Raw genomic sequence first — 72,089 nt, 5'->3', positions numbered from 1 at the left:
TTCTATCAGCCAGGAGGCTAAACAAAACCCAAGAAACTGTCTCTCCGAACTGACTTCTCATCCATACGTGTTCCAGAGTGATCAATCGGCCAGACACCAATTTGATCACACAGGATTTATGTGAAAGTGTTTTATACTGCAAATGGAGTCACGCAGTGGGCCCTTGAACTCCGTTCTCCTCGTAACTATCCAAAACCCACTGAAACTAGCCAGAAAGCAAGTCGCATAGCTGGATTATCAATACCTCCAAAATGAAATCTAATATATACAAAAAAAAATAAAGATAAAAAAACAAAAAACCCATGATCATCTCGATTGATACAATATTGGCCACGTCCACAGTTTTTTAGACCGATATATCCACTACCCTTCCTGATTACGCCGCACGTAACAGGCCATACGTCTATGTGAGGGGTATGGTTTCTGAGTAAAAAATAAATTAATAAATCACTCAGAGCTATTAATAACAATAGCTTCTACTTCGATCTTCTCGATCGACAATATCTCAGTTAGTCCTCACCTTAATTTGTTCCAAGATCTCGTGTTGCTCTCTGCTGGATCTGCCAGTCATGCCAGACGACTCCTTCTTGGATGTCTCTACGGTCAGTTCCTGCCTGCCGTTGTGCACACAACCTGGGCATGAAGAGGTCCAACAGAGGCAAGCAGAGATCCTGCAACGCCAAACTGTGAAGGAAATTCTTCCGCAATGATCGGTGAGGTTAATCTGCCCGCTACAAGAAGACAAAACTGAGAGTATCTAAGATTATTTATTCTGCAGAATAAAGAGAAAGATTCAGTACTGCTCCAAAGCAGCGCTGGGATTAATCTAACATCACAGAGAAAGACAGGAGGCTTTATACAGGAGAACAGGGTGTGGTTTGGGTCAGAGGTCTCCAACAGGTCTGGGCCCACCCCCCCCAACTGTCTTCCTGGGTGCCCCCCCTTCCTAGACAAGGGAAATAACAGGTACTTGCAAACTTGACCAGGCAGAATGGGGGTTGCATGACAATGCACTCCTAGGTGGCCCCCATCTCTATAGAAGGTAAACAGGCCACGTGTGATCTGATTCTTTCATATTAGAATTGACATTGTAGGAGCAAAACATTTCTTTTTACATGAACTCTGGGGGGTTCCTGGGGGGGGGCAGACACAAATGTTTTCAAAACCCCCTTTTGGAGGTAGTGGCCTTTGTCCTCATTCAAAATAGTTAATCTCTTGAACTTGAACTTGAACTTGAACTTGATCATAATCATTTTTCCCTCACAAGCACAAGCTCCGTCAATACTCTCTATGATCCTTCTCAGATAGTGTAAATACAAACATGAACTAGTGTGTTCTCTGAAAGTGTTGTTTGCCAAACATTTTTTGGCACATCTAAGAATTTCTTTCCAAATGATGAGCATTTTCATCAAAGTGTGTAGGGATGGCCAACAAGGCAATTTCAGCCAAATTTAATGCTTATATGCTGGGCATTTTGAGTATAATATTACGTAATTAATTTGTATTACCTGCTCAGATAGTGTAATTACTATCAGGAAATTGTGTGTATTTGGAAATTATGGTTTTCCAAACAGTTTTAGGCACATCTGAAGAGTAATTTCCAAATTACGATTATTTTCATTAATGTGTGCACGGATGGCCAACAAGGCCTTTTCAGCCAATTTAAAGACTGAAAATTTGCTTTGAGTACCAGCTTCAGTCATTTCTCTGTATGACCAGCTCAGATAGTGTAAATACTATCATGAACTAGTGTGTACAGGGAGAATTATGTTTTCCAAACATTTATTGGCACATCCAGAAATAATTTTCCCCTGTGGTAGGGAGAGAACATGGACCTTAAGCCAGTGTTGTGTTGGGTGAAGGAGCAGCAGAAACCTCCATCAGAGGAGGTTGGGGCTACCTCACCTGTTGTCCCTGTTTGAGGCCCTGCGTTTCCAAGATGGTGTTTTCTAGGGGGGGTTGGCAAGAGCCAGCTACAGGGGAAATTAAGTGGCAAGTTGTCTTACCAATTCAACTCAACTCCATACACGGGCACAGTGGGATGGGTCATTTCGGGGTGACCAAAAACCTCCAGTGTCTGCGCTGGTAATGAACAAGGCAGATAGGATCAAGATGTGGCACACACCATGGGAGAAGTATAGAAGTTTTTTTACAAGTTGGGAACGGGATAAAGGGCAGGGGGGTCATTCGAGGTCCAGGTCAGTGGTGAGGTGTAGGCAGGCAGGCGCAACAGATCCATGATAATCCAATGGAGAGCAGTCTGGAAAATTACACACTCGGTGATGGTATGAGCAGGTGAGGTCTGGAGTAGGAGCTGGGTTCTTACGGAGAGCAACTGTGCCAGACAGGCCTAGAACCAGGAGCCATGCTCACACTACACTTTCCTGAATCATATTTAGCAGACGCTTTTATCCAAAGCGACTTACAATTATTCAAACACCAACTGACGCGGCCATCAGGGGTTAAGTGTCTTGCTCAAGGACACTACAGCATGCTAGCAGGAGGAGCCTGGGATTGAACCAGCAACCTTCAGATTACTAGACTACCAGCTCTACCTCCTGAGCTACCATCCCCTATTGTATATTGTCCTGTATGGACATGGATGTACAAAACACAAGAGTGAAATGGAGGGGAGACACATTAGGAAACCAGGGGCTAGAAAGGCACAGCTGGGGCTGTGACAGCACCAGGGATTTTATTGGGGGCAACACAAAAGACACGAGACAGATTTTTGCCAGCAATGCGACAGCTGCACGGCTCGGATGGGCCCCTCGGACTAATCCCATGCCCACCTACAACATCAAGCTGTGGGGGGTCCAATGGAGAGGGTGGGAATCGATGTTCTGGGCCCATTTCCCCCTACTGAAAATGACAACAGGTACATCCTCACAGCTGTAGATTACCTCACAAAATGGCCAGAGGCATACGCTCTGCCAGACCAGGAGGCAGAGACCATAGCAGATGCTCTAGTCCAAGGCATGTTTAGTCGGTTCAGGGCCCCATAGATATTTTACACTATTGGAATTTTGAGTCCCGTGTATTTGCTGCCATGTGACGGTTTAGGCTCACGCAAAACCTGCATGACACTCCTGCATCCTCAAAGCGATGGTCTCGTTGAAAGGTTAAATATATGGGCAGTGGTCACAGTGTATGTACATAAAATATAAAATTTGAAAATAATCCTAAAATGGAAACTAAAAATTGGAGCTTTGTAGCAGTTCCAACAGAAATTGGTCAGTCTACTGCACAATATATAGATATAAATATGAAGTAAATAAGTGCCGGTGGATATGGACATGTAGTTGTGGTATGAGGCTTATGAGGGTTTACTCTTTTAGGAGCTCTCCTCATGTCAGCCGTAGACAGGAACAGAGTGCAGTCATCCTGGTTGCTTGACGAATAAAGACTGTTTCTTCTGTTTCTTTCACCTGAGGAACAGGTGGTCAATGTCCTTGTCCTCTACCATGCAGACAGCACAACTCCCTCTTGTGCAAGTCCTTGTATATTTGATGCAGAATTATGCCAGTAAATACCCTCCTGTCCCTTACCTTAAAGTCCAGATGAAAGATGGCTGATGTCATAAAGGGGATTTCTATGCTCTTCCATACTGAATGTATGGCCAGGAAATGTCCTTGACTGGACCTTCTCAGAAGCTGGAGTTTTTTTTAAATGTTGGAAATGAGCAACTTATACCAGTCCTTGGTTTTAAGTTATGGGATGTTATAATATTTCTCTCTGAGGCACAGGAGGAAGCACAAGGCACCACGGTGGATCTTGGGCCTTTTCTCTTTGAGTAGGCCTCGCCACTCGGGTAGTAGGCTCCGCTCAAATTTCTCCTCCAAAGACACTATGAGTTAATTCTTACATTTAACATTCTTTAGGTCTAGCTCCCACAAGACACCCCTATGTTAAAGTCCCCTTTGTAATCAATCACCTGTCCCACTCTTGTCCTGCCACCGTAAAGTGACTGCTGACCAGGCATCTCTCCCTATAAGTGAAGAATGGATTAGATAGGAAAGGTAACTGCAGCACATGTTCTTTCTTACTGCACTCGGGTCTGAGGTGGGGCAGTATCCTGCCCCATGCTTCCAGAACCTCCTGGTAGAATCTTGGCAGGCCATTGTGGGCCTTTCTGGGGTAGTAGACACATTATGTATGCTCAGATTATATATGCTCCTCTCCCCATATTCCGCCAGATAGCCCGTCAGTGCGTCCTCCCAGGGGTGCTGCCTGGTCGAATCCAAGAACTTCCCTATCAATTTCACCCTCAGTGCATCTCTTTTGGCATCAATGTCAATCAGAGCTAATCCCCCCTCCTGGGGGCTGCTAACGTCCTGTGGGCAAACACATTTCCCTTTCCCCTCCAAAGAAAGTAGGAGATCTCATTGTTCAGCGAAATTAGTGCCCAATTGGGCAGCTCACAGGTTCCTAAAACATGATTCATTTTCGAAAACACAAAGGCATTAGATGTTATTACCTTTCCTCTCAGACTATGCCCTCTTGCCCTCCACAGATTCAAAATACGCTGCACTTTATTTTTCACACTCACCCATGTTTTATCTCTCGCATCACTCTCGTCCCTCCCCATGTACACTCCCAGAATTTCTCTACACCCCGTGGTCTCATTCCAAGTCCACTCCAAGCAGCAAGCCCCTCTCCACAGTCATTGTTCTCACTGTATCTCTGATTGTATTAATGGAGTCAGCGCTGTCTGCCTGGGATACTGTAATTTTGTGTGTTGCCGATGATCGAGCCTATTACTGCTTTGAGCCTGTTTGCTGTTTGCCAATCTTGTATCATGAATTAAGTAAACTAATCAGCCTATAACTTTCAAATTTATTTCTGCAACCTTTATTCTTTATTACTATTGTGATGATGCCCTTTGTAAGGGAGTCAGGAGTTGTCTGGTCTAATTCAATATTGGTGTAAAGTTTTAGCAGCGGGGGGCCAGCTGGTCCTTGAAGCTCTGGAGAAACTCAGCAGAAATTCCATGATCCATCTGTTTTGTTACCCAATAAATTCTTCATATTTTTCTGAAAGGCACAGTCCTCAAGGAGACTGGTATTGAAGCACCAGATGCCCCCACCCCTGGCTCTTCCACCGTGCCCTAATTGCCAGTACAAAAACGCATGATCACTCCAGCTGTTAAACATAAGGTATACTGGATTTTGTTAATGTCACTGACAACACTGGAGGAGGTCAGGCAGAGGTCAACCCTTGACTGCTTCAGGACCCCTTTCACAAGCTGTCTTCTCGAGAAGCCCTACTTCATAGGGTTTGCAATCCTCCACTTTTCTACCAGCTGGTGCTCACTTATCAGGTCATTTAAGGCTGTTTGACTGGTGTCACTCTGGAAAATGTTGTTCACTGACACATCCATTGTTGCTGCACCATTGCTTTCGGTTTATGAAGAAATGTCTTCTATTGCTTTCATTGTTTGGTGCATATATATTAAATAGTCTATATTGTTGGTTGTTAAATGAAACATCCACAAATAATACCCTGCCTTGTCCGTCTTTGATATTTCTTCAGGGTTTGCAACTGAAGCTATCTTAAATATAATCACCATAATCACATGATCTAGCTCTCCCGTGGTTTTGAGAACACCTGCCTATTTCCCTGGCTCGGCACATATTCATGACACTCCTGATCTCACCAGGTTTCCTGCACACACCCTACATCCGAGTTCAGAGATAGTAATACAGTATCTATTTTAGATTTTGTGCGGAGTCCGTTGGCATTCAGAGAAGTCAGGCTGATCATGAGAATAGCACTGGGGAGAAAGTACAACTGTTGTCGCCTAGTTATGGACTCTGCTTTTGTTTCTCTCACTTCTAATTCTCATCGTTTTTCACTTTGCCTTTTCCCCCCTCTACTCATATGACACGCGCCGATATCAGAGTCAACGTCACTTGCGCTTGAAATCGAGGCAACCAAAGGCTGCAACTGGGAGAGTTGCCACTGGGCGGGCTGAGCCTGAGAAAACATCCTATTCACCATTTCCAGCTCAGCTACCGGTCCCTGATTTGAGCCAGCAGTGGTGGGATGGGAAAGCGGGGGGGGTCCCAATCCCGAGGCAAGCACCGCCCCTCCCTCCTCCACCAACCGCTCCGCTACTTGCCTACCTACGCTCTCCTCATCAGGGCTGGAGCTCAGCACCTGCCTCACCCTACTTGTTCAATCCATACTAAAGGCTACTGCAGGTTGAGCATCAGTGCCTGAGCTTGAGCAGTGAAAAACACTGCTGGGGCATAAGTAAGATAAAAAGATAAACAAAAGATTATTTCAAATGTAAACTATGAAATAAAGCCGCCCAAAATTCTCTTCCATGTCCCACGCGATGTGATCCTCTCTCTGATACGATCGATTGTAAACCACGCATGTGCACTGTGTGACAAACAACACTGCCAGCACACACTAGTCCCGAATAATATTAATACAGTAATGTCTGACCACGTCATACAGAGAAATGCAAATCACGTTTGTATTTACATGAGAAATGATAGGGTAGTCCAAACTCGACTTTTGACAGAGCCCATTCTTTCGAGGCACTGCTGGATTAGGTGAGTAAAAGTTATCTCGATGACACCCCCTGCTTCATCCGATGACAGGCATTGGGAATGGGGTGCCAAATGGAATGCACTGGCTGGCGCATGTCTTCAGCAGCTCTCCATTCCCATATTACCCAGTCTGTTATCCATGTAAAGGGAAGAGATAAAATTGATTTTGTGTCCATCAGTTGCCAAAGTAAAGGGTTTTGAAGTTGTGACTTTAAGGTTTTTGACACCATTTTTGTGAACATAGCTATCTGGATTTTAAGTCTGATTTGAAAAAATGGCACTATTTGTGTCGTTGGATCTTCTCTGATTTTTGAACAAATTAATTTCGCACCTGGATTGCATCTGAAGGCTTCAGTTTGGGTTTCAGAAATGTATTCCAGTATCTGGACAGCATCCCAACCTTATAATCAGAATTTGTTTCACAAAATACATATTTCTGAGTCTGGATTACATCAGGATTTTTGGAACCTGGAAGTCGGTTGTAAGTTGTCTTACCGTGTTTGGGTGACATCTGCATTTTTAAGTCCAGCTTTTAAGTACATTTTAAACTGTTTTTCTGTGTTTTGATAGGATCAGAATTATTTTATCTGGCTTATAAATACGTTTGAAAATGTTTTTCTGTATCTGGATTAATTTTTTTGATACATCATCAGTGGTGGACTCCAGGATCATGGGGTGTTTTGGTCATAATCACTAGATACCCTCACCTGAGGAAGGTCCTCCCAAGGTTGATCAAGCCTCGGAATGTGTCCCATAGCCAAGTTAAATTTAGGTTAAGCTCAATTTTTGATGGTAGGTAAAGAGTTATGCTAAACATTGATTTAAAAGGCAAGGCTAGGTTTGTAAGGTAAGTTAAAGAAACAAGTAAGTAATAATAAATAATAAAAATAAGGTTAAGTTAAATAGGTAAGTATTTAGAGGTGTCTTGTTTTCTTATCTTGCGTCGGGATCTTCTGCAGGTTCAGAATGAAGTGAGGTCCTCGGCACGTCTGGATTTATGTGGGATAACTCTACCCATTTTTTGGAATAAACACATTTTTCTATCTTTATTTTTCTTCTAATAAAAATCCTAATTGGCTTTGTTAACTCCAGTTAACTCAGTCATGGGTTTTAACCAACTTAATTTTATTTCATTTTAATAAGATTCATTTACTTGACTTTTCTTTTGTGTCAGGGGTTAGTGTTAGGTTCCGGATTGGGTTAAGTTTAGGTAAGGGTTGGAGAAGGTTAGGTTTAGGAGATAGGGTTCAGGTTGGGATAGTTAATTTTAGATCAAGAAGGGGAGAGAAAAAATTATATAGAGAGAGGAAGAGGAGAGGAGTCAATTCGGTCTAGAACTCTCCCTCGCCGCATCGGGCTGTAGACTCTACATTCCCCCACTCCCTCATTTTCATGAGGGAGGGGAGGAGAGAAGAATCAGATCTGGGCTAATGTCATTTATTTTGGATATTACATTTATATTCGAATTGGTAGGGAAGTACAAACCCGTTCATGTAGCTATCCAGATTTTATGTCGGATATGACAAAAAAGGCGGTCCCATGGTACCTCGACTTACAACTGCATCTACTTTCGACTAATCCAAGATACGAGTAGTGATTGTCGCGAAAATTTGTATCGACTTGCGATCGACTGCTCCAAGATACGACCGTGGAAATTTGCAGTTGGCGCGTCGGCAGCCAGTCAGCAGTCAGTCAGCGGGCGGCCTACATTATGTGTGCATGTAGTTTGTGGCTTATCGATATTTTTTTCATATTTACCGTGTTTGTGCTGAGTCTGAGGGCTTCAGTTTGGGTTTCAGAAATACATTCCCATATCCAGTTGAAATGGGGTTCTAAAGGCAGTGAATGGGCACAAGTCTTCAGCAGCTCTCCATTCCCATATTACCCACTCTGTTATTCTGTAAAGGGTAGAGATAAAATATTATTTTGTGTCAATCAGTAGCAAAAGTAAAGGGCTTTGAAGTTCAGACTTCAAGGTTGGGACTAGAACTCTCTGTTTGGACTTGAACTCTCCTTTGCCTGATCGGGTTGTACACTATCTTCCCCCACTCCCTCATTTTCTTTAGGGAAGGGAGGAGAGAAGAGAGAAGTCAAAAATCCCTATTGAGATGCTATTTAGAATCCATCTAAAATGGAGAATCATATCTGGGCTAGGGTCATTTATTTTGTATACGTTTACATTTATATGAGAATTGGTAAGGTCGTAAAAACTGGACTTTAGAGAGAGCCTGTTCTTCCGAGGCACTGGCAGGTAAGGTTAGTAAAAGTTTTCTCAACAACACCCCCCGCTTCGTCCGGCGACTGGACATTTAAAATGAGTTGCCAAAGGCCATGCACGGCCTGGCACACGTCCTCAGCAAGTCTCCATTCCCATATTACCCATACTGTTATTCATGTAAAGGGTACAGATTAAATTGATTTTATGTCCTTCAGTTGCCCAAGTAAAGGGCTTTGAAGTTCTGACTTTTCCGGATTGGTCAGGTTCTGGATTGGGTTAGGTTTGGGTAACATTGGATTAGGTTAGGTTTAGGAGTGAGGGTTTGAGTTAGGATAGTTAATTTTAGAGCAAGAAAGGGAGAGAAAGGCTGTTTTTGTTTAATGCATCAATCAAACAAATAAATTCTATTCAGTTTCAGAGGGTTTTTTCTACAAAGACAGCAAATACTGATATTTATTTAAGAGAGGCAGCTCCAGTGTCTGAAATTATTGACATTATCATCCAGAATACTACCTACCCAAAACAAATGTAGATAAATATAAAATGATCACATAACTTTTTTATGTAATTTGTTCTTATGGCAACTTACTTTTTTGAAATAGAGGCTGATGGGGCTCTAGTGCAGGGATGGGCTGAGGCAGGCAGATATGATGCAGAAAGACACTAACAACTGCATGTGAGGAATGTGGGAATACACTAGTGTCAAATCTGGACTACCATCGGAAAAGAAAAAAAGGCAGGAACAAAGAATAGCGAGATTTAGTTGTGTGACTGTGACACACCTCCAGGCATTTTTCTCAACAGAAATGTATGCATCTGTGTAGTGTTTGAATTTGTGACAATAAACTGCAACTGCTCACTTTGTGGAATACACAAGGGAACAGCATTGGAGTAATGCATATATTACCCAAATAACAACATTTTGAGTAAGGACCAAAATAGTACGGTGGCTTACATGTTGCGAAAAAGCAGCTAATTTGGAAAGGTATTGTGGGGTTAGATGGTTGCTGGGTCACCATGTGTTGGATCAGATCCCGTCCCGACTTGACAGCTAAAGCTATACAATGGCTAACAATTGCAATTGGCTTCTCAGGTCGCTCATATCGTGAGCACAGCAATCCAGGAAGAGCCATTGCTTTCAGCTAAGCCACAAAGGGTGTCAGGTCATGGATGACGTCAAAGTGGAGGTCCATAAGCTCAGTGACTTATTCTAATACACAGGAGAGAGAACATAACATTGCATACAGTTTGAGAAATTCATTTGGTCTCAACTGTTGACAAACTTTTACCAAAGTAACTGCAATTAGAAATGTTATGTTTACTGCTTGTTTCAAATTTTGTTACACTGGAAAATGAAGACCTAGTACTTGTTGTTCAGGTGGTGCCAAAATCTCACCAGAGGGGCAAATGTGTTTGGAATCATGCATATACGTAATAGTATCAAAATGAAAACTTCAATCAGACAATTGAATGAACTAACCAGTAGTATATTTGGTCTTCACCAAGAACATGTGACTCTCTCTTGGCCTTTTGAAACTTTATTTGGGACTGTAGTTCTCCTGCTGCAGTCCTCCCTTAGGCTTGCACAGAATTTTAGTTGAAATGAGATGCGGCCAGGTAAAGCCTAAAATGAGAAGGATTTGTATGGGATTCCTTTCAAAATAGTTAGTGGGTGGAAGCTAAAATTATACATGGTGGTATCAGTGCCTGGAAGTTTTAGATACTGGCACCAGCAAATATATAAGCAGCAGCAGATACACAAGTAATGCAAAACTGGTATATTCCCAAATAAAATGTTTGAAGTGGCACTGGGAAGGTCTGCAATTAAACTTAGAATCACACTGTGGAACCGCTCCAAGGCACATGTTTGGTAGAGAGAGCCCAGCTTTTTCACATCACCAAGAACACGCTTGTTTGTTTGCACCTTCTCCAGTTTGTAGGTGGCCTTTGTTGCTATAGGGGGGAAGAGAATAACAAATTCATAAAAGATAATGAGTGCATAGTATCTGAGAGTATATTACAGGATTGGGATTAAATGACATAACTGCTATTGAATAGTGGGATACAAGCCTTCAACCATTAGTTTTTGTCAGCGGAAGGTTGGGTGGAGGCACTTGGGGAAAAGTGGATTTTCATGGACATGCATCCCCTCCAGTGAATGAACCGGATGCTGACCAGTAGAAATGATCTTTGTTGCTCTTTGTCCACATGTTGACCTTCTTGCTGTCCTTCTATTTGAAAATAGCATCTACCGTCTTGGTGATTGCTGTCAACAGTTATAAAAGATCTAATATGTATTTTTTCTATAGTTAATGTTAATGTTGCACAAGATAAGCTGTGCTACAAGTTATCAATAAACAGCATTTCCGTATTATTGTACCTTTACATAAATCCCACACATGATAAAAGTGGCCAATATGTGGTTTGTATTCCTGGATAAACTTCTGAATCTGGGTGTGGCGGTCTCCAGGGAAGCCACTTTGACAGCAGATCTGCCTCGAAACTCCAGACATCGCTCCATCAGCACTTCCTTTCCATACAGACACTGCTTCTCAATTCATTGCTCTGTGGATCATAAACAGACACACACATCTTCGACATTCTTATATGAAAATAAATAAAGAGATTCAGACCAGCCCTTTAATACATCCTAATGACCTAGGATGTTTAAAAAGGCGGTGCTTTTAACACATCTAATGCACAGCTTGAGTAGACAACATGACCTGCTAGCCATGAGGCACTACAACATACGGATAGAATCACAACTACAACAGTTAGTCATTTACAGCATAAAGCTGATGATGTATGTGACCTTGTCAAAGCTGCTCAGATTGTTACCTCACCGTCCGATGCTGCTAATCTCGTTTAATCCCTGAATGTGAGGTTGCAATTAAAAATAAAATTCCACCATCTGAAACATATCCCTCATTGCTTACGTTTCATACACGTCATTTATTTTACGGTATACATAGTTGTTGACAGCATTGCTTGCAACGACTGCGTAGTAATACAGTAATTTATGCACAACGTGTCTCTTGCGCCGTTGTTCGACATCTGTGACATAGCCGTCCTCATGAATATTTATTTATTTATTTTTATTATTATTATTATTATTATTGATATATATTTTTTTACCTGTGTGTCAGCATGCTGGGCATACAACACAAAGTATTTGTATGCCATTGCATCTAGGACAGTTAGTCTGCACGTGGAGTTCAAGTTCTCAACCTGCAATGCAACTCTTTATTTATTCTTTAATCATCAAGAACTGCTGCACTAACTCTGTCCTGTAGATGACCTGTAGAATGACAAGAGCACAGTTTTTGGTTATAGAGAACCACCACCAACCCCCCTCTTTGGAGAACTATTTATCATGTTTGGGTCTATAAACAACTGATCACTACTGCAAGAGGGGGAGAATCACTACTGGTGGGACAAATAAACAACATTTACACAAAAACATAAACATTGGATGACAACATGTATTGAAAAACAGTTAATTAGGTTAAGTTATGGCAGTAAATGAGGAAGGAAAGGAGAGGAATGCAACCAGGAGGGTGCTGGGGTGCACTTGAAGCAGGTGTGGTGGTGTGTGCGTGTGTGATGGGACCACCTGTATTTGTTTGTGTGTATGTGTGTGTGTGTGTGTGTGTGTGTGTGTGTGTGTGTGTGTGTATGTGTGTATGTGTGTAAGATGTCCACCGGTGCGTGTACATGACTAATGCAGTCATGAATTATGCAGACCCCCCACCCCCACTGTTGCATTGGGGGCACCAGACACTCGCTATTGCTGCCAGCCTCATCTCCACTGCCGCCAGACTATCCATCGTCTGCAAGGGCCTCGGCTCCCAAGCTGGATGGTGGTCTTCTCCGCCACTGCAGACTCAGCTGTTTCCAACGCTGCGGAGCACTGCCTCAGTTCCTGCAGTGGGATATCTGCCTGTCGAGGCCAACCTGCAGCCACTCATTTGGACCGCCTGCCTGCGCTGCCTCCGGGAGGAAGGTGCTCTCCTGGCTTGGCTGCTTCTGCTGTCCCTCGGTACGCCTCTGCTGCCGGACCGCCATCCATGCTCATAGTCAGCTCCTCCATGGTTCAACACATCACCCTGCCTGCGGCTAAAACCCTCTGCTGCCCGGGTGCCCGCGTCCAGGATATAGACTTCAAAATCCCACAGCTGCTGGATCAAAACCCATCTGTCAGAACCAACGATCTCAGGGACAAACAATCGTTACAGTCTACTACAGTTGAACCACCGGTTCATCGTCTTCAGCCCACTGCCTTGTCCCAGCTTTTGAGACATAAAATTCACGCGTGTCTACTACTACAAATACTGCTGCTCCCTTGATGTACCGTTTGTGGACAACTTCGGCACCTTCTTAAATCGTCCAAACGTCTTCAGAAGTGATGGAGTACATCCAAACTTTCACAGATCCAACTCCTCGCAATTAACATGGAGCATACATCGGAATCAACCGTAAACTGCTGGCGAGAGAGTTGTAATGAGGGGAGAGTGAACAGAAGAGGCCTAAGCAGAGATAATTGGATACTGTTGTGGAAAGAGCATTTCTTAAACTGCTGCTGGCCGGGCTTTTTGGGCTGTGGTCTGATTGAAATTTTCCAATATAAGCGACACCAATAAAGGGAAGAGGCCCGCACCATTATGGGTGCGACAGGAGTCAAGTGTATAAGGCAGGGGGAAAATGGTGGATTGTTGCTGGCGTTTAGCACAAATGATACAACTGTCTAGAGTGAGGGAATGAGCACTATAGTGCACAAAACTATACCAAACATTATCGTCATAGTGTTGCGTCCACGTCGACGTGATAGAGCATCTGGCACTATGGGGTGGAAGAGAGGAGGGGGAAGGGGAAGCGAGAGAGAAATGATAGATGCAAATATGATCTGTGAGACAATGATGTGTCATGTCAAGTCAATTCACACTTTATTTATAAGGCACATTTCATACCAGGGCAACACAATGAGCACGATGTGTCAAGTCAAGTCAAATCAAGTCACAGTTTATTTTATAAAGCACATTTCAAACCAGGGCAACACAATGAGCACGATGTGTCAAGTCAAGTCAAATCAAGTCACAGTTTATTTTATAAAGCACATTTCAAACCAGGGCAACACAATGCGCTTTAGAAAGAAATACAATAAAAGGTAGGGGGAGGCTGCAGAGAGACGGGAGCATGCTGTGATCTCACGAGAAGACAGAAGCGGAAGTGAGTAGTGAGTGGAGATCCAACATGGCAGTGCCCTGCTACACTGACTAACATACCAGCAGCTCCATCTCAGACAAGATAACAAAGCGAATTGCAAATAACATATATATAAATACATTTAAAAAAGGGAACACTGTGCGAAACCAAAGTGGAGGACCTCAAGCATTATATAGATTTTTTTATCACGAATACATGATGGAAGACAACCAGGATTGCAATAATCCCGCGAAAAGGAAGAAGACCGACTCAGCAACGGACACAGACGATCTCATACTCCATCAGTACTGTAAAGGTGAGCATCTTGTAGAATTTAGGAAAGCTCTCTTCTCTATGCCCAACAATAAATCACCAGGATCAGATGGCTTCCCAGTGGAATTTTATAAACAATTCTGGCCACTTATCTCCCCATTATTCATCAGAATGGTTACAGAGGTCAAGTCAACCCCTACCATGCCTCCACTCATGAATACTCATGAAACCCAATAAGGACCCAACCCTCACCTCCAGTTATAGATCCATAAGGCTTATTAATTTCGACCTTAAGATTAAAAGTAAAACACTAACCAACAGAATTGAAAAAGTAATTCAATTTATAATTCATACAGACCAAACAGGCTTTGTCAACGCCGGACACTCATCCAGCAATATGCGTCGCTTATTCAGTTTTATCAGCATATCTCAAAGGCACAACTTCAATACTATTATTGCCTCTTTGGATGCCGAAAAAGTATTTGACAGAGTTAATTGGACATATCTCTTTTCAATCCTCAACAAATTAGGCTTTGGAGAGTCACTCATTCAATGGATCAGAATCCTCTACAACTCTCTATCTGCTTCTCTCATCCCCAATGGTTACACTTCACAGCATTTCACTCTACAACGTGGGACACGACAAGGATGTCCACTATCTCCTTTACTATTCGCCATCTTTATTGAACCATTGCGGCGGCCATCTGTCAAAATAGTAATATTGTAGGCATACAAACAGAAACTCTGTTCACAAAATCAGTTTGTATGCAGACGATATCTTGTTGTACATACGGAATGCAATATCATCCCTACCGGAGGTCTTCAATCTTATATCTAAATTGTTAGCCATCTCTGACTATTTAATAAATTGGACTAAAACCAGTCTTACCACTCAGTGGGGGGACTGCAATGCTGCAACCCAGAAACTTCCCTTAAGCATCACAACGGGCAATATTTGATACATTGGTATTGATATCTCCACCAATCTATCAGATTTGTTTATCCTTAACTTTACTCCATTGCTCAAATCAATTGAAGAAGACCTAATTCGATGGAACAACCTACCAAAAGGACAATCTCAGCTGCCCGGGTTCCATCTCGCTAGGTCCTTCTACAGTAGACAGCATGGCCTGACAACCTTTGTGAGGGATGACCTCAACTGGACAGTTGGAGGCCAGTCCCAACTGGCTCCAGTGTTGAGTGGCTGGTCATTAAAAACCAGGACACATCAGTGGTCAACATGTATAAGTTCCCACCATCAACGCTGATCATGTCGGCCCTCCCGCTGGTCCCGTTACCCGCCATCTACGCAGGGGACTTCAACTGCCAGCATACTTCAAATGCCAGCATACCGACTGGGGATACAGCCATACATCTGCAGATGGAGAGATGTTGTGTGAATGGGCCTCTAGCGCCAAAGCTCTGCTCCTGTACGATGCAAAACAGCACCCAAGCTTCTACTCTTCCCTATGGAACACCCATACCCTTGCCTTGTGCTGCAGCGCTGACCCCACACCGGAGAGACACATTCTTGATCGGTTCCTCCAATCACACCACCGACCGTCCATCCTCCAGGCTCCCTCCCTGGTGCAGCCTTTACCAGGCAAGCCCGTCAGCAGATGGAACTTCAGGAAGGCCAACTGGCAGTCATACACAACTGAGACAGAAAGAACATCAGCCTGTCTCCTGGACCCAGATTCTGCCAATGTGGACGTTGCGTATGGTGCCTACTGCAAAGTCCTCCTAGGGGCAGCAAAGAAATCCATCCCATGAGGCTACAATGAGAGCTATAAATCGGACTGGGATGAAGAATGCAGCCAGCTCCTGCGAGACCACCAGAAGGATAAGTCAAGGGAAGATGTGGTGGCGACTGCAACGGCATTACTCCAAAAGCTGGATGCAACCCGTAAGGCCAGGTGGACTGAAGTTGTTGAGTCAATCAATTTCATCCACTCCAGCCGCAAGGCATGGCTGACCATCAACCAGCTGACGGGCAGAAAAGCATCACCCCCCAAATGCCCTGTGACAGCAGATGCCATCGCATCCCTGCTTCTCAAGAATGGCCAGTTCCCTGGAGCATACAGAATTTCACCCTCCTGACATCGCACAAGGTTTCTACCCCGGGTGGCCAGTGCCGATGCCAACCTATCAGGAGACTTTACCACAGCGGAATTCAGTGTGGCCATCAGCCTGTCTGATGGCCACACTGAGGCAAGGCAGTGCCTCCATGCCTCAGTGCCCCAGGCCGTGATAAACATCCACCCGGAATTCGTCATCCACCAGAGTGCGACAACATCTGCTTAGCTCTGCGCCTTCCTCTTGTCCTGCTTCCGGAAATCCAAGCTCCGCAAGACCTGGCCTCCTGCTTAAGTCATAGCCCTGCTGAAGCCAAACAAACCCTCCGAAGACCCCAAGTCCTAAGCCCCATCTCGCTGCACTGTGTCCCATTTAAGATTCTTGAGATGGTGATCCACAGCCGCATTGAGCCAGTGGTGGACCCACAACTTCCCAGGGAACAGACCGGTTTCCGCCAGGGCAGGTCAACGGTGAACCAGGTAACACTGCTTATGCGAGACATCAAAGACAGCTTTCAGGCTAATGACAAAGCTGAGCTGGTGCTACTGGACCTGATAGCCGCATATGACACCATCTGGCACCGCCGACTCCATCTGAAGCTACTGAGGACAATCCCAGATAGGCATATGGTGAACTTTATCATGGAGATGCTGTCGAACCGCAGCTTCATCCTACAGACCAACAATGGTCAGAGAAGTAGGCTCAGGAGACTGAGAAATGGGGTTCCTCAGGGTTCTGTCCTCTCACCAATGCTTTTCAACATCTACATCCATGACCTTCCAGATACAATATCTAAGAAATATGGTTACGCAGATGAGCTGGCCATCATGCTGCATCAACCTACATTTAAGGCGATGGAAGAGGGCCTCAACCAGAACATGGGCATCTTGGCTACCTCCACAGGTGGCGCCTGCAGCTCACCACCTTAACAACAGGGAAGCAAAGAAGGAACTGGATGTGGTTGGGATCAACAAGCATCTGGAGTTCCAGCAAGTCCGAAAGTACCTCGGCGTATGCCTGGATAGGACACTTACCCTCAAGCAACACCTAGAAGATGTGAGGGCCAAGGTGACATCAAGGGCCTCGCTTATCCGACGTCTTGCTGTTACAAGCTGGGGGGCCTCGGCCAAGACACTCCGGATTTGTACACAAGCCCCAGTCTTCTCTGCAGCTGAACACTGTGCCCCAGTCTGGTGTAGGATCCCACATGTCAAAAAGGTTGACACCGTGATTAACAACTGTCTCCGGACGATAACCGGCTGCCTGAAGCCCACCCCTGTGTCCTACCTGCCAGTCCTTTCAGGAATTGCCCCGGCCGGACTTTGACGAAAGGCTGCTACCATCAACCTTGCCAGGAAAGCCCAGACACACAGCTGGCATATCCTGCATGACAGAACAGTAAGACCGACAGAATCGCCTCCACAGAGACTCAAGTCCCGCCACCCCTACAACAAGGCGGCACAACAGATGCTCCGCTCCATACCAGAGGACTTGTCGACTAATGCATGGCTAGTGGCATCCTGGAAGCAGGAGTGGGAGTCGGCTGGGCCATCACGTATGCACTATGCATTGCACCACGCCGGCAATGGACCCTGCTGAACCGCCTGCGAACCAGGGTCGGCCGCTTCAAGTCATCTTTGAAGAAATGGGGCTTGGCAGACAGCGCAGCATGTGAATGTGGCAAGCCAGAGCAGACTACCGAACACATAACCACCACCTGTCCAATGTTCAAACCACCGTCAGAGATCGGCCTCTTCCAAGTGGGACCAGAGATGAGGGCGTGGCTGCAAGACACTGAGTTGGACATCTGAGTATGATACACGAAACACCTTTTCTATGACCCGCAACTCCAAAATGCAACTCATCCAATTGCAGATCTTGCACAGAGCCCATATCACGGAACACAAAATGTTCAAAATGGGTTTTGTGGATGAAGACATTTGCCCTCACTGTTCCGTTGATACCAGAGATGACTATTTTCATGCCTTCTGGCTCTGCCAACCAATCCTAGCATTCTGGACACAATTCTATACCAAGATCATAAATACGAACTTGATCCCAAAGAAATGGCGGACAGCAAAACTTATTGCCATCTTAAAACCTGGCAAAGACCACAAACTACCTGCCAGCTACCGCCCAATCTCCCTACTCAGCATTCCCTACAAAATCCTAGAACGCCTAATACTACAACGTATCTCTCCAGGAGTAGAGGAAATTCTTTGCGTGGATCAGGCAGGTTTCCGCAAGGAGCGCAGCACAGGAGAACAAGTACTGGCCACCCTCATCAAAAATATACACTTGCATAACAATCCTACTATCAACAACACTCCACCGGACGAGGGTCGGTGGGGCAGGAGGGGTGCGAGTGATTCGGGTTCGACTTGCCTGAAGGACTCGCACCCCCAAATCCGCAATTTTAACTGTAATTACCAACAACATACATTGAGCACTGGGGATTTCCGGGGTGGCCGGTCACTTGCGGGTCGGTGTGGGGGTGTGGTCTGGCGGGGGGAGGTCAGGTGGGCTCCCCTGCCAGCTGGGCAGGAGTCATGGTGGCTTGTGCCTGGTGGATGTTAAGATGTGCAGCGACCTGGCGGGGCTGCGGAGAGTGCCGCCGGGTGCCTTCCGGGGTCCCCGAGGGGGCTGCTTGCGGTTGTGGGTGAGGGTCGGGGTGTGGGGGGGCGGCTGTTGGCCTTTTGTTGCTGCTGCACGGCTTCTCTGTGGCAGGCGCCCCAGGTGCTGGGGGGGGGGTGGAGGGCCTGTATACCTGGCGGCCTGCTGGCATCGGCAGGGGGGGGTAAACATTGAGGTGCCCCGTGCTGAGCACATGCTGCTAAGTGTATGGGTACTTGGCGCTCACGCCGGGTGGGGTGTCTGTTTGGCGGCGATGGGGCAGGCCTCGTCTATATCAGACAACTAACTGCAATACATAAAGTGATATACCAACAGGAAAAGAACAGAGTTCCAGAGCCGGAAAAGGAGCCACCATGGGGGGTGGAACTTGGAGACAGTGTCTACTGGAGAGTCTTCCAGAGATGGTGGAACAAACAAGGAGGGAAGGACCCTATACAGTGGTAAGAGCAACCCCAACTGTTATTCAAGTAGAGGGAAGCACCACATGGTATGATCTGAACCATTATACTTAGGTTCATTGTTTGGTGAGCAATGTTGTACATTTCTTCACAATAACACTTCACCTAAAGGGGGTTTACTCTTGCCATGATCAAAATGAAGAATTTGAGAAGGAAAGTGAAGGCTGCTGCCGGCAGAGGAGCCAACACGTGGGATTGGTGAGAGGGTAGCAAAGGAAGATGTGACAGCAATAGGGCTTTTGATAGTTGGATTAATCTTCTGTTGTTTGCTTCCAGTACTGAGAACGTTTATTACTGAAGTGCTGATTGATCAGACATCCATCCAGGCTGCAGTCAGGCATGCAACGGTTACCATCAATCACCGTGAGAAGGCTGTACCGATTGTTGGCAAACCAGGAGAGTATGTCAAAGCTGCGGGTCTCCCCTGTAATGGACATGGAGCACCCCTCAACTGCCCGTACCATAATCCTGATTATGTATGGCCGTTCGGAGCCAATGCTGAAGCAGCATGCAGAGCCAACGCACAGATGGTTCTGCATGTCAATGGCTGGGAAGCAACCGTTTAGAGGATGCCACACTGCCACAGAAAAGATGGTTTTGCAAAATTTTATCCATCGTGTATATCATTGAGGAAAACAGTTTTTTCTGATGTTTTTTGACCATGTTTGCAACGCATGTAAGCACGTAGCCCCGAATAGACTAGCTATGGGAGATGTATTGTATTGTGATGTGTGTATTTGGGGCTTTGTAGCCCCAAAGGGGGGATATTTAGAATAATTTTAAGCTTATTTTTAAGGGAATCAATGAATAAGTAAACATGTCTTTGTGTTGAGTATGCCACAATTAGAAGCAGATGTGGAAGGCAGGAAGGATGCTCATTCCATCAATCACATATAGACAAGGAATGTAGAGGTTTGGGGAATCAAATCAATCTCATGAAATATACGTTTGTATGAAGACAAGATATAACATGTTTAATAATATGAGTAAGATATGACTTATTTAGACATAATATGAACAATGTATTCAGATAATATAAATAAGAGAGAATGCATGTATCAACAGAGAGGCTTCTGTAAAGCAGAATTGGGGGCCTATTTTGAGTGCCCTGTGACCTCTCTCCAAGTAGAGAGGGGTACTGAGTAATTTTCTCCATATGGTGTTTAAGCTCAGAAAATAGGAACGCAAGGAGGGAAGGAGTCAATGCTTTAAGGAGAATATATAACGTTGTAAACCAAAGAGTTTTTGAGTGTACTTTGCAGACCTCACTCAGACTGTTTATTTCTTTATAAAGAGTCTTATCTGTGTATCCAACTTACCTCAAGTGCTGCCTACCATAACCAGGGACCAGGGTCAACAATACTAGAGCTCTCCTTTCCCGGTATCCCCCGGACCGGAGAACCCAAAACCAGTTCAATGAGGTGCTCCAAAAGGGACCAGGGTCAACAATGCAAAGCACAACTTTTCTTGTAGGCCACGGACCGGAGATGCTGAACCAGGCTAGCACAGGATCTCACACCATGAACCAGGTAAACAGGGCTATAGCATTGCTTTCCTGGTAGTCCCTGGACCGAAAAACAAAAACCAGGCTAGCCCAAGTGCTTCACTGAAGCTCAGGGTCAATGATGCTAGTGCACTGCTTTCCTAGTACACAATGATCGGTGAACCCCACCCTGGCTCTCACAAGTACTCCACCAGGGACCAGGGTCAACAATGCTAGAGTACCGCTTTCCTGTTAGCTCCTGGACCAGAGAGCCCAAACCAGAATAGCCCAAGTCCTCCATCTGGAAAAAGGTTCAACAATGCTAGAGCTCTGCATTCCTGGTAGCCCCCAGGCCGGAAAACCCAAACCCGGCTATCCCAATTCCTCCCAAAGAGACAAGGGTCAACGATGCTAGAGCACCGCTTTCCTGGTAGCCCCCAGACCGGAGAACCCAAACCCAGCTAGACCAAGTCCTGCACCACTCCCGGCTCGATCAGGGTCAATGATGCTAGAGCACCGCTTTCCTAGTACACCATGACCGGTGAACCCCACCCTGGCTCTCACAAGTCCACCATCAGGGACAAGAGTTAACAATGCTTGAGTACTGCTTTCCTGGTAACCCCCAGACTGGAAAACCCAAAACTGGGTAGACCAAGTCATACACCAATGATCAGGGTCAATGATGCTAGAGTACCGCTTTCCTAGTACACCATGACCGGTGAACCCCTTCGTGGCTATCACAAGTCCTCCACCAGGGACCAGGGTCAACAATGCTAGAGTACTGCTTTCCTTGTAGCCCCTGGACCAGAGAACCCAAACCCTGCTCACCCAAGTCCTCCACCAGGGACCAGGGTCAACAATGCAAGAGTACTGCTTTTCTGTTAGCCCCTGAACCGGAGAACCCAAACCAGGCGAGCCCAAGTCATCCACCAGGGACCAAGGTCAACAATGCTTGAGTACTTCTTTCCTGGTAGCCCCCGGAAAAGACAACCCATACCCCGCTAGCACAAGTCCTCCAACAGACGTCAGATTCAATGATGCACGGACACCGCTTTCATGGTACACCGTGACCAGAGAACCCAAATTAGGCTGGACCAAGTCCTGTACTAGGAACCAGGGTCAACAATGCTAGAGCACTGCTTTCTTTTTTCTTTTTTTTTACCTGTGCTGTCAGCATGCTGGGCATACAACACAGAGTATTTGTATGCCATTGCATTCAGGACAGAGTTAGTCTGCAAGTGGAGTTCAAGTTCTCGACCTGCATTGCAACTCTTTATTAATTCTTAAATCATCAGGAACTGCTGCAATAACTCTGTCCTGTGGACGGCCTGTACAATGACAAGAGGACAGTTTTTGGTTATGGAGAGCCAGCACCAACCCCCCTCTTTGGAGAACTATTTATCATGTTTGGGTCTATAAACAACTGATCACTACTCCAAGAGGGGGAGAATCACCACGGTGAGACAAATAAACATAGAGACAGGTTCAAGCTATCAACCCAGAAGGGTTGATAGCTCGCACCCCTCCTGCCCCACCGACCCTCGTCCGGGGGAGTGTTGTTGATAGTAGGATTGGTATGCAAGTGTATATTTTTGATGAGGGTGGCCAGTACTTGTTCTCCTGTGCTGCGCTCCTGTAACCCGACTTGTAGAATGACAAGAGCACAGTTCTTGATTATGCAGAGCCACCACCAAAGGAGAGGAATGCAACCATGGGATTGCTGGGGTGCACTCCATGCAGGTTTGCGTGCGTGTGTGCGTGCGTGCATGCATGCGTGCGTGCATGCGTGTGTGTGTGTGTGTGTGTGTAAGATGTCCACCGGTGAGTGTACATGACTTATCCCCATTGGTACGGGTGTAGGAGGTCGGTATTATGTCGCTGCGCCTCCAAGCAGCGCAAGGGGCCCCGAAGCCCCCCCGAACGCCACAGCCCCACGGACAACCCTCGGGGAGGGAAAAGGAAATCCCCGGGTACCATGCCCTGCAGCCACGGAAGACCCCCGGGCCCCCAGAGAAGCCAGAGGGCCGTGGAGCAACTCCCACGCCCAGCCCCGAGGAGCATGACCCAGTCCCAGGGGGCATGAGGAGACCCCGCATCCCAGGGGCGCACATATACAACCAACCCCCGGGCGCAGGCACAAGACGCAGCCACCGGCACAGAACCCGGGCCACGGGCGCAAGGCACGGACCGCAGGCCCGGGTCACGGCCCCACGGTGACAGACCGAGCCGCCCGCCACACGGGCAGGCCGGCAGGACCCCCACGCCCACCCACGCCCTGCACAAGGGGGGGGGGCCCGCCCCACCGCAGCCGATCAGACGCCCCACCCGACGTGAGTGCCAAGTGCCCATACAAGTAGCTAGTGCCCAGCGCGGGGCACCTCGATGTTACACTCCGCCTCTACCATGTCGGGCAGCTCCGTGCCCCCATTTGGCCCCTGGTCAGCCCCCAGCCGCCTAGCATGCGCACAGAGAGCGTCAGAGGGCAGGTACCTCGGCAGCCCGGTGAGATGACAGGAGACCGCCACCCACGAGGGAGACCACATGGTGAGCCCCGTGCCTAGCACAGCCAGCCACGTTCAGGACTCAGGTTAACAGGACCAGATGAAACACCTAACCAGCCCCGGCACGACGGGCCACCTCGCCCCACAGGATGCAGAGGGACACACAGGCCCAGCAACCCCACCCGCAGAGCGGACGACCCCAGTGGTGCGCCAACCCACCGCCCATGGGGGCCGAGACCCGAACCAGCGACCCACACCCCCCGCCCCCAACCCGAGCCCCAGAACCCAGAACCCAGCCGGAACCCACACATGGACGCCAGCTGCAGGTACTCCCGGGAGCACGCCCCCCCCCCCCAGCTCAACTAAGGTAAAGGAACGAGTGCCACCACCCAGACCACCCAACTCCCCCGTGGGGCCCCCGGATCCCCCAAGAACACCGGCCCACGCACCACAGATGACCCCAGAGCGGCCCGGGCAGCCACCCAACCGCGGAGCACAACGACATTGTACTGACGTAGGAAGACTCAAGTATTGAATGATGGAGTTATGTCATGATAAAAGTAGCCCATATTTCATTAAATGAATCAACATTGTTTTGGGATATTGCCAATAGTTTTTCCATTGAGATGTAATCTATTAATAACTGCAACCATTAGGATGTGGTGAGATTATCTCTCTTTTTCCATTTGAGTAATATAGTTTTCTTGGCCATTATTAAGGCGATGAAAATGGGTTGCTGATGTTTCAGTGGTGGGCCGACTGAGGAGAGGTCACCGAGAAGACATATAGACTGGGAGAATGGAATGTTGCGACCCAGAAGGGTTGATAGCTTCTTGGTGATGTTGGTCCAGAATGCTAGGATAGGTGGGCGGAGCAAGAAGGCAGTTTAATACTCGGTTTCTTGTATTTCCAATAAAATTTGTTGACTATTGAGTCGGGAGTATTAAACCAATGTACTGTTGGTTGCACTGGGGTCATATAAAATATATAGTTTATTTTTGGAAGTATATTCATTTTCACTGCTGCTATCGTGCCAATAAGTGAGATGGGTAGGTTGTTCCATCGAATGATGAGAAAAATTGAAACTTAGAAAAAGTGCGACAAAAAATTGACACTTGGAATGAATCAGCCAAACACAGAACTTTGAAAAAATTCAAGAGTGAGAAAAAAAATCGACTTAAGAAAAAATTGACACTTGGAATAAATCAGCCAAATTCACAACTTTGAAGAAAGTCGACTAAGCCAAACTCGACTAAGCCGACTAAGCCAAACTCAGACCTTTGAAAGAAATCGACGTTTCGAAAAAAATTGACACTTCAAATGAATCAGCCAAACTCAGGAGTTTGAAAATTTCGAGCTGAGAAGAAAATAGACTTTAGAAAAAATGCGACACTTGTAAAAAATCGACCCTTGGAATAAAGAGAAAAAAATTAGCACTTGGAAAACATTCGACACTAGTAAAAAGTACACACTTGGAATTAATCAGCCAAACTCAGGATTTTGAAAAAATCCGAGACTCAGAAAAAAATCGACACAAAGAAAAAAATTTGACACTTGGTATATATCTGCCAAACTCATAACTTTGAAAAAATTCCAGACTTAGAACAGAATCAACACTTAGAATGAATGAGCCAAACTAGGGACTTTGAAAAAACTTGCGACTCAGAAAATAATGGACACAAAACATTCAACACTTAACCTAGCCAAAAATCTGAGACTTAAATACAAAAATATTGACACTTAGAAAGAAATTGACACTGATAAAAAATGTACACTTGGTATAAATCAGCCAAACTCAGAACTTTGAAAAAATCGACACTTTGATTGAATCAGCCAAACTCGGGACTTTGAAAAAATTCGAGACTTAGAAAATAATCGACACTTTGAAAAAACACTTGGTATACATAAAGATAAAGATACTTTATCAATCCCCAAAGGGAAATTCCAGTGTTGCTGCAACAATTACATACATCACAAAACACACATAATGTATAAAAAACACACGTTTTTTAATCAATTACTATATATATTTATATACACATATGCATGTGTATGAACATATAAAATAACTACTGTACTGTATAAAAATAAATAGAATTTAATAGAATTTAACTTCGTAAAAGATAAAGATTAAAAGTGGAAGTTAAATGTAAAGTAAAAATGCGCCTTGTGCATTGTCATTCAGAGAAGGAGTTTCCTCCCCTGGCACAGAGGGGAGTCATTGTAGGTGGCTTTTGCGGTGGGCAGGAATAACTTCCTGTAACAGTCTTTATTGCAGCTGAGGGTCCTGTGCTGAACCTGTTGATGAGCAAGTTCAACTCATTAGCCCTGTCCAGGCTTTCCTCAGCCTGATCCCCCTTCACCTTGAAGCCTGTGATCTTTTTTGTTCCTGACCACACATTCCCCATCCCAAGGGCCTTCAAACGCCGTCCTCCCCCCTAACTATTCAAAACGTACTAAAACTAACTAGAAAGTAAGACGTCAGAACTGGACTACCAGTACCTCCAATGGATATAATTCGAATAAAAAATAAATAATAAATAAAAAGACAGATAGACATTTTAAAAGACACATTTATAAAAATGTATTAAAAAATAGTTATAAAAATAAAAAACAGACAAACAAAAACCACAATTTTCGACTGATCGATGCAAATTATGCCAGTCTAATCCATGGTCCTCCAGAAAGATATTTCCACTGCCCTTCCTAGCCTGCGTGACGCAGCTGGTGACACATCTGTCTGAGGGGGTAATTTCTAAGCTTGACAAAGCTTCTGCAACGATCCTCTAGATCGATGCAATCTTTAAGCTTACTCAAAGCGTTTTCCTTTGCTCTTCCATGATCTGCACAATATCTAAGCTTACTCAAAGCTTTTTCTTTGATCTTCCCTAATCAGTACAATATCTCCGTCCTCACCTTTTAATTAGTTCAGGACTAGTGTTGTCTCTGCTGGATCTGTTGTCACGTCCAGCAGACTCCCTCTCAGATTTCCTACAGTCTGTGCTCGACTGCTGTTGTGCACACAATCTGGACATGAAGAGGTTCAACAGAGCCAAGCAGAGAGTCTCATCATCATCGCCAAACTGTTGAAGAATTCTCACTGCATTGTCAGTGAGGTGAACCGGTTTTGCTACAGGAAAAAAAACTGAGTGTATTAAGGATATTTATGAAGAAGAAGAATCTTTTCTAATTGTCACACAGCACACCACACTACAACACATGCACCACAAACACACGCACATACTTTTGGATGGTGGCCAGTGAAATGAGGCCTCTGCATTTAACCCATCCTTGGCTTGTCCTTCCTCCGGGGGCGCAGCCAGGAGCAGTGGCAGCATTTGTGGATGCGCCCGTGGACCTGGTGATGAGTGTCCATCACTGGTCAGACGATGATGTGTGCATGTTTTTGGTGGGGGTTTTACATCTGAAGAAACCAGCTTTATATTTGGAGAAAAGGTTGTGCCCATCCTGAGACTAGCCATGTGATTTGCTGTTGCATTCAGTAACACCTGGTTTTAACAAAGAAAAACATTAAACACTATCGGTGCCGGGAATGCATACTTAGAGTGTTTACACAAATGGTCCTTTCATGAACTAGAAAAACAGAGATAATGCCAAAAACAGTTGTGCCATTTGTGTTCAGGAATGTAAGATCTCCTGATGAAGAGGAGCCAGGAGTAACCATGAAAGAAAACATATGCCCCTTAGCATTTAGTGCTAAGGGACATTTGGTCGGTTGTAAAGTTATATCATTGACGTATCCTATCATTGGTTGTAAAGTTATATCACTCATGAACATTGATCATCTGCATTTTCTCTCACAGTAGTCAACGTGCAGAATAGACTTTATTTCTTTGATCTGGTTTGAAGTAGGGACAGGCACATGCAATCCAATGCTTGGCGCTATGTAGCCTCTATTTGACTAGGCATTAAATCACTATGTTGCATTAAACATTGAGGAAGAATTTGTCCAGAGTTCGTTCAAATGTTTGTGATGCTCTTGAATTGGTGTCCAATCCTATAAAATAAAATCAACATTGTTTGAAAACCATAAAACATATGCAAATCAAAGCACGCTATGATTTGCCTCTGATCTGGGGCTTTGTTTGTGATTCTGGCTGGATTTTCCAGCGAGTGGAAAATCAGGCAAGAATTACAAAAAATGCTCCAGATTGGAGGCATATCATAGTGTGCTCCAGTAAGCGATGAGTGTGTCGTATGAATTGCTCACAACGCAATCATCCCTCAACGAGTGCTCGCAGATGCCAGCGAGATATCAAGCAGGTTTAATATCTGGTCGTGTTGGTCAAGTCAAGTCAAGTCACACATTATTTATAGAGCACATTTCATACCAGGGCAACACAATGCGCTTTACAAAGAAATACAAAAAAGAAAGAGAGAATGTAGTTGTCAGCCGGTCATTACAAGAGAATGCCCCTGAAACAACAGCAACAACAAAAGCAACAACAAAAACAACACAAACAACAATAAGCGACTCCAACCACAGTGCCAGCAACAGCAACAGAAAACAACAACAGCAGCAACAACAGCCACAGAAACAACAACAACGGCAGCAGCAACATCGACATCAGCAGCAACAACAACAGCAGCAACGTACACGCAAAGATGTCACCGGAACCGGAAGTGGTAGCTCTCACCGGAACTGGAAAGGTCACGCAGGTTAGAGATGGTTAAGTCGAGGTAAAAGATTACGTTAAGTTGAGGTATATGGTAAGCGAGAGTTAAGTTTAGGTATAAGGTTAGCAGCAGCAACGACAACACCGGTCAAGGTATAAGGTTAGCGGCACCAACAACAGCAGGAGCAGCAGCAACGACACCAGCAGTGACAATACCAGCAGCAGACAACAGCAGCAACAAAAACAGAAACAGCAACAGCGCACAAGCGAAGACGTCACCGGGACTGGAAGTGAAAGCTCTTACCGGAACCAGAAATCTCCTCATCTGTATTGAGTCAACATTGTGTACCATCTCATCTCAACGAAGTAAAGCCCAGCAAAGACGTCACCGGAACCGGAAGTGGTAGCCCTGACCGGAAACGGAAATTTCAACTGTGTGCACCATCTCATCTTAATATAGTCACGGTCCTTTAATTAGCGAACCCAAGTTACGGCTCAAGTTTTCAATCAGACCTTGGGAGGGAGATCCTTTTGACTCTCTCTCTCTGAAAACACACCATTCTTATGATCCTCAAAGTGTAATATCACAACAGAAACAACCACAGCAACAGAAATAGTAGCAACATCAACACCAGCAGCAACAACAGCAAAACCAAAGCAGGAGCAACAACAGCAACGCACACGCAAAGGCCTCACCGGAATCCGAGGTGGTAGCTCTCAGCGGAACCGGAAAAGTCACTCAGGTTAGAGATGTTAAGTTGAGGTACAAAGTTATATTTAAATTAGGATATAAGGTTTGAGATGGTTAAGTTTAGGTATACGTTTAGGGATTATTATGTTTAGGTATAATGTTCGAGATGATTAGGTTAAGGAATAAGGTCAGAGATGGTTAAGTTTAGGTACAAGATTAGCAGCACCAACAACACCACCAGCAGCAATGATGACTTGGATGTGACGCAACAAACTACAGCCAATGAGAGTAGACACGGGGTGGGGGGATGATGAGGTGAGACAGAGAGACAACAGTGCATGGAGCAGCAGCCAGAAACACAGACATAAAACATACCTCTTTTACCTTTCTTCTCTCGATTTTTAATATATTTCTTATTTTATTTCTGATTTTATTCAGTTTTTTACAGTTTACATTTACATTTACATTTAGTCATTCAGCAGACGCTTTTATCCAAAGCGACTTACAAGGGAGAATAACATTCAAGCTACATTGCGACAGAGATTAGTGTAACAACATTAGTGTAACAATAAATACTGCTAGGTAGTGCTAAGTAATTGTAGATTAGGACAGGAGGTACTCACTGAAGAGCTGGGTCTTCAAGTGCTTCTTAAAGACAGAGAGAGAGGTCCCTGCTCTGGTCATTTTTGGCAGCTCGTTCCACCAACGTGGAACTACAAATGAGAATAGCCTGGATTGCCGTGGCTGTATGGCCGGCAGAGCCAGGCGACGCTCATTTGACGAGCGCAGCATCCGGGGGGCAACATGTGCTCTTACAAGAGCATTTAAGTAGGCGGGAGCATTCCCAGCAATCACTCTGTAGGCCAGCATAAGAGACTTGAACTTGATGCGGGCGGCTACAGGTATCCAGTGGAGCTCGATGAGCAGCGGAGTGACATGTGCCCTCTTTGGCTGGTTGAACACCAGTCGCGCCGCCGCATTCTGTATCATCTGTAGTGGCTTCACCGCACAGGCCGGCAAGCCTGTTAAGAGGGCGTTGCAGTAGTCGAGACGGGACATCACCAAGGTTTGTACCAGCAGTTGAGTGGCATATTGGGTCAGGTACGGCCTGACTTTTCGGATGTTGAGTAGTGCGAAGCGGTAGGACCGGGAGACGGCGGCAACATGGTCCGAGAATGTCAGTTGGTCATCAATAATGACACCAAGATTCCTTGTAGCCTTGGTAGGAACAAGAGATAGAGCGTCGATTTTAATATCAATGTTGTGATAAATACCTTGTTTGGCCGGGAAGACCAGCAGTTCCGTTTTCGCCAGATTTAGTTGAAGATGATAATCCTTCATCCATGTGGATATGTCAGCGAGACAATCCGAGATCCGCGTCGAGACAGTGGGGTCGTCGGGCGGGAAGGACAGATAGAGTTGAGTATCATGCGCATAGCAGTGATATGAAAAGCCATGTGAGCAGATGATCGGGCCCAGTGAGGTGGTGTATATGGCAAAGAGGAGGGGTCCTAGCACCGAGCCTTGGGGCACCCCTGTGGTGAGGTGGTGAGGCACAGACAGCTGGCCTCGCCATGTCCACTGAACGAGCGCCCGGTGAGGTAAGATTCGAACCAGGAAAGTGCACTGCCAGAGATGCCCATACTTGAGAGTATGGACAGGAGTATGCTGTGATTGACAGTGTCAAAAGCAGCTGATAAGTCTAGCAGAATGAGAACCGAGGATTTGGCAGCAGCTCTAGCAGTTTTTAAGGCCTCTGTCACAGACAACAGGGCTGTTTCGGTGGAGTGACCACTTTTGAAGCCAGATTGAAGTGTATCAAGAAGGTTGTTACTTGACAGGTACTCTGTAACCTGTCTAGAGACCGCCCTCTCTATGGTTTTGGAAAGGAATGGGAGGAGAGAGACCGGCCGATAGTTTTCTACTTGATTGGGATCGAGTGAGGGTTTTTAGAGCAGTGGTGCGACCCGAGCCGCTTTGAAAGTGGAAGGGAAAGTGCCGGAAGTTAGGGAAGAATTAATCATATGTGTGATTGCCGGGGTGATAGTCGGTGATATGGCTTGAAGGAGGTTAGATGGGAACGGATCTAGCGGACAGGTAGTAGGACGGCTACATGTTTGTAGTTTAGATACCTCACTTTCAGTGAGGGGGGTGAAACCAGGCAACGATGAGCCTAGGGCTGGAGAAGACAGGTTTTGAGTAAGTTGATTAGTGAATTGGCTGCTGATGGCTGCCACTTTGTTAGTAAAAAAGGAGGCAAGGCAGTCAGCAGTGAGGTTAGTAGCTGGGGGAGGTGGTGGAGGGTAAAGCAGAGACTTGAAGGTGGCGAATAACTTACGTGTGTCTGTGGCACCGTTGATCCTATCGTTGAAGAAGGCCTTCTTGGCAGCAGTGATGCTGGAAGAGAAGAAGGACAGCAGTGTCTGGTAGCTTGCGAGATCCTCAATTGTTTTGGATTTGTGCTATTTCCTCTCGGCTGCTCTGAGGTCAGTGCGCGTTGTCAGAGGGTGTCAGTCAGCCAAGGGTGCGACTGGGTAGATCGAGCAGGTCTGGTGGATAGTGGACACAGGCTATCCAGACATGAGCTCAAGGTGGAGCAGAGAGAGTCAGTGGCATCATTTACCTGCAGAGAGGAGAAAGTGCCGTGGGGTGGAAGAGAAGAGGAGAGCACAGAGGAGAAGTGGGTGGGAGACAGGTTGCGGAGATTGCGGCGGATAGTAACCATGGGTGGGGAGGTGTGGGGTTGTTTTGGTAGCTGGACATTGAAGTGGATGAAGAAGTGGTCAGAGAGATGAAGAGGAGTGACCCTTAGGTTGTCCGTGGTGCAGCTCCGAGCAAGAATGAGATCAAGCTCTTTGTCAGCCTTGTGAGTCGGTGGAGTCGGGACCTGTCTTAGGTCGAATGAGCGAACCAAAGACAGGAAGTCAGCCGAGCTCGCACTGTCCAAGTGGATGTTCCATCTCCGAGGACGAGCAAGGGACACTCATGCTCAGGAATTGATGACAGCAGGGTGTCAAGCTCATGTTGGAAGTCACCTAGTTGTCCTGGTGGACGGTAGATGACGACCACATAGGCTTTCACCGGAGCAGTCACCAAGACGGCGTGATATTCAAAGGAGGCAAAGTTGTTTAAAGGCAGCAGTGGATTAAATTTACATGTGTTGGAGATTAGCAGGCCAGTCCCACCGCCATGGCCAGATGGTCTGGATGTGTGGGAGAATGTGTAGTTAGTGGAGAGTGCAGCCGGGGTTGCGCTATCTTCCGGTTTAATCCATGTCTCAGTGAGAGCAAGGAGCTCCAAGGAAAGGTAGTTGGCATGACCAGAAATGAAGTCTGTCTTGTTAACTGCAGATCGACAATTCCACAAGCCAACAGTGTCTGGAGCATAAGCTTGTTGGCAGATCAGCAAATAGCAGTGAAATGTGCAGAGTCAAACCAGTAGTCCAAGTTGCAATACTACAATACGAGCAGTGATACACTACACAGCAACCTCAGCACTAGAGCTTGACTCAGTTGTCAAGAATATAATAAAAAATAAATTATCCTGTCCCGCACATGGTATCACGTCATTTCCGGTGTCAATTCTCACATGTGATTGCGTGATAAAACATAGTTTGGAGACCTGAGAGACTCGGCGGGTATTTCTCCTGGTGAAAGATCCTCAGAGAGGCCTCATTTCACAGGCCACGCAGAGGCCTCATTTCACAGGCCACCATCCAAAGCATGTGCATGTGTGTGTGTGTGCGTGCATGTGTTGTAGTGTGGTGTGCTGTGTGACGATTAAAGATTGTTCTTCTGTTCTTGTTCTTATTCTTTAGTGACTAGTGCCTTTTCCTGTCCTTTATTTTTACTCAAAACATTGAAATAAATGTAACTGTCAACAAGCTTTTTTTAGGAGTTTCTCATGACGGGTAAAAAACACATTGTTACTAGTATCTAATAAATAAGAAATCGTACCTCATACATTTTGACAAGTAAAACTAAAGGAGTTACTAGTAACTATTGGAATAGCAACTACTAACTAAAATAAAAGCACGACTAACTTTTAAAGTGAAGAGTTTGTCCTTTGGATTAAATGGTAAAACGGCTTGCCATATCCAGTGGGTTGTTTGAGCATTGGCAGATGCTGGAAGACACTGGAAGATACATGTTTGGACTGAAATAACCTTATGGGTGCCCAACTCAGTTTTATTCACTCCAACGGACTCAGTAACACACGTTTGGGATAAAAATTTAAATCTCAATCGGTTCCTCTGAAATAAATCACCTGTCAGCTCCTCACAGCCACCGTCACATTTAATGACAATTATGTTGTCGGTATGCTACAATTAACTGCAACATGGGAACTTTTCACCAGTTGCGAGTGCAAGGATCCTATAAAATAAAAGTTGTATAAAAAATTATTTGTTCCCCTTCCCGATAAATTTTTCTTTACTGCAGATTTCAAATGTAGCTTTCTCAGAATCTATCTACATGCAAATATGTCCATTTTATTTCAATTGTCCATCCAAAAATGTCCTAATACCACAGCGTGCGTTCTGCGTGCTCGGCGTCTCAGGGTCAAGCATCTCATCACGCATCACCGTTCTCAGTCTTGTTCCAACAGTCTGTCAGTATTCACTACACTAGCGTTTGCAATCGCCACGCTTCCTTACCAGGAAATAACATGGGTACTCGCTTTTCGACCAATCCGCTTAGTGACCTGGTCCTAGGAAGGGGACTCGGTCGTTAAGTGAGGAGAACCTGGATATTCACCCAAAACTATTCTCTTCACAGGAGTTTGGTAATCAATCAACTACCCTATTTCCCACCTCTCCATCTTCAATGACACTGAAGATGCATAGCTGTCACAGACAGTGAATGGAAAAGTTGCATCTTAATGGTTGGAGGTAATCACAAAGAGGATTTTAAGTGGCTCAGAGAAGGAGGCAAGGAGGACGGAGGCAATATAATGTGATTCAATTGTAATTAAGAAAGTAATAAGCACAGAGTGCTGGAATAAACAGGCTGGATTCTGGTCAAACTAAATTGTAACATTAGGAAACAGACAAGCCCCAGACCTCATATATATCACATATGTCATTATTTGATTACACACAGTAAGATACATTGTTTCCTCTTTTTTTTTTTTACATTGTAGAACAAAAAACAACTTTGAGTCACAGATTTTTTTTTTATACTTTCGTAAAACAAAATTAATAGATTTATTTAGATGTATGACTCAAAATGGCAAAATAACTGAGCAGCTTGAAGACAAGAATTGGAACTGTGTCATATTGTTAGGGATCTACAACAAGCTAACAGGGCAACCCCAGTTTGTTGAACGCTTGAAATGGTGTTTTGCTGATGAATTAATCAGACAATAGTGTTATAATGGTTTACCAAATAAATTATAATAACAATAGAAAGAAAAACAAATTGTTTAATGTCTGTGCCTTTTTGCATGTTTTTTTTGAGGGAAATGACTACAGTACTAAAGTACCTCTAACATACTCATCTTCAAGCGATTCCCTGTTGTTTACTCTTTTTTTAACATTTTAGATTAATGAATGCATTAAAATACTTCACTACTACACTAATTCATGCAAATACTCATCATACTACAATGTCATGCATATCATATATGAGCGCGCACTCTCAGTGTCCGTGCACGAGGTCAGGAGGGCTTTGATGCGGGTGAACACCAGGAAAGCTGCGGGCCCAGACGCCATATCTGGGCGAGTACTGAAGACCTGTGCTTACCAGCTAGCTCCGGTGTTCACTACAATATTCAACATCTCCCTGGCTGAATCAGTGGTCCCGTCCTGCTTCAAGAGGTCCACCGTCATTCCTGTGCCGAAGATCGCCTCTCCTTCCTGCCTGAATGACTACCGTCCGGTGGCCCTCACCTCGGTGGTCATGAAGTGTTTCGAGAGGCTGATTAAGGATTACATCTGCGCCTCCCTTCCCCGCACCTTGGACCTGTTGCAGTTCGCGTACCGGCAAAACAGATCCATGGATGACGCGGTCTCCCAGGTACTGCACAACACGCTCACGCATCTGGATGGCCAGAAGGGGGCCTATGTGAGAATGCTGTTCATCGATTATAGTTCAGCTTTCAACACCATAGTCCCCACCAGACTGGCTGTCAAGCTGAAGGAGCTCGGATTGAATGGTCCGCTGTGCACCTGGATCCTGGACTTCCTCACAGGCCGCCCCCAGGTGGTCAAGGTGGGGAAGTACATGTCCAGCTCCCTCACCCTGAATACAGGATCCCCCCAGGGCTGCGTCCTCAGCCCCCTACTGTACTCCCTGTACACACATGACTGTGTGGCCAGGTCCAGCTCCAACACCATCATCAAGTTTGCTGACGACACCGTGGTCGTGGGCCTGATCACCGACTGCGATGAGAAGGCCTACCGCGAGGAGGTGGCTGACCTGTCACTCTGGTGCCAGGACAACAGCCTACACCTGAACGTCAGCAAAACCAAGTGACTGATTGTGCACTTTTGGCGTGGATCACAATCGAGGACGCACGTGCCCTTGTGGATTAATGGGACTTCTGTCGATAGGGTGAGCAGCTTCAGATATCTGGGAGTCCACATCACAGAGGACTTAACATGGACTGTACACACGGACACTATGGTGAGAAAGGCGAGGCAGCGTCTTTACCACCTCAGGCAGCTGAGGAAATTCCGGGTCTCGGTGAGGATCCTCAAGTCCTTCTACTCTGGAGCAGTGGAGAGCATCCTGACAGGCAACATCACTGCCTGGTTTGGGAGCTGTACTGCTCAGGACAGGCGGGCCCTGCAGAGGGTGGTGCGTTCAGCTGAACGTACCACTGGAACTACCCTCCCCCCCTTGCAGGAGCTATACACCAGGAGGTGTAGTAGCAGAGCCCGCAGGATCATGAAGGATCCTCATCACCCCAACAACGGACTGTTTCAGCTGCTGCGGTCAGGCAAGCGCCTCCGCAGTCACACAGCGAAAACAGACAGAGACAGAGTTTTTTCCCGCAAGCCATTAGAACTGTCAATGCTGACCTCACCAGGGGTCCTAACCGAGCCATACACTAGGCTCCACTACCTACTGTACTGTATGTAGCATACTGTACCGCATACTGTGTCACTGTTCAGGGTTGTTCGTGATGCCGTATTGCTGCGCCGTACTGTTGTATACTGTGCTGTATTATCCCAAACACTACCTCACTCTATTCACATTCACATGCCACTTTAATTCACATGCCACTTTAATTGCACATATCTGCACATACATAGGCTTATTCCCTCTATCGATTCCATTTTATTTCATTTTATTTTTATTGTATTTAATTCTATATATTTTTATCTTATTCTATAAGCATTCAACTTACTGTATTACGTTTTAGGAGTCAGTTAGTCGGTCTATTAGAAAGGAATTCTTTACTTTAATTTCTTTTTTTCCTAGGACATATTGTGTGCTATCACCGGGTGCGTTGCATTACATTTCACTGCATATATGCATGAAAGTATGTATATGTATGTGACAAATAAAAAATCTTGAATCTTGAATATCAATATCAATATCAATCAATATCGGTCTATTAGAAAGGAATTCGTTACTTTAATTTCTTTTTTTCCTAGGACATATTGTGTGCTATCACCGGGTGCGTTGCATTACATTTCACTGCATATATGCATGAAAGTATGTATATGTATGTGACAAATAAAAAATCTTGAATCTTGAATCTTGAATATCAATTTAGCAGTGGATAAACTTGTTAAAAGTGTATCAAATTCCATCCAATTTGTATGACAAATAAGTCTAGACAAGATATTCAGGAATAATAATAAATAAGAAATTCAGGCGTTTATTGTATTTGGATGTATCCACAATAAAGAATAGAGAGGAATAATACAAAAAACAGAAAGGAGTGGGAAGCAGCTATGCTTGATGCATGAAGATCCGCACAAAGGTTAATAACTGGCGCATGATAAGAGACGTCATCAAAAGGCACACTCGTTTGCTGTGAATGATCCGAATAATTACCAATCTGTCAATCAATCTGACTTTAACTGGACTTTGAACTAGGGTGGTGCTGGGTAAAGTCCGGGTAATGTCCAGGTCTATTGATTCGGACATTTGCGTTCACACATACAGCTCCCCCGGGTAATGTCCAATAATCTTAGCTTAACAGTGCATGTGTGAAAGCAGCTTAAGATTTTGAAGCACATTTCCATTTTCAGCGATCCTAACTTTTTAGCAGATAACTCTGTAATTCATTTTTGAAACTCTGGAGGTAGTTTTATGGAGTAGACCATTTTGTGTCTCCCGCACTTCTGTTCATTGCCTCCAAGGAGCCAAAGGAGCAGGACTTACTGCTCCTTAATGGTCTCATCCTCAAGCTTTTCCAGTATCAAACCCTTCCCTCTCTTTCTACCAAGCTCTTCATTGTGATGCGGGCCTTACGAAGTAGACTGCGGCTTCCAGCTTCTGACCGACTTGGAGTTGGAAGCCGCGACTAGAGAGTCGCCACATCCCTCAACGCACACCTGGCACTAGGGCTGCAGAGACGAGATTTGAGTATTACCAAAAAAAAAAACCTGTGTCACTAAGGATGGAGTCGAGAAAGACCAAGGCAGAGATAGGAACTGCAGACATTGCAGTGCTTCTACTGGGAGCAGCAGGTGAGGGTTGGTTAAGTTGGAACCATGTAGATTTCTATAGCTAGCAATATGACCCTCCTTCACATGCAGTCATTTTTTAATGTATTTTTAAAATTGTTGTTTTTTATCAAAATATCAACATCGGCTAGCATAAAAAGAGTGTGGACGCCACGCAGACTCCGTAGAAAGGCAGGAAGCAGAAGTTCCCGTTGACAACGAAGAGAAATGCCATGGCCACAAAGAAGAGATTAATCCACAAGTGAACCGGCGATCATGTAGGCCGCTGGTCGAGTAGCCTGGTTAAACATTTCAGCCGGAAAGATCCCCGTGACCCCGGCTGGTCCAATGATGAAGCTAAGGATGTAGGCAAACATCCATGCATGCTATGCTGAGGTAGGGCATCCCTGCAACGTTGTGGCTCTGGTGTGAAAATGCCAGGGTGAAGAACAATGCACATACAGACATTAGGCTATAGCCCCCTAGCAGGAGCCGCTTGTGTCCAACGTGTTCAATCAGGAGATTAGACACGATGGAGACGATGAACTCGGACGCCCCAGCTTTTTTTCAAGATTCTTCAAAAGAGACGACTCTCTTCTTCTCATCCAGGAGACGCTACAGGACAAAGTCATTAACTACATAAAGCTGAGGTTCCGTTGGTGCGCGCGCAGCCCTCACTTGATTGGCTGTGCGCACAAGCTGCGCGTATGCTGACGTAATCTGTATGCGACGTTTAAGCGGAGAAAAGAAACATGTATGTCTGCTTTAGCGTTCATACCAGTTTTGACATTCTTTTTTCTCATCAGAGGTTATAACCTTAATTCCGGGGAGCATTTGTTTATTAAAGATGTAAAAAAAATAAACAAAATGTGCGTGAATTTGAAAACGCCTCTACCTTTGATTCGGAAAACCACGCGGCGCTAGTGTTAGCTTTTATGAATATCGCACGTTAGTTAACTAATGCGGCGGCAGTGTTGTCCTTCGACATTATGACTTAAATTAATGCTGAAGGGTGAACGACGTGAAGTAGCATTCTGTATTTAATGTAGCTTAATAATAACATCCATGTACACAATTGCTTATGTTACTGTAATCCTTCTTACATCGTTTCAGCTATTAACCATCCACTTCCACGATAACCAGCGGAAGTGGGTGCACACAGCTGTTGTTTATTTATAATTATACCCTGACTTTTTCTCCCACCCTCCATCAAACAGGGCTCCTTCTCCGACGAAGAGGAAAGAAGAGGACAAAACTAAAGACAGAGGGAAAGATAAAACGGGTGTCACTCAGGATGGAGCCGAGAAAGACCGAGGCAGAGATAGGAACCGCAAACATCGCAGTGCTTCTACTGGGAGCAGCAGGTGAGGGTTGGTTAAGTTGGAACCATGTAGATTTCCATAGCTAGCAATATGACCCTCCTTCACGTGCTGCCGTTTTTGCTTTGTGGTCATGGAGTCTTGTTTGTGGATTGAGAGAATTTATGAATTGAATCCATTTTAGAGTAAAGTGGATATAAAAATAAATAAATGTGGAAAAAGTGAAGGGGCCTGAATTACTTTCCCAATGCACTGTATACACTACAGGGTTTCCTTCGGTGTATTGCCGCAGGGCTTGAGTTGACCCCCCACTGGGCCTAAACATCGTCATCTTTTAATGTATTTTTAAGGTTGTTGTTTTTTATCAAAATATCAACATTGACCACTTAATATTGATTTTAACATCCCGTTGGGTTGGGCACCGAAACCTGGTACAGTGGTACCTCGACATACAACTGTATCTACTTACGACTAATCCAAGATACGAGTAAGGATAGTCGCGAAAATTTTTATCTACTTGCGACCGACTGCTCCAAGCAACGACCGTGGAAATTTGCAGTTGGCGCGTCGCCAGCCAGTCGGGAGCCAGTCAGCAGTCAGTCAGCAGTCCGTCAACGGGCGACCTACATGGTGTGTGCACATAGTTCGTGGCTAATCCCTATTTATTTCATATTTACTGTGTTTGTGTTGTGTATTTAGGTTTTTTTCATCTTCATGATGAGTCCTAAGAAGAAGGATGATGGGGAAAAGAAAAAGGCAATGATTCCCATTGAAACTAAGAAGGAAATCATAGAAAAAATGAGCGTGGTGTATATGGGAAAAATTGCTTCGACATACGACTGTTTTAACATACGACTGTTTTAACATATGAACGTTCTTATAGAACGAATAGCAGTCGTAAGTCGAGGTACCACTGAACCAGAATAGCACTGGTTCCTATAAGATTGGTATCTACCGAAAAATTATTAAATTTACCCCGGGACTATTCATATGTAATTTCAATCATCCATTAAAGCCCTCAAATAAAGTAAATATCGTTGCTCAAAACCACAAGTACGTCTCACAGGACTCATGAGTCCTGTGAGGAAGCGATTTGGGCGCAATATGCACCCCTGTCTCCCTCTCCATGCGGAATGAAGACATTTGAGAGGGAGCGGCTGTGTGTCCCTCTCCTCTTAATAAGGCAAATAAAAACAGTGTTTCACGAGTATGAACAGACATGGATGGATTTATAATGCCTAGTTGGACTTCTGCGCATATTTTGGTGAGTAACTGAAAAGTAGTGTAAAACAGACAAGTATAGGATAAATATTCAATGTTTTTTGTTTATACTTATTTAAAAATTGGGGAGCCGTTCAAAAGAAAGGGTCTTTGTCTTTGGCAAATGACATTAATAACACGTGAACCTATTTGACACTATGTAAGTATGTTTTTGTATTTCGTATTATCTTTATTTTGATAATATTCAAAAAATTGGAAAACAAGTATAATAGTGGGTTTTGTGCAGAACGGGTATAAAATAGTATTTTTCACACAAATAATGGTAAAGTGACTTATTGAAACAATACCTAAAAGTTTTATCAAAGTAACACCATCTGAACCTTTGCACAAAAGTGCCTGTGTGCCTTTGTGAACCTGATGTGACAGTGAGTACGTTCTTTTTCGGCCAGCGCTGGCCAGGTGTTTTCTGGCGGCAGGAGAAAGCAACTTAAACAAATAGCACGACATATGTCTGTAAAACTTGGCAAAAACGAACAGTTCTTCACCTGAGCGAGACTTGGTTCCCTTCGTTCCTACAAAAGAACAGTTCAAAATAATCGGATTGTTTGTGAACGACCCAATGATAGTGCTCATGAAAGAGAGGACATAATTACAAGAAAATGCCCCAAGTGCCAATTTTCTCTAGGCCTTAAAGTGATCAGTTTGGATCTCTTGGTTGATCTAGCACAGCCAAGGACTTGAGGACTATTTAATTTTTCCCTCAACGCACACTGCACCCGCCCACCTGGCACTAGGGCTGCAGGAACGATATTTGAGTATTACAAAAAAACAACAAAGTTCAATATAAGTTAATTCAGCTTGTTGCACTGTGAACGTAGATTGCATAGAAATATTTCCCGCTTACGTTGTGCGAAATCCGCATCGGCGGAGATGCGCTCCCGCATTTCCCTCTCCTTCAGCGTTTCTTTGTGTGTAAAAGGGAGCCTTTGACCAGAATGTCCAGTAATTCCAAAAATGTGGCAATGAAAGTGAGAAATAAACCCGACCATCACTGACAGAATGTCCTCTAGTGCAGAGGTTCCCAACCACGGGCTCAGGGTATTTGCCACCGGGCCGTGAGAACATGGGGGGTCTGCTACACTTATTGAGAAACAAGTGTTTTTTCTTTACAAATCAAGACTCGATAGTTGAACAATGGCATAGTTGTCAGTGCTGGGGAAAAGGAAAATATCAATTGAATCGTGACCTTCAAATCCAAAATCAAATCGTGGATTTGGAGAAGTGTGACACTCCTGCTATACATTGTCAAATTGTTTGCAAGACTGCTATAGTTTCTTATTTATAACAATGAGGCATGCTAATTTGGAATTTTTTTTTCCTGTCACATAGCCAACTCCGTTAACCGATCATTAACCATTATAGGACAATATTAAAATTTTAGGGCACTGTTCCCCGGAAAGAAGAATTACGGTATTTTTTCATTGAACTTCACTAATTATAAATAAGGGGAATCATACATTATTTTTTATCCGGGAACACTGTTTTTAGTTGTTTTATTTGGAGGAACTGGGACAGGCAGGTAGGAACGGGGCACGAGTTTCGCCCGTGCAAAATCTTTTATTTGACTGTTCTTTCCCGTTGTTCACCAAGTTGTTTGTTTCCCGTAAATAATAAATGTCCGTATTTCTAACCTTTCTAAAAAAAATTAAAATACAAAAAGGTTGGTGCGGCAGAGAAATGGGGGAATGGGGACGTGTAGTGGATCGCTGCGTGATCCACATTTCTCCAAACAAAACCAATAATAAGTGTTCTTATTGGAGATACATTTATTGTAATTGAACGAAACCAAAGGGAAAAACTGCGCAACCGTGAGTAACGAGCAACACTTTAGCAACACTTAATAATTCCCAATGTTGACAGGCATGAATCATATGAAATGTCTGCACAATACGCTTTGAAATAACAGCATCCTGACTAAAATAACTAAAGAGGGAATCAATGAAAGAATCTAAGGAACTAAAAGAACTGACTGAAACAGTTCTGAACTATTTCCGCCATTTCTTTGGGTTCCCTTACAGATTCGTTCGGCGATGACCTCTTTCAGTAGCTTTTGGCGGAAGGCGGAGACTTAAACAAACTAATCGTTTTGGTTGAGGATTCAGCTCATTTTGTTCACTTCAATGATTCGGTCAAAAAGAACGAATCGTTCTTGAACAATCAAATACTACAAATAAACCTGGCTTGATTAGCCAGAAGTGATGAGTCTCCGTTTGATAAGCTTATCCAGTGCAACCTGACAGCCGTAATCTTTTCTCATAACTTTATCTGCACAGGTCCAGCTCCAGCTCCAGCTCAGGCTCAAGCTCGGGCTCCTCCAGCGGCTCCAGTTCCTCTGGTTCCAGCCGCTCTGGCTCCTCCACCTCTCGCTCCTCCTCCTCATCCTCTTCCTCCCCAAGCCCGAGCCGCAGGCGCCACGACAACAGACGGCGCTCGCGCTCCAAGTGAGATTCGATCGCTTGCTAGTTGATTCCAAAATGTTGATAAAGGCTCTAGGCTCTACTCCAGGTTTTGGCGAATTTGGCTAATCACTAACTTGTGAAATTAGGGAGTTTCGTGTCACAATAACAAAAGCTTCCTTCTTAATATTTAACATGCGATTCAAATGTTCTTTATGATCTGTGCTTTAGGTCTAAATCAGTAAAAAAGGATGACCGGGACCGGCGCCGTCGGAGCCCCACTCCCAAACCCACTAAGGTCTACTTGGGTCGCCTCACCAGAAATGTAATAAAGGTACATCATGTAACTCATATTTGATAAAATTCCATTCGGGCATATCAGACAATTAAATCCACTGAGAGGGGAAGCTCTCCTGCACTTACAACTTTTATCGATTTATTATTATGTATGCCTCAATGTATGTCCGTCATAAAGAGAGTCTCGTATAGAGTCGTCCCCCCCCCCTAAATAATCGGGCATTTGAATCAATGAAAATGTAGCATTTAGGTGTTGTGTTGGGAAAACTTGTAAAACCATATGCGGACAAAACTTGGCTGTCTGTGGAATTTATGTCTTGGAGTGGTTGTGGTAGTTAAAACAGCGGTGGGTTCGAGGGTAATTTTTGTGTTCAAGAGACTTGTGCATTCTGGTGTGGAAAACACTGGAAAACATGGCGTTTTTGACCTTTTGAAATTAATTATATTGATGGTCTTGATTCCTATAATCAAAGTGGTTAGGATGTTTAACATTTTTAACAAAATACAATTGGCTCCCACATACAGACGTGCCTGCATGCGTGTGTCCCACTGCCACAAAAACTCTAGACTCTACATTTTGTTGTGTTGTCCATACTTTTAAACTCCAAAATAATTCCACTTTTATAAAACATGTATATTCTGACTGGTACATGAAACTTCTTTTAAAAAAGCAAAATTATTGTAGTTGTGTTGTTGAGCAGTTTGTGGCCCATTCAGCAGTATGTTAATTAGCCTTGAGGCTTTGTTTGTCCGCCAACCCCTTTTGCATTCTGAGAGCTGGTGAATGAACCTGGTGTGGGTAAAACTTTGGAGGTGATTATCTCGGTATCACAGTTTGCCACACCCTTGTCATTAACAAGTCATAGCTTTAAAAACATTTGCTTGATTTGCACAAGTGACACCTTGTTTGGAAGCTCTGATTCTCCACCTTCAAATGATGCGAAAAAATGGTAAAGTGTCTATATACATATGAATGGTCCAAAAAAGAGAATATCTAGAGAGCGGCAGTTGTGTGGACGAAAATGCCTTGTTGTCAGAGGTCAGGAGAATGGGCAGACTGGTTCGAGACGATAGAAAGGCAACAGTAACTCAAATAACCACTTGTTACAACCAAGGTATGCAGAATACCATCGCTGAACGCGCAACACGTCAAACCTTGAAGCATCCTGCCTTTCTGGACCAAGGTGTCCGGATGAATTCCCGAGGAGAAAGTCTGGCAGGCGCCTTGACACAATGCTTAAGAATATCTTCTCTTTAACACTGCGCACTGAGATTTATGAAGTGGTCGAAGTTCTGACTTCTTCTTTGGAATCCACACAACTCCACTGATGAGCAACCCTGCCCCTCCTCCAGATAACCTTCAGGATCCTCCAGAGCTTGTGGAGTAGCCTTGGGCAACTCTTGTTCACCTTATTGGGTACCCCACTCGGTCCTAGGGCTGAGCTAGCTCGTGCCTTTTTGACCACCTCCTGGATCTCTTTCAAGGTGGGATTAATCAAGGACTTGCTTTGGCCCTGATCTTGCTCCTTGATTGCATCACTAAAGGTGATTCTGAGGTAGTTGTCAATCTCAGCTTTGGAGGAGGTGAGCTCCCCACTGCATTCTGCCCCAGCAGCTGTTTGGTAAACCAAAAACAGGTTAGCTAAAAAGGCAGTCCGCTTCTTGGCCCTCTCCTTCCTCTGCCTCCGATGCCACTCAGCTCTCAACAAAGGTAGTGAGTTTTTTGCGGAGGATATGCCTAAGCTCTGAGAAAGCGCCCTACTCTTCCTCACTCGCCTCCTTGTACTGTCGCCTCAGGGTCTTCAGCTCCTACCTGAGCTGGAGGATCTTGGGCGCTCTGTTGCTAATGGTGTATGGGGCCTTTGCTGCTTTCTTTTCCTCCAGCCCTCCAGCTAGAGAGACAATGGTGGTGGTCATTGATTGATTGATTCCCCCTTGGCTATTGCTTCTAAGATGGAATCAGCGTCTTCGTCAAACTGGACCCACTCCTTCTCCTTACTTACTTGGGGCCACTTGACCTGACGATGTTCTGAAATGCGTGGGGCTGAGGCTTGTCACCTGGAGTTTCCGAGCACTGTGGGTTGGCTCCGGGCCTGGCTCCTCCTGCCACTGTCGCATCCCATTTTGGCCTGGTGGATCTTCAGGCCATGTGGGTCTTTGCAAACATCGCTGCAAACACAAACGTGTGTGTGTGTGTGTGTGTGTGTGTGTGTGTGTGTGTGTGTGTGTGTGTGTGTGTGTGTGTGTGTGTGTGTGTGTGTGTGTGTGTGTGTGTGTGTGTGTGTGTGTGTGTGTGTGTGTGTGTGTGGACATGACTTATACCCATTGGTACTGGTGTAGAAGGTCGGTATTATGTCGCGGCGCGTCCAAGCAGCGCAAGGGGCCCCGAAGCCCCCCGAACTCCACAGCCCCGCGGACAACCCCCGGCTGCAGGAGATCCCTGGGTACCCCAGAGAAGCGAGAGGGCCATGGAGCAACTCCCATGTCCAGCCCGAGGAGCATGACCATGTCCCAGGGAGCACGAGGAGACCCTGCGCCCCAGGGGCGCGCACATACAACCAACCCCCGGCGCAGGCACAAGACGCAGCCGCTGGCACAGAACCCGGGCCATGGGTGCAAGGCACGGATCGCGGGCCCGGATCACGGGCCCCGCGGTGACAGACCAACACCCCGCCCGAGCCGCCTGCCCCATGGGTGCGCCGGCAAGACTCCGACGCCCACCCACGCCCCGCAAAGGGGGGGGCCGCCAGGTATACAGGCCCTCCGCCACCCCCAGCACCCGGGGCGCCCGCTGCAGAAGCAAAAGGCCAACAGCTGCCCCCCACACCCCAACCCACGCCCACAGCGACAAGCAGTCCCCCCAGGGGCCCCAGAAGGCACCCGGCGGCGCTCTCCGCAGCCCCGCCAGGTCGCAGCACATCCCAAGCCACCAGGCGCAAGCCGTCAGGACCCCGTCCGCCATGTCGGGCAGCTCCACGCCCACTCAGGCCCCTGGGTCAGCCCCCAGCCGCCGGGCATGCGGACTACAGAACAGAGGGCGGCAGACGGCACCCCCATCCACAGCCCGACCCCCCCAGTGACGAGCACCCTGCGCAACCAGAGCGTCAGAGGGAAGGTACCTCGGCAGCCCGGTGGGATGACAGGAGACCGCCACCCACGGATGGAAGGCACATGGTGAGCCTGTGCTAGCCGCGCCTAGCACAGCCAGCCAGGTTCAGGACTCAGGTTGACAGTCCCAGACGGAACGCCTAACCAGCCCCAGCACGACAGGCAACCCCCCCACGGTATGCAGAGGGACACGCAGGCCCAGCCACCCCGGGCGACCCCAGCGGCCCGCCGACCACGGGGCCCGAGACCCGAACCAGCGACCCACACCCCCTGCCTCCAGCCCGAGCCCCAGAACCCACAACCACGCCCAGAACCCATACACGGACGCCAGCTTTGGGTTTGAGCAAAACCTAAATAAGAGCAGTGTTCATGTGCTGAGGCATGGTGGGGGTTGACTTGACCTCTGTAGCCATTCTGATGAATAATGGGGAGATAAGTGGCCAGAAGTGTTTATAAAATTCCATTGGGTAGCCATCTGATCCAGGTGATTTATTGTTGGGCATAGAAAAGAGCTCTTTCCTGAGTTCTTCAAGAGTAAGTGGTTGATCAAAGGTGGTAGCCTGCTCCATCGAAAGTTTAGGAAGGTCGATATCATCAAGGAATGAGTCATGCTGTGTCAGTGTCAGTTTGATATATTCGATTCATTATCCGAGTGATTTAGGTTCTTGTAAAAGTCTCTAAATATGTTATTGATGTCTTGCGGAGAGTATGTTATTCTACCCTGTGAATCTTTGATGGCTGTAATAAGTGATTTTTCACTATCACGTTTCAATTGATTGGCAAGAAATTTACCTGATTTGTCATTGAATTCAAAATAATTTGCTCTTGTCTGTGTCATAAGGAATTGTGTCTTTTGATGGATGATAGTTTCAAGTTGCGATGTAATTGTCGTGATCTCATTTCGGATTTGCTCAGAAGATTAGTGGACTTGTTGGGAATGCAACTCCTTCAGTCGCTGTTCGAGTTTATTTTGGTATTCTTGTCCTTTCTTTTTCTTGAGTGGAGAATGAAATAATACTACCTCTTAGAACTGCCTTAGCTATTTCCCAAAGTTAGGATGGTGATATTTCTAGAGAGTCCTTCAGTTCAATGAAGGAAGTCCATTCTCTTGAAAATAAATGATTAAATTCTTGATCTGTCAAAAGTGTGGTGTTAAACTGCCACCTGTCGGGAGTGTTCCGGTTTGTTTCATTTATCAGGTTGAAACTAATCGGCCCCTGATCGGTAATTACAATAGGGCGGATTTCTGGATTAGTGATTTTGGACAGTGCAGAGTTACTTGTTAAGAAAAGGTCGATTCTAGAGAAACTTTAGAGGGGTGATGAGTAATATGTGTATTCTCTAGAATGTGGGTTATTTGATGGCCAACAAATCCCAAGAGCAAGATCACTCATGTATTGTTTTACAGTGTCCGAACGCCAGGATTTGGAAATATTTCTGGTTTGAGAACGGTCTTAATTTCGGTCTTAAATTCTAAAAGTTTTGAAAATATATTGTGAAAGAAATTTGGGTCATCCTCATTGGGGCCATAAATATTAGCTATGGTTAATTTGTTGTTACCTAAAATCCCATTAATCATTATGAAACGCCGCGGTGCAGGAAATCAAAACTGGCTTTGATCTCGGTAATGTCTCGGAGAAGTGGACTGAGCATGTCCAGCTTGTTAATCTCATCCAAGACACTAACCCAGGGGTGGGCAAACTTTTTGGCTCAGGGGCCACATTGACTTTTAAAATTTGACAGATGGGCTGGGTCAGCACAAGACGCATACATATCAAACATAAACAGAAAAAAAGCATTACAGTGTTAATACACTTACCTTTTAGTGGGAACAGTGTTGTTGATCACCCATTTTTGCCAGTGCATCGGAGTCTGGTGTTTTGGCAATTCTCAGAACAGATCTGAGGTGTTCATCACTCATCTGGGATCTGTGGGGTGCTTCGTTGGTGTTCATCACACTAAAAGTCTGTTCACAATCATACGTACAGCCAAACAACACCAGCATCCTCTGTGCCATCTTCTGGATGTTTGGAAATTTGGCTGCGCTTAATGAAGCATAAAACTCATCCAGTTTAAGAGAGTTGAACTTCTCCTTTAAGACAGTGTCACATTGGAGATCAATCAGTTCCAACTGCAACTCCTGTGGCGCCGTTTCAGGGTCTTGTGAGAAGGGACATGACACCAGCTGAAGTGACTTGTCAATTTTTCCAAAATCAGAGAACTGATGGCAGAATTCACATGTTGTTGGGCCTCTTTCAACGTAGCCAGTGTGGGGAAATGAGCAGATGACTTGTTTGATATTTGCTTTGAGAGTAAAGCTAGCTTGGTTTTGATGGCTCTGACGTTTGTATGCATTTCATGCACAAACTAGTCTTTCCCTTGTAGCTTCATGTTCAGCTCATTCATGTGTGTCAGTATGTCCACAGCAAAATCTAAATCACAAATCCAATCCGTCACTCAGCTCAGGAAACTTGTCAGCGTTCTCAAGTAGCTCCAAAAATGACATAATCTCCTGTTTGAGCTCCCCCACTCGTTGACATACTTTCCCCAAACTTAATCAGAAATACTTTAATAATCCCAGGGGGAAATTACTTTTGTTACAGCTCCAATATACATACAACATATTAACATACAACATATAATAATTATTAAGAAACATATTTATAGATAAATAAACATATCTAAATACACATAGTAAAGTGTAAAATGTGCAAGAAGAAAGTGCAGAAGTGGATAACCGTGTTTTGAGGTCAGATTACAGAGAGGGGGTGTCTAACTCTCTGAGATAGGCGTTGTAGAGATTGATGACCACAGGCAGGAATGATTTCCTGTGGTGCATCTGGGTAAAAGGAGTCTTCTGCAGAAGGTGCTCCTCTGCTGGGCCAGTGTGTCGTAGAGAGGGTGTAAGACATTGTCCAAGATGGACTGAAGCCTGGACAGCATCCTCCTCTCTACCACAGTCGTCAGGGTGTCCAGCTCCTCTCCTACGACATCACCGGCCCTCCTGATTAGTTTTAGTCTGTTGTTGTCTGCGACCATCACCCCACTGCCCCAGCATGTGACAGCGAAGAAGATCGGACTGGCCACAACAGACTCATAGAACATCCTCAGCATCGTCCGGCAGATGTTAAAGGACCTCAGCCTCCGTAGGAAATAGTCGGCTTTGGCCCTTTTTGTAGACTGCCGCGGTGTTTCTGGTCCAGTCCAACTTGTTATTGAGGTACACCCCCAGGTACTTGTACTCCTCCACAGTGTCCACAGGTTCCCCCTGGATGGAAACAGGGGTCACAGATTTTTTTTTTCCTCCTCAGATCCACTATGAGCTCCTTTGTCTTAGTCACATTGAGCTGCAGATGGTTCAGCTCACTCCAGGTGACAAAGTTGCCTACAACAGTCCTGTATTCACTCTCATCACCCTTTTTAATACAACCAACTTTTGCTGAGTCATCAGAAAACTTCTGAAGGTGGCAGGACTCAGAGTGCAATAGTTGAAGTCTGAGGTGAAGAGGGTGAAGAGGAAGGGAGAGAGGACAGTCCCCTGTGGGGCTCCAGTGTTGCTGACTACCCTGCCCGACACGCAGTTCTGTAGGCGTACATACTGTGGTCTGCCCGTCAGGTAATCAACAATCCAGGACACGATGGGGGCCTCCATCTGCATCGCAGCCATCTTCTCACCCAGTAGAGCCGGACGGATGGTGTTGAAAGCACTGGAGAAATCAAAGAACATGACTCTCACAGTGCTTGCCGGCTTGTCCAGATGAGTGTAGACTCTGTTCAGCAGGTAGATGATGCTGTCCTCAACTCCCAGGCGGGGCTGGTAACTGCAGTGGATCAGTGAAAGGCCTGACCATAGGCCTTAGCTGCTCCGGACGAGCCTCTTGAAGGTCTTCATGATGTGGGACGTCAGAGCCACCGGTCTGCAGTCCTGAGGGCCGCTGGGATGCGGCGTCTTCGGCACAGGAACGAGGCAGGACGTCTTCCACAGCACAGGGACCCTCTGGAGGTGCAGGCTCAGGCTGAAGACTTGACTGAGTACTCCACACAGCTGGGGGGCACAGGCTTTAAGCACCCTGGGAAATACACCGTCGGGGCCTGCAGCTTTGCCAGAGTGGAGTCTCGTCAGCTGTCTTCTCACCAGGTCAGGCGTGAAGGACACTGTAGAGGTGACAGTTGGGGGAGGGGTGGTGTCCTCAGGTTGTGGAGGACATGATGGAGAGCAGGGGGAGGGGTAGAGTAGGTGGGTGTGAATTGAGGCGGTGAGGAGCAGACAAGGGGCCTGTAAGGAGGAGGGTAAAGTGGCAGTAGTTGTTGAGCAGCCGGCAGCAGAGACTTGTGGGGGATGGGCCGCAGTATCAAACCTATTGAAAAATAGGTTCAGTTCATTGGCCCGGTCCGCACGGGCGTCCAACCCCATGCCACCAGTCTTCTGGAACCCAGTGATGGTTCTCATGCAGTTTGAGTACCCCCTGCACTCCTCTCACCTCATCACTGTGGCCATCTCTGAACAGCCTCTTCGTTCAGGATGGCCTTAATGTCCTTAGTGATCCATGGTTTATTGTTGGCGTAACAGGTGATAGTCCGAGCTGGGACATTGCAGTCCACACAGAAGTTGATATAGTCCGTGATGCACTCCGTGAGCCCATCAATGTCCTCCCCGTGGGGCTAACAGAATGTGGGCCAGTCACTTCAAAGCAGTCCTGCAGTGCCTCATAAGCCTCCTCCGACCACCTCCTTACAGTCCTTGTGGTCGTAGGCTTCCTCGTCACCAGAGGCACATAGCAGGGTTTGAGGTGAACCAGGTTGTGATCTGACCTGCCCAGAGGGGGGAGCGAAGAGATGTATGCATCCTTAATGTTAGCATACATCAGGTCCAGGGTCCTCTCCTTTCTGGTAGGACAGCTCACGTACTGTTTGAAAGTCGGCAGAACTCTACTCATGGTGACATGGTTAAAGTCTCCCGACATGATGATGAGGGCACTGGGGTGTTGAGTTTGAAGTTTGGAGATGGTGGTGTGTATGATGCTGCAGGCAGATGTTGGGTTTGCAGAGGGAGGGATGTACAGGACAACGATGTTGACATGCGGGATCTCTCTAGGCAGATAGTATGGACAGAGTCCAACGGCCAGCAGTTCAGCATCCGGGCTACAGAGCTGTTCTTTCATGGTGATGTGACCAGGATTACACCATCTGCTGTTAACTAGAACGGCAAGCCCCCTGCCTTTCCGCTAACCGCTCTCAGTACAATCCCGGTCCGCCCGGACGGTGTGGAAGCCATCAACAGAGACGTTCTTGTCCGTAATGTCCCTGTGCAGCCATGTCTCAGTGAAACACATCAGACTGCACTCCCGGTACTCTGCGTGGTCCGCGTTAGCTCGTCCATTTTGTTGCTAAGAGACCGTACGTTTCCCATAACAACAGAGGGGAGACACGGCTTAAATCTTCTCCTCTCCATAAGCCCGTCCCGTTTCGACCCTCCACTCATCCCCCGACGTTGCTTCCCTCCTCTGCATCCCCGATGTGTTTTCTTCCAGAGTTCAGAATGTATATCAGCTGGTCTGGCCACTATGCCGGGTGGCATTAGCGCGATCAGTTGATCTCCAGAGTAAACAAAGGCAGCGTGTCCCGGTGGAAGCGGCATAATAAAAACAACACAAAAAAAAAACATGAAAACTTTATAAAAAAAAAAAACTTTGTTAGAGAGAGCAGGACTTCACAGAGTTGGAGTGAAAAAAACAAGAACGAACAAAAGAAATAGAGGTTAAGAAAGTTAAAAAGCAGACTCAAAATGAGAGCAACGTAACAGGCAGCTTTCGCGCATGCGCACTCGAATGACCATTAACCAGCGGACATTAGAATGGTAAAGCAAGTCCCTGTGATCAGCGTAAGTTTCTTCAAGAAACTTATTAAACTGACGATGGTGAAGTCCCCTCGCTCGAATAAAGTTAACGTCTGGCTTCACCATGTGGTCAAGCTGCAATCTGGATTTACACAGTGCTTCCTGGTGAATTATGCAGTCTAGTAAAATAACCTCCTGCTCAGGGTTGTCCTCTTTCACCCTCCCCTGGATTCTTTCGAGCAGTCCGACGTTTTTTCCCGTCAGATTTGGCGATCCGACTGTGGTAACGTTGGCGAGCGTACTCCAAGGTAGCTTGTGCCTCTTGATGACCGCCGACACACTGTCATACAAGTCCTCTCCCCGTGTTTTCCCTTTTAGGGATTCCACGGCTTTTGCTAATTTGAATGCCAGCAAATAACTTGCCTTCGTGCTTGATACTTGGATGGCAGTTTGTTGGATAAAGGTGTTTTGCTGAGCTTGCAAGCCAGCTGCCAACCCCTGAGCAGTAGCCGTCCGTTATGCGTTGATTGGTTGTTGCCGTAATTAGCACGCTTGGTGAAAAAGTGACGGCTGATGTTGTATTCCTTTAAAACCGCAATCGTTTCTTGGCAAATAAGACATGCAGCCTTTGACTGGACTTGAGTAAAAAAGTATTTAGTTGTCCATTCCCTATTAAACACTCGGCACTCACTGTCGACTTTTCTTTGGCCCACTCATTGTTACAGATGGGCTCAGAGTAGTAGCAGAGTAATAACAGAGTAGCTCGGGCTACGCAAAATCAAGTCACTGTGCCTAATGCGCCACCTGGTGGAAACGCCAGGCATTACAGGTCAAGGTGAAATTAATGCAGTCATAAACCCTAACCCTATCTGTACCAATCTTCGGCGGGCCGGATTAAAAAAACCAACAGGCAGGATATAATCCTTGAGGTCCTCAATTTTGGTTTTGCGCGGTGTTCCCTTTTTTTAAATATATATATATATATATATATATATATATATATATATATATATATATATATATATATATATATATATATATATATATATATATACACACACACACACACACACACACACACACACACACACACACACACAGTGGGGCAAAAAAGTATTTAGTCAGCCACCAATTGTGCAATTTCTCCCACTTTAAAAGATCAGAGGCCTGTTATTTTCATCATAGGTATACCTCAACTATGAGAGACAAAATGAGGAAAAACAAATCCAGAAAATCACATTGTCTGATTTTTTTTAAATAATTTATTTGCAAATTATGGTGGAAAATAAGTATTTGGTCAATAACAAAAGTTCATCTCAATACTTTGTTATATACCCTTTGTTTGCAATGACAGAGGTCAAACGTTTTCTGTAAGTCTTCACAAGGTTTTCACACACTGTTGCTGGTATTTTAGCCCATTCCTCCATGCAGATCTCCTCTAGAGCAGTGATGTTTTGGGGCTGTCGCTGGGCAACACGGACTTTCAACTCCCTCCAAAGATTTTCTATGGGGTTGAGATCTGGAGACTGGCTAGGCCACTCCAGGACCTTGAAATGCTTCTTACGAAGCCACTCCTTCGTTGCCCGGGCGGTGTGTTTGGGATCATTGTCATGCTGAAAGACCCAGCCACGTTTCATCTTCAATGCCCTTGCTGATGGAAGGAAGTTTTCACTCGAAATCTCACGATACATGGCCCCATTCTTTCCTTTACACGGATCAGTCGTCCTGGTCCCTTTGCAGAAAAACAGCCCCAAAGCATGATGTGTCCACCCCCATGCTTCACAGTAGGTATGGTGTTCTTTGGATGCAACTCAGCTTTCTTTCTCCTCCAAACACGACAAGTTGAGTTTTTACCAAAAAGTTCTATTTTGGTTTCATCTGACCATATGACATTCTCCCAATCCACTTCTGGATCAGCCAAATGCTCTCTAGCAAACTTCAGACGGGCCTGGCCATGTACTGGCTTAAGCAGGGGGACACGTCTGGCACTGCAGGATTTGAGTCCCTGGCGGCGTAGTGCGTTACTGATGGTAGCCTTTGTTACTTTGGTCCCAGCTCTCTGCAGGTCATTCACTAGGTCCCCCGTGTGGTTCTGGGATGTTTGCTCACCGTTCTTGTGATCATTTTGACCCCACGGGGTGAGATCTTGTGTGGAGCCCCAGATCAAGTAGATAATCAGTGGTCTTGTATGTCTCCATTTTCTAATAATTGCTCCCACAGTTGATTTCTTCACAACAAGCTGCTTACCTATTGCAGATTCAGTCTTCCCAGCCTGGTGCAGGTCTACAATTTTGTTTCTGGTGTCCTTTGACAGCTCTTTGGTCTTGGCCATAGTGGAGTTTGGAGTGTGACTGAGGTTGTGGACAGGTGTCTTTTATACTGATAACGAGTTCAAACAGGTGCCATTAATACAGGTAACAAGTGGAGGACAGAGGAGCCTCTTAAATAAAAAGTTAAAGCTCTGTGAAAGCCAAAAATCTTGCTTGTTTGTAGGTGACCAAATACTTATTTTACAGAGGAATTTACCAATTCATTAATTAAAAATCCTGGATGAGTGATTTCCTGGATTCTTTCCCCCCATTCTGTCTCTCATCGTCGAAGTGTACCTATGATGAAAATTACAGGCCTCTCTCATCTTTTTAAGTTGGAGAACTTGCACAATTGGTGGCTGACTAAATACCTTTTTGCATGTGTGTGTGTGTGTGTGTGTGTGTGTGTGTGTGTATTTGCAATTCGCTTTATTATTTTGTCTGAGGTGGAGCTACCGCGTTAGTGTAGCAGAGCGCTGTCATGTTGGGTCTCCGCTCACTACTCGCTTCCGTCTTCTCGCGATTCTCACAGCATGCTCACCTCTCCTATATACACTACTCACAAAAAGTTAGGGATATTTGGCTTTTGGGTGAAATTAATGGAAAATGTAAAAAGTTCACACTACAGTGATAATGAAAGTAGGGCATTTAAGTAGAAGCATGCAATGGTGATTTCCTCATCTCAAACAATTGATTGAAACAAAAGCCAACAACAGTGGTGGGTATACCACAACAAACAATGTCAATGTCTCAATAACTTGTCATGTGCCCTTGAGCATCAATTACAGCTTGACAACGACGTCTCATGCTGTTCACAAGTCGACTTATTGTCTGCTGAGGCATGGCCCCCCACTCTTCTTGAAGGGCGGCCCTCAGGTCATTGAGGTTCTGGGGTACAGAGTGACGAGCCTCTACACGGCCACTCAGCTGATCCCATAGGTTTTCTATGGGATTCAGGTCTGGAGAAAGTGTGGGCCACTCCATTTAAGGTACCCCAGTCTCCAGCAGCCGTTCCCTAATGATGCGACCTCGATGAGCTGGAGCATTGTTGTCCATGAAGATGAAATTAGGCCTGTGTTGTTCATGTAACAAGTATGGGCTTGTCACTGTACCATTCACAAAGTGTAGGGCAGTTCTGTATTGACTAGACACACCTGCCCACATTGTAACACCACCACCACCAAAGGCTCGTCTGGTGACAACAGTGGCTGATGCATGGCGCTCTCCTTGCCGTCTCCAACATCGTTGGTGGCCATCATTTCTGCTCAACGTGGATCGACTTTCATCAGAGAACAGCACTGAGGCCCACTGGTCCCTCATCCAGCGTCAATGCTTCCTGGCCCGTGCAAGACGATGATGCCTGTGTCTGGTGGTGTGGTCAGGTACCCTTGCAGGTCGTCTAGCACGCAGACCACGCTGATGTAAACGGTTTTGAATGGTCTGATGTGACAGTTGGGTGCCTCTCACCTCCCTTAAATGTGCCTAGAGTTGAGTGGCATTCATCATCCGGTTCCGCACGGCACTGTTCACAATGAAGCGGTCATCAGTGTGGGATGTGGCCAAAGGTCAGGTACCTGCAAGGGTACCTGACCACACCACCAGGCACAGGCATCATCGTCTTGCACGGGCATTGACGCTGGACGAGGGACCAGTGGGCCTCAGTGCTGTTCTCTGATGAAAGTCAATTCGCGTCAAGCAGAAATGATGGCCGCCAACGATGTTGGAGACGTCAAGGAGAGCGCTATGCATCAGCCACTGTTGTCACCAGATGAGCCTTTGGTGGTGGTGGTGTTAGTGTGGGCAGGTGTGTCTAGTCAATACAGAACTGCCCTACACTTTGTGAATGGTACAGTGACAAGCCCATACTACCTGAATAACATCATTAATCCAGTCATTGTGCCCCTGCATAAACACCACAGGCCTCATTTCATCTTCATGGACGACAATGCTCCAGCTCAATGAGGTCGTGGGTACCTTAAATGGAGTGGCCTGCACTTTCTCCAGACCTGAATCCCATAGAAAACCTATGGGATCAGCTGAGTCGCTGTGTAGAGGCTCGTAACTCTGTACCCCAGAACCTCAGTGACCTGAGGGCCGCCCTTCAAGAAGAGTGGGGTGCCATGCCTCAGCAGACAATAAGTCGACTTGTGAACAGCATGAGACGTCGTTGTCAAGCTGTAATTGATGCGCAAGGGCACATGACAAGTTATTGAGACATTGACATTTTTTGTTGTGGTATTCCCACCACTGTTGTTGGCTTTTGTTTCAATAAATTGTTTGAGATGAGGAAATCACCATTGCATGCTTCTACTTAAATGCCCTACTTTCATGATTTATCACTGTAGCAAGAACTTTTTCCATAAATGTAATCGCGCGCGTGTGTGTTAAAATTTGAATTTAATGAAAAAGTTCAATATTTGTCACTCATTTCAGAAAGTGAAACCCATATATTATATAGATTCATTACACCTAGAGTGAAACATTTCAAGCCTTTTATTTCCTGAAATTTCGATGATTGTGGCTATAGATAACGAAAAACCCCAAATTCAGTCTCAGAAAATAAGAATATTGTGAAAATGTACAATATTGGAAAGTCATGGTGTCACACCCTAATCAGCTAATTAACTTAACACCTGCAAAGGTATCCTGAGCCTTTAAATGGTCTCTGTCTGGGTCAGTAGGCTACACAATCATGGGGAAGACTGCTGAGTTGACAGATGTCCAGAAGACAGTCATTGACACTCTCCACAAGGAGGGTAAGCCACAAAAGGTCATTGCTAAAGAAGCTGGTTGTTCAGAGTGCTATATCCAAGCATATTCATAGAAAGTTGAGTGGAAGGAAAAAGTGTGGTAGAAAAGGTGCACCAGCAAAAGGGATAACCGCAGCCTTGAGAGGATTGTAAAGCAAAATCCATTCAAGAATTTGGGGGAGCTTTACAAGGAGTGGACTGAGGCTGGAGTCAGCGCATCAAGAGCCACTACGCACAGACGAATCCTAGGCATGGGCTACAAATGTTGCATTCCTTGTGTCAAGCCACTCCTGAACCAGAGACAACGTCAGAAGCGTCTTACCTGGGCTGTGGACAAAAAAAACTGGACTGTTGCTCAGTGGGCCATAGTCCTCTTTTCAGATGAAAGTAAATTTTGCAAGTCATTTGTAAGTCAAGGTCCCAGAGTCTTGACAAAAAGTGGAGAGGCACAGAATCCACATTGCTTGATGTACAGTGTGAAGTTTCAACAGTCAGTGATGATTTGGGCTGCCATGTCATCTGCTGGTGTCAGTCCACTGTGTTCTTTGAAGTCCACAGTCAACACAGCCATCTACCAGGAAATTTTAGAACACCTCATGCTTCCTTCTGCTGAAGCTTTATGGAGATGCTGATTTCATTTTACAGCAGGACTTGGCACCTGCCCACACTGCCAAAGGTACCATAATCTGGTTCAATGACCATGGTGTTACTGTGCTTGATTGGCCAGCAAACTTCAAACTTATGTAATATTCTAATTTTCTGATACACTGAATTTGGGTTTTTTATTATCTATAGCCACAGTCATCAAAATTTCAAGAAATAAAGGCTTGTAATATTTCACTCTGTGTAACGAATCTATATAATAGGCTTCAAGTTTTTGTGTGTGGGTGTGGGGGGGGCTGGCTAAACCCTAATGCAGGCTATGGGGCAAGGGTCTAAATACAAGGTCAAAGACACCAGAAGCAACAATTTTATCACTGCTATTGGATAAGATTAGATCAATTCCTTCCATAGACCTTTTCTATCTTTGTTAAAGAATGTGGATTAAATAAGGAAGCTGGGTTAGACTGTTGTATGCAATAAGGGGGGGCGTGGTATGGGACTGGAGGGGAACTGTAATTAGATGTGAAGTAACTACAGTACGCTTTGAACGTTGTATATAAGGTCTAGCAATGGACAGGAAGGAATACAACAGGAATGGTTGTGTAGTTTGTAGTGGAAGACATGCCAGTTCCATTCAGTAGAGCTGAGGGGCCTGCAGTAGGGGATGGAGGAGGTGACTCAATAGTATATGCATGTGTTGGACTCACTGACCATCAGGTGGTGAATGCATTGCGGGAGTGCAGTGTGAGTCAAACGTTTATGGAAATTCGGCAGGATCCTTCGTATTTTGTGTGGACGTGATCGTCCTTAAAAAGATCCATTCTATTGAGGTGAAGATATAATTAATGAAACTTATTTTAATATTGTTTGTGTACTTTGTTGATCCTTGACTAAACAACAGTCTGTGATACTGTATCAGAATGGAGCTCTCTGATAGAAAACAAATTATTCAAAACAGTGAAAACATTCTGAACGTGACAGCTGACCGAACAGCTGCTTAACTGAAAACTGAAGTTGGTTCTGTGAATAAGGAGCCAACTTCAGGCTTCAGACTCCTTGTCAGTTATCTTTTTTATAATGCTGCAGGGGTGGAGCTGCGTTCGGTGACGCTGCAGCGTTTTTGGAGATGAAACAGCCAATCAGAATTTACCTCCTCCAATTCTCAGATAGGCTGATTTAGTGGCATATTTCTAACGATGTCAAGATTCAAGATTTTTTATTTGTCACATACATATACATACTTTCATACATATATGCAGTGAAATGTAATGCAACGCACCCGGTGATAGCACACAATGTGTCCTAGGAAAAAATGAAAAATAAAATAAAAAGCAGAAAATTCCTTTCTAATAGACCGACTGACTCCTAAAACGTAATACAGTAAGTGGAATACTTATAGAATAAGATAAAAATCTATAGAATAAAATACAATAAAAATAAATTGAAATAAAATGGAATAGAAGGAATATGCCTATGTATATACAGATATGTGCATTTAAAGTGGCATGTGAATTTAGGTGGCATGTGAATGTGAATAGAGGGAGTTGTGTTTGGGATAATACAGCACAGTATACAACAGTACGGCGCAGCAATACGGCATCACGAACAACCCTGAACAGTGATACAGTATGCGGTACAGTATGCTACATACAGTACAGTAGGTAGTGGAGCCTAGTGTATGGCTCAGTTAGGACCCCTGGTGAGGTCAGCGTTGACAGTTCTAATGGCGTGCGGGAAAAAACTCGGTCTCAGTCTCTCTGTTCTCGCTGTGTGACTGCGGAGGCGCTTGCCTGACCGCAGCAGCTGAAACAGTCCGTTGTTGGGGTGATGAGGATCCTTCATGATCCTACGGGCTCTGCTACTACACCTCCTGGTGTATAACTCCTGCAAGGGGGGGAGGGTAGTTCCAGTGGTACATTCAGCTGAACGCACAGCCCTCTGCAGGGCCCGCCTGTCCTGGGCAGTACAGTTCCCAAACCAGGCAGTGATGTTGCCTGTCAGGATGCTCTCCACTGCTCCAGAGTAGAAGGACTTGAGGATCCTCACCGAGACCCGGAATTTCCTCAGCTGCCTGAGGTGGTAGAGACGCTGCCTCGCCTTTCTCACCAGAGTGTCTGTGTGAACAGTCCATGTTAAGTCCTCTGTGATGTGGACTCCCAGATATCTGAAGCTGCTCACCCTATCGACAGAAGTCCCATTAATCGACAAGGGCGCGTGCGTCCTCGATTGTGATCCACGCCTAAAGTCCACAATCAGCTCCTTGGTTTTGCTGACGTTCAGGTGTAGGCTGCTGTCCTGGCACCAGAGTGACAGGTCAGCCACCTCCTCGCGGTAGGCCTTCTCATCGCAGTCGGTGATCAGGCCTACGACCACGGTGTCGTCAGCAAACTTGATGATGGTGTTGGAGCTGGACCTGGCCACACAGTCATGTGTGTACAGGGAGTACAGTAGGGGGCTGAGGATGCAGCCCTGGGGGGATCCTGTATTCAGGATGAGGGAGCTTGACATGTACTTCCCCACCTTGACCACCTGGGGGCGGCCTGTGAGGAAGTCCAGGATCCAGGTGCACAGCGGACCATTCAATCCGAGCTCCATCAGCTTGACAGCCAGTCTGGTGGGGACTATGGTGTTGAAAGCTGAACTATAATCGATGAACAGCATTCTCACATAGGCCCCCTTCTGGCCATCCAGGTGCGTGAGCGTGGTGTGCAGTACCTGGGAGACCGCGTCATCCGTGGATCTGTTCTGCCGGTACGCGAACTGCAACGGGTCCAAGGTGCGGGGAAGGGAGGCGCAGATGTAATCCTTAATCAGCCTCTCGAAACACTTCATGACCACCGAGGTGAGGGCCACCGGACGGTAGTCATTCAGGCAGGCTGGAGAGGCGATCTTCGGCACAGGAACGACGGTGGACCTCTTGAAACAGGACGGGACCACTGACTCAGCCAGGGAGATGTTGAATATTGTGGTGAACACCGGAGCTAGCTGGTTAGCACAGGTCTTCAGTACTCGCCCAGATATGCCATCTGGGCCCGCAGCTTTCCTGGTGTTCACCCGCATCAAAGCCCTCCTGACCTCGTGCATGGACACTGAGAGTGCGCGCTCATCCCCAGCGGTGTAACTCCAATTAGCCGGCGAGCTAGTGGTGTTGCTGCCAGACTCGAACCGCGCATAAAAGGAGTTCAGTTGGTTGGCCAGGGAGGCGTCCACACTCGTGGCTGGGGAGGAGCTGCTCTTGTAGTTTGTTATTGTTCGCAGCCCCTCCCACAAGCGTCTTGTGTCCCCCCGCTCCATCTGTAGCTCCACGGCCTCTCTGTACGTCCGTTTAGCGTCCCTCACCGCCCTCTGCAGATTGTACGACGCCGCTTTGTAATTGTCCATGTTATCAGATACAAGACCGTCGTTGTAAGCGGCCGTGCGCGCATTCAGAGCGCAGCGGATGGATGTATCAACCCATGGTTTCTGGTTTGGAAATATCCGAACTTTCAGCGTGGGAATGATTTCATCCGCTAGCGTAGCCACAAAACTTACTACAACCTCCGTGAACTCGCTGACGTCACTTGAACTTGTTTGGAACATGTCCCAGTCTACGTCAGTCAGAGCGTCCTGAAGCGCAGCCTCTGATTGGTCCGTCCACTGCTTCACTTCCTTCGTCATCACCAGATCAGAGGCCTGTAAACAGGAAGGAGCGAGATTGCGGCGTGATCTGATTTCCCGAAAGCAGGGAGCGAGACGGGCTTGTATCCGTTCTTGTATGGAGTGTAACAATGGTCCAGAGTTCTGTCTCCCCTGGTGGCACACGTGATGTGTTGGTGGAAATTCGGCAGAACTTTTTTAAGGTTGGCCCTGTTAAAGTCCCCAGTCACCACCACAACCGCGTCGGGATGTCTGTTCTGAAATCCGCACAACACATCATACAGAACCGACAGAGCTGCGTCGGTATCCGCTTGCGGTGGCATATAAATGGCTGTAATGATGACCGTGCTGAATTCCCGGGGGAGATAAAATGGACGGCATAGTATGGTCAGCTGTTCCAGGTTCGGCGAGTGGGAGAGGAATTTGGTGTTGTTGGCGTTACACCAGCGGTTGTTTACCATTAGGCAGACGCCTCCACCTTTGGATTTCCCCGACTCTCCCGTTCTGTCGCCGCGGAACACGGAGAAGGCCTCGGCTGGACGTATGGCTTCATCCGGCACCAGTGGGTTCAGCCATGTTTCCGTCAGACAGAGGACGCAACAGTTCCTCGTGTCTCGCTGGAATTGAATCCTCACTCGAAGTTCATCCATCTTGTTCTCCAGGGACTGGACGTTAGCAAGAAGGATGCTTGGCAGAGGTGGACGGTAAGGTTGCGTCCTCATTCTGACCCGAATGCCGCCTCGTTTACCTCGGTGCTTCCTCGTGGGCCCGCTCGTGGAACAGCGGCTCCATTTTTGTTGTAGTTGTTGAGAGTGTTCCCGCGTAGGATTTCCGCCGGCCACTCTGCTCCCATGGATAAAAAGTCCCAAAGTTGTTTGTTTAGGGAAATCTTTATAGCCATGAGTGCATCGCGGTCGTATGAGTTAATTGTTGATGTTTTTTTGGCGAACATTATGATAGAAAAGGAAAAAAATACTAAGAAGTAAGAAAGTAACCGGAGCGCCGGTGCAGGCGACCGCTAGGGGCGGCGCCACTATCGCCCCTCGCTCAAAACACAGCACATGCAGTGTTTTGAGCGAGCGCGCACAGACTGGAGACTTGATCGAGAGAGAAAGCTGAGTGAACCGAGCAAGAGGCTTAGAGGGCATGGCACGAGTATTGCACGTTAATATGGATAAAAGCAAATACATTTATTGTGCACAGAATGGGTTTTTGTTTGCTCAAATTGATGTGCTTGTAAAATATCTTTCTGTGTTCAAGATCCCATTGCGCTCTCTGTATTAGGACACAATTATAACACCATATTAAAATGCCAAATTTTATGTTTTCGTGGTTGCTCAGATGCTACTACTTATGGTGACCTGGTGGCTTTTTAACAATTCCTTGCTTGGCTTTCCAGGAGCACATCCAGGAGATCTTCTCCACCTATGGCAAGATCAAGATGATCGACATGCCCATGAACCGTCTCCACCCACACCTCTCCAAGGGCTACGCCTACGTGGAGTTTGAGAGCCCTGAGGAAGCAGAAAAGGCCCTTAAGCACATGGACGGAGGTATGCCGAATTGGAGGAAAGAGAAGTGTGTACGTGGTTTGAATGTGTTGCGAGAGAGGGAGCCAGGTACTGGAGAGCATTGGAGATCCATCTTTGTTATCAGATCAGGGAGAGACCATTTCTAATCATGTTTGCTGAATGAGGCGCATCTATTATTATTTATGATATAGGTCAGATTGATGGACAGGAGATAACGGCCACTGCCTTGCTGGCTCGCCGGATTCGCCCTCCCCCCCGCAGGCTTACACCACCCCGAAGGATGCCCCCGCCGCCCCCAGTGTGGCGGCGCACCCCGCCCCGAATGAGGAGACGGTGAGGGAAATCTTGCAAAAATTATCTACTTTCAGTTAGCTACTTCAGAATTCACTGGCACTGGTTTAATAACAATGATTTGGTATGTTCCCAAACCGTGTTCCATGGCCCACTAGGGGCCCTTAAATGTATTCCAGGTGGTCCATACCTGTTTGTTTTTGTAAAATTGTCTTTTTTTTTAACACTTTCATTTGTATAGCACCCCTCATACACAACATGCAACTCAAAGAGCTTTACATTAATGGAAGGAAACCAAATGTTAACAGTAAAAACACAAATTTGTTTAATAAACATAGGTTTATTAAATAATTCCTATTTTCAGATTTGGGCATCAATTTAGACCTTGAAGGAGCCTCAGGAACTCAGTCCTTTTTGAAATGTTTAACGCCATGAGTTAAGCGCTGGTATTTGGACGAACTTTTGTATTTTTTATATAGATATTATTGTGGCAGTTTTCGCCAGCACACGCCGTCCAAGTGGTGTTTTCAGGACCCTCCAGCACAGACGACGGGGGTTGTTAACACCAGTTTATTGTAGAGAGAAGGCTAGGTGGAATTAGCCAGGAGTAGATTGAACATGTCTTGACTCCTCTCCTGCGTGTGGGGTTTTAAACCTACTGCTTGTTAGCCCAACCAGTGAGCATCAGCTGTGGCTGCTCAAACCAACACCAAACTGAGGCCAGGAAGAATTCCTGGCCAAAGCCAGACTGAAACAGGGTTCCCCTACCTTATATGAACAAATGCCCAGGTCCCCTTCCAGAGACCTGGGTTTCCCGGAGCAGCACGGTCACTGGCCTCCTTCCACCAGGGCGCAGACGGACTATCCCCTCCTCCCTTCCGGAGTGTGGGGCCTCAGGCTGCTGCGTTGACTGGTGATTCAGGAGCGTGGGGCCTCAGGCTGCTGCGTTGACTGGTGATTCCCTGCCTGGACTTGGCTGCTGCGAGGGCTGCTTAAAGGGGTGGCCTGGCTGGTCCCAGCGATGCATGCTGGGGGAGAAGCTAACTGTGGTGCGCCGTGGGAGCTGCTGTGCTCCCGGCAGCAGCAGCACCCAGGGGAGAGGGTTCGTGCTAGGGCTTTTGTGTCCCCTCCACGTGCCGGAGAGTCCCTGATCAGGCGCCAGTTTCACCACCACACGCCACCCAAGTGGCGTTTTCAGGGCCTTAAGGCACAGATACACAGACGACGGGGGGTTGTTAACACCAGTTTATTGTAGAGCTGAGGCTAAGTGGAATTAGCCAAGAGCAGATGGAACATGTCATGACGAGGCTTCTATCCCGAGTATGTGGATGGGGTTTTAAAACCTGCCGCTCGTTAGCCCAACCAACAAGCGTCAGGTGTGGTTGCTCAAACTATCCCATCCACCACAATTATATATTCAACTGATGGTAGTGAACCGCTGATAATTGACTGAATCTTCAGTTGGGCAAGCCCGGCAATCACTTGCCAACAAATTATCAAAATTTCATCATTTTTTCCCCTCTGTGTGCACCATAATCTGTCCTTCTTTCCTGTGCATTGGCCAGGGATCAAACCAGCAACCTTCCACTTACTAGAATCCGGGTTTACCGCCTGAGCCACTGCCCCTGTTAGAGAATTATTATCCACATCTGTTGAACCCTCACCCCAATGATCCCTCTCTTGTCTCTTCTTCTGCCTCTCTTGCTCTCTCAGGTCTCGGTCACCGCGGCGACGCTCCCCAGTGCGACGCAGGTCACGCTCTCCTGGTCGTCGACGCCACCGGTCGCGTTCCAGCTCCAACTCCTCTCGCTAGAACCCACCTCCACATGATTACCCACATCCCCACATTCTCCTCAAGTTCTATACATACCATGCCTTTTTGCAACTTATGTTTTCCTTCCTAAACGGTGATGACTGTCTGAGCTGGAGCATCTGAATTCCCACCACAGCTTAGTGTAATTCGAGTGGCAAATTTGACCCTCTACATTTGATAGTGTTTAGTTTTTTTGTGTGTTTCAGAGGATTGTATGCCTTGTTTTTATGTTCTTTCGTAATATAGTCTAACATGCAGGCCTGTGTGACGGGATTAGTTTCAAATACCACATGGCGAAACTGCTCAAGGGTTTTGGATTTAAATTTGGTTTCGACAGTGAAGTTTGTGAATTAAATGTTGCTGTTTCTCATTGACCATGTGACTTATATGGAAGTTTCCACAAGCATATGTGAAAGCTTTGTACAGTGGAATTAATACATTTGGGCACACCAGATTGAAATGCATGTTAAAATGAATATCTAAGTGAACACAAGATGACCTGACCGCTAAACCCGGGGACTTGACAGCCTGCTGAATGGGGAAATGTTGAACAGCGTAATTGACATCTTTTGTTTTAAAAAAAAAAAAAAAAAAAAAAAATTCAACAGTAATACACGTTTTATAAAAGCATAATTATTTAAGAGTTTAAAAGTGCAGACAACAAAATGTACAGTCTATTACTAATATAAGGCTCGGTATATCAATCCCGGTGTGTCATTTAAAACAAATGTGTGTATGCCAAATATCTACAAGGTGCTTGGAGTAAATATGTAAGCTAACCCCTTACACTAGCCCAGCTACACCCTGAAAGCCTGTCTGGGGCTGCCTCTATGGACTGGTGGTGCTGGGCAGGTGATGTCCTGGGCATTATCACAGAACTCTCTTATCTTGTGGAAGTTGTAGCTCTGTCTGGCTCTGTCCAGTCATGGTGGTGGCAAAACAGGAAGTGCATCTCTGGGGGGCAGGGCATGGACGTCACGGAACAGCTGGAATCTGGTCTCCTCGCCTCCGGAAGACACTTTGGCCGCAACCACACCAGGATCCTCGGCAACAAAGCTGGAAGACATGAAATAGAATCTCAATCCAAATATTGCATTTATCCGTTTCACCATCACAGTAATTAACCCTCTAGTATCATTCCTTGCAGTTTATGCATAAGACAGTGATGAACTACCCACTGAAATTGCTGGTACTGTTTGGGCTCAGCTCCAAGTAGTCTTGGAAGAAGTGGCGCAGATAACTTATCACGGTGTTGCTGCCATTGCTGGATGACATTCCTTCATCCACCAAGTAGTTGACTTGCTGTGGTATTCCCCTCACAGCAGACAACAAAAAGGCCACACTTTCAAGGAGTCAGGAAGTACATTGGGCCTGGCTGAAGTGGCCTGATGGATAATGAACCTGAAAAGTAAAATAAAGGCCTTAAGAAAAGATGAGCAACGGACAATGTGCAAAAGCAGTGTTTGATGTGTCAGGTTCTGGAATGTAGTGAATGTGTGGGGTACTTAACACCATTGAGTGTCTTTCGCCTGGGAATGTTAATAGTTGCCCAACCTTTTTTTAATTTATACTGTAGCCGTTTGCCAACCCCTTTCATCTAACTCCATGAAGAAGCCAAAGTTTACATAATTTCTTCAGACCATGTACTCACCAGTTGAGCGAAGTCAAAACTAATGCATCTTGATGTGGTGACTCGCAGGTTGAACACGACCACCAAAAGAGAGGATAAGGCGCTCACAGGTGTACTTAAGTCCTTGATCATGGAGTTGTACAACTCCCTCTCCGACTGCACAAGCTGCAGATGTTGCCCTTGCTTCCTCAGCCTGGCACATTTTACAGCCTCTGGCAGATTGGCACTTTTGTAGACCTTGAGAAGAACAGTAAAAGTTGCTAAGATCATTTGATGAGACAAAACAAAATGCACTTTTATATAGAGAAAAAAAAATCCATACCTGGGAGTTGTTTGGATCGCACTGAGGCGGTCGTGGCCAATTCTGTTGATAAAATTGTGAGAATACATCACATTTAGCGGGAAATAAACAGCAGTAACAAAAGCCACAGAAACAACAACGGCAGCAGCAACATCAACACCTGCAGCAACAACAGCAGAACCGGAGGTGGTAGCCCTCACCGGAACCAGAAAGGTCACTCAGGTTGGAGATGATTAAGTTGAGGTATAAGGTTACGTTAAGTTCAGGTATAAGGTAAACGAGGGTTAAGTTTATGTTAGCAGCAGCAATGACAACACCAGTTAAGGTATAAGGTTAGCGGCAGCAACACCAGCAGCAGCAGTAACAGTAGCACTAACAGCGCACAAGTGAAGATGTCACCGGGACCGGAAGTGGTGCTCTCACCGGAACCAAAAATCTCCTCATCTGTATTGAGTCAACAGTGTATACATTACATTTACATTTAGCAGACGCTTTTATCCAAAGCGACTTACAATTGTTCAAACACCGACGGACGCAGCCATCAGGAGCAATTAGGGGTTAAGTGTCTTGCTCAAGGACACTACAGCATGCTAGCAGGAGGAGCCTGGGATCGAACCAGCAACCTTTAGATCACTAGACCACCAGCTCTACCGCCTGAGCTTCCATCCCTCCTACCATCTCATCTCAACAAAGTAAAGCACAGCAAAGACGTCACCGGAACCGGAAGTGGTAGCCCTCACCGGAAACGTAAATTTAAATTGTGTGCACCATCTCATCTTAATCCAGTCACGGTCCTTTTAATTAGCGTCCCTAAATTACGGGTCAAGATTTTCATTCTGACTTCGGGAGGGAGATCCTTTTGACTAGCTCTCCGGAAACACACCCTTCTAATGATCCTCTCACTGTAATATCACAGAAACAACAACAACAGCAACAGAAAGAGCAGCAGCAGCTACAAAACAACAACAACAGCAGCAACAAAAAACAACAGCAAAAAGACAACAGCAACGCACATGCAAAGACGTCACCGGATCCGGAAGTGGTAGCTCTCACCGCAACCGGAGAAGTCACTCAGGTTAGAGACGGTTAAGTTGAGGTATACGGTTAGAGATGTTTAAGTTAGGGTATAGGGTTAGAGATGCTTAATTTTAGCCATAACGTAAGCGAGGGTTAAGTTTAGGTATAAGGTTAGCAGCAGCCACAGCACCAGCAACACAGACAGACAGACAGACATCAGTTAGTCAGTCATGGACTGTAGTTAGTCAGTCAGACTGCCGAAGGGGAGACGATCGATCGACTTTAGCGCGTTCAGCCCCTCGGCTCAGTTTACGGAAGTGACATCACTCGCTCTCACTCGCCGGGATCAGTTTACGTAAGTGACGTCACCCGCTCTCACTCGTTGGGAGGAGAGACATGTGCGGGAGCAGGGACGAAGCAAGAAGGAATTAGGAAGAACGGGAGAGAGATGAGAGGATGGAGAGGTAGCTTGGTGTATGATTGAAGAAACCGGAGAAAGTTTAGCATAAGACCACGTACATTTCTGGCTTAATCGCAGTGTATTAAGGTGAATGTGTAGTGCAAGTGTCGGCTAAACTAACATCAGTGAATCGCTAGATCAGCGGACGTCTTTGCCGATGGACTTGGGAAGAATCTTTTCGAGTGATTCCAAACCAAGATTTCACCTCCACCATTTTTCACCTTTAATTTTTTCGCACCACAACCTGTTTTACAGGGTTTACTTTGGACTTGTGAGTTGAACTTGTTTTTTTCCCCCACTCGATGACTGTTTTTTCGGCAGCACCGCACCAGAGCGACGCACAGGCCTGCAACGGCGTGCGAGTGAGTGAGTGTGTGTGTGTGTGTGTGTCGGGGGCCAGGATTTTGGTTAATGTCGGGCTAGGTAGTTAAATTGACCTGTTTGATATTGGGAAATAGGTCTAAACTTTAATTTTTGTGTCAACTGTTTTTTTTTTTTTCAACTAAAAGTGGTCTGAGTTATTGATGGGTTTTTTTTGTTTTTTTTTTTTCAAATAAAAGGATAGTTATTATTTGTACATATGAAAAGCAGTCAGTAAACTGTTACTTATTTTCATTCAAAAGAATTGTCTGGGTCAGTTATTTAAAGTCTAGCCAATGTGAATAGAGACTGAAGTTTTGCATTCGCTTTGTTTATTAGCACGGTATTATAAGTTTCACCAAACACAGGTAAACCTTCATGGTAGCTACCTTAGAAACCGGACCCAAACACCCCAATTCTGATAGAGTGCAGTTATATGACTTCGCCAGTAGAGGGACTCTATGTTAAGTCAATGCTCCTTTTGCCCTCTCTGATGTCTCACTGATAGCCAGCCTGGCACGTTATGGCCGCTTCACATGTTGCTGAAGACTGTTAATAAAAAGGTGAACAAACCAGGATTTGGTCTCTGTTACCTGACTGCAAAATACCAAGATACTACATATGGCGACGAGGATAAACCAGAAGAATGTTCGGCAGACAGTGGCGTGAGTTTGAGCAGAAAGTTTTGTTATCGAGTGAAGTGTAGCTAGCTAAGCTAAAGCTAAGGCTATCGCCGTAACGGGATATTGGCGTGCTGCTCCAAGCGAGAAGAAGCTGGGCACTCCCTTTATCACGGAGTAAAGACAAAGACATGGCTGCTACAGTGGGGTCGGTGGCACCTTTTGACAACAAGTCGCAGAGCTGGGAAGAGTACTGCGAGATCCCGCATCATTTCTTCGTGGCGAACGGAATCGACGATGCAGAGAGGAGAAGAGCCGTGCTGCTGAGCTGTGTGGCCGCGCAGACGTACACGTTGATGAGGAATCTGCTGAGTCCGCAGCGACCGGGAGACAAGTCGTTCGAAGAACCGGTGAGGTTGTTAAAGAACCATTTCAACCCGAACCCTAGTGAGACAGTGCAATCGTGGAAGTTTAAAACCAGAAGCAGGAATTCCGGCGAGAGTGTAATAGAGTACGTGGCGGCGCTAAGGAGGCTCACACAGGACTGCAACTTTGGAGACACCCTGACGGTGATGTTGTGGGACAGATTAGTCTGTGGAATAAAAGATGACCGCATACAGCGGCGGCTGCGGTCGGAGGACAGCTTATCGTTTGAGACTGCACTGAGGCATGCGCAGGCAATGGAGGCTGCGCACAAGGACATTAAAGATTTGAACAGTACGAGAGACAATGCTAAATGGGGTCAGGCGACAGGTACCATATGCAAAGTGTCCGATACGTACACAAAAGAGCAGGTTGGACGTGGGAAATGCTACAGGTATGAAAGTATGTATATGTATGTGACAAATAAAATCTTTGTGAATCCAATGAATGCAGGTTGCTGGTGAAAAATGTAATAACTGTGGGAAGGTGGGGCACATTAAGAGAGCCTGCAGGTCAAAACCTGTTGATAGAGGGAAGAGGAAAGGCGATAAAAATCTGAAAGGGGGAGTGAAAAGCAGGATAAGAGAGCAAATTTCATGCAATAAGATGGAGGGGACAGTAGCAGTGATGAGGTTTTGACTATTTACAGCATAAAGAGTACAGAAATGACTATGTATAACATGCAGGAAGAGAGAGTCATTCCCAAAGAAGAGCCCATCAAGATAGAACCAAGTGTAAATGGCACAAGAGTAACCTATGAGGTAAACACGGGTTGTGGAGTGACTATAATGGCAGAGGCAACATTCCACAACTTATGGAGGGTACAGAAGCCTAGACTACAGAAGTGTAAGATAAACCTGAGGACATACGGTGGTCACAGGCTAAAAGTACGTGGAGCATCAAAATAACAGTAGAGTACAAAGGCAGTTCCAAGATGTTACCAGTAGTTGTAGTCAAAGGCTCGGGACCTAGTCTAGTGGGGCGGAGTTGGATAAAAGCTCTAAAAATACCCATAGACTGGCAAGATGTACACAAGATAGTAGATAGTGAGGCAACTGTACAGGAAGTGCTCTCAAGGCATGAAACAGTGTTCAAGGATGAGTTAGGGAAGCTGAAAGGATTCACTACTAAAATACATGTGGCTCGGGACGCCACCCCATGCTTTTATAAGCCAAGATCGGTACCTTTTGCGATGGGGGGGGGGGGGGGGGAAGTGGAACATGAACTTGAGAGGCTTGACAAAACAAAAATCATAGAGCCAGTGAAATTCTCAGAGTGGGCGGCACCCATCGTGCCCGTCTTAAAACCAGATGGTGAAGTGAGAATCTGTGGAGACTATAAGCTCACAGTAAACAAAGTGTCTCCATTAGAACAATACCCCATTCCAAGAATGGAGGACCTGATTGCATCCTTAGATGGGGGAGAGAAGTACAGTAAGCTCGATTTGAGTCATGCATATCAACAAGTTGTGCTTGAAGAGGAAGCTAGAAAATACACAACAGTGAATACACACAAGGGGCTATTCACATAAACAAGGTTACCTTTCTGGGTGAGCTCTAGTCAAGCTATTTTCCAGCGCACAATGGAGGGTGTGCTACATGGACTTAAGAATGTGGCTGTGTATCTAGATTATATACTTCTGACAGGAAAGGATGATGAGGACCACATCCACACACTAGATTTAGTGTTACACCGACTAGAAGATGCAGTCTTGCGCCTAAAACGAAGCAAATGCAAATTCATGGAGAAGGAAGTGACATTTCTAGGACATCGAGTGGACGCCAAGGGACTTCATACAGTGCCAGCAAAGGTGAAAGCAGTGCAGGAAGCGCCAGCACCTACGTCAGTGACTGAGCTTAAAGCTTACTTGGGACTGTTAAACTTCTACAAGTTCCTTCCAAACCTATCGACCTTCCTGGCACCGCTGCACAAGCTTTTGAGAAAAGAGGAGCCATGGACTTGGGGGCCAGAGCAGGAGAACGGTTTCGCTAAGTCCAAGGAGTTGTTACAGTCAAGCAGTGTGTTAGTTCACTATGATGAAAACGAAGAACTAATACTGGCGTGCGATGCTTCGCCATATGGAGTTGGAGCTGTCTTAGCACACCGCATGCCAGATGGAGAGGAGAAACCCATCGGGTTTATGACAAGAACGCTCAACGCTGCAGAAAATAAATATTCCATAAGTTTGTGATTTGCACTGATCACAAGCCTTTGATAAGTCTACTTCACGAAATGAAAGCGGTACCACAGATGGCGTCACAGAGAATCATGAGATGGGCTTTGCTGTTGAGAGCGTACGAGAACAGCATTGCTGACAGAGCAGGTAAAGACAATGGCAACACAGATACTCTTAGCTGCCTCCCACTACCGGAGTGTCCTGTGTCAGTACCAGAGGAGCAAGTGCTGATGATGGATCAGGACCATGGTCCGCCGATGACATCAACCAAGCTACGACAATGGACAACAACAGCTCCAATACTCTCCAGGGTATGAGAGTATATCCTGAGAGGTTGGCCAGATAACCATGACACTGACTTTAATCCTTATCGGCAGAGACAATGTGAGTTGAGTGTACAAGATGACTGTGTTTTGTGGGGAGCCCGGGTAGTCATACCAGAAAGAGGACGTGTAATTCTGGTGTAATTCTTCCAGCTTATATGCTGGAAGAATTACACCAGTCACACCCAGGAATGAGCTAAATGAAGGGTTTGGCAAGAAGTAACATGTGGTGGCCTCACATGGATACTGATATAG

General features: G+C 45.9%; 1 protein-coding gene and 1 long non-coding RNA gene across 4 annotated transcripts; one reads left to right on the top strand and one right to left on the bottom strand.

The window, feature by feature from the left end:
- The first annotated feature begins 38,068 nt into the window (after window positions 1-38,068).
- Window positions 38,069-64,898, top strand: LOC307245808 (RNA-binding protein with serine-rich domain 1-like). 3 transcript variants are annotated; one of them, XM_080021491.1, is made up of 7 exons: window positions 38,069-38,107; window positions 38,571-38,717; window positions 42,227-42,394; window positions 42,581-42,674; window positions 62,288-62,441; window positions 62,612-62,753; window positions 64,425-64,898. In XM_080021491.1, coding segments are annotated over exons 1-7 (807 nt in total). In that variant the 5' UTR covers window positions 38,069-38,105; the 3' UTR covers window positions 64,525-64,898. The 3 variants fall into 3 exon arrangements, with proteins under 3 accessions (XP_079877617.1, XP_079877616.1, XP_079877618.1); XM_080021490.1 differs by having other exon boundaries at window positions 42,581-42,683; XM_080021492.1 differs by lacking the exon at window positions 62,612-62,753 and having other exon boundaries at window positions 42,581-42,683.
- A 138-nt stretch (window positions 64,899-65,036) lies between these two features.
- Window positions 65,037-67,545, bottom strand: LOC307245809. The gene is made up of 5 exons (XR_013844688.1): window positions 66,656-67,545; window positions 66,477-66,518; window positions 66,176-66,391; window positions 65,703-65,925; window positions 65,037-65,580 (listed from the first exon to the last, which is right to left on the bottom strand). It is a non-coding gene; the product is annotated as an uncharacterized lncRNA (long non-coding RNA).
- Window positions 67,546-72,089: the final 4,544 nt, after the last annotated feature.

Source organism: Zeus faber, assembly GCF_960531495.2.
Source record: "Zeus faber genome assembly, chromosome: 20".
Lineage (NCBI taxonomy): Eukaryota > Metazoa > Chordata > Actinopteri > Zeiformes > Zeidae > Zeus > Zeus faber.
This window is presented reverse-complemented; position numbering and strand designations above follow the sequence as displayed.

What these genes read in the sequence shown, in the direction of transcription:
- LOC307245808 (XM_080021490.1), top strand. An exon ending in GCTTCTACTGGGAGCAGCAG is followed by an intron (nt 38,718 to 42,226) that starts GTGAGGGTTGGT and finishes TTATCTGCACAG; the next exon opens with GTCCAGCTCCAGCTCCAGCT. An exon ending in TCACCAGAAATGTAATAAAG is followed by an intron (nt 42,684 to 62,287) that starts GTACATCATGTA and finishes TTGGCTTTCCAG; the next exon opens with GAGCACATCCAGGAGATCTT.